Genomic DNA, 72,089 nt, shown 5'->3' on the forward strand with positions numbered 1-72,089 from the left:
ATATTACATTAAGGCAATGAGGGGTTTGAAACTGTCTAAAAAATTTTTGTTTCGAAGCTGCACCTGTTCATTAAGAACAAAACCATCTTTTAGAGACAGATGCTTGAAAATCTCTAATTCTTCGAGCAAGTCTAGTTTGTCACCTTTATCAGCTTCATGAAGCAGCTCTACGTCGTCCAGTTCTCTTGGCGTGTGCTGTAAGAGCCATAGATGTTCAGCAAAGGTGGAATTATATACGTTTTCCCCATTTTTACCTAACTTGTGTTCTTTATACCTAACTTTAATGGGTCTACCTGTCTGCCCTATGTAATAGTTTGGGCAGTCGTTACAAGTAATTTTGTATACACCGGACTTAGTGCTGAGTTCTTCTCGTGCTCCAATATTATGAATTACTCTACGTTTGAGGCTATTATTTACGGAAAAAGCAACTCTATAACCGTATTGTTTCTGTAAAAGTCTTTTAATCTTATATGAAACGTTCCCTAAAAATGGAATAGAAATAAAGTTATTACTCTCATAGTTTTTTGCCCTGTTATCTCCTAAAGTAGAAAATTTTACAGCTGTTTTTTTCTTAGCAATTTGGTCAATTAATTTAGGGTCGTATCCATTGTTAGTGGCTATTGATTTTAATAAAAATATTTCATTTTCAAAACAATTCTGTGCTAAAGGTGTGCTCACAGCGCGATGAACTGCAGAATGAAAAAAGGCGATCTTGTGAGTTTGAGGATGACAGGAATCTGCTGGAATAATATTATCAGAAAAAGTTTCTTTACGGAAAATGTCGAAGCTAATGGTGTTACCCGATAACTTAAGTTTCAAATCAAGAAAATTGAGTTCTCTCTCGTTATTTTGTATCTCTTTTGTAAATTTCATTTTCTCGTGGAAACTGTTGAAAACATGAAACAGTTGTTGTAGATCTTGGTCACAACCTTGAAATAGTATGAGTATATCATCAACATAACGAGCATAAAAAGAAATCTTATTGCCTAACGTAGGGTTGTTTTTGAAGAAATTTTCTTCTAGTGCATTCATAAAGATGTCAGCAAAGATGCCAGCTAACGGGCAACCCATGGCTAAGCCGAATGGTTGCTCATACATTTTACCATTAAACTGAAAGTAATTGTAATCTAGTACAACCTGCAGTAGTGACATAAGTTCCGACAACTGTAGCTCACTTAAAGTTTTGTGTTGTCGAATGTTACCTTCAATTATCTTAAGAGTGATATCCACTGGAACATTAGTGTATAAACTTACGACGTCAAAAGAAACCAAACGAGAGGATGAAGTGATCTCTATTGATTTTAGCTTGTTTATTACCTCAGCACTATTTTTAACAGAGTAATTGTTTTCAAAAACAAAGGCTTCTTTAATTTTAGTGTGTAAAAATCTCGCTAATTTGTGATGTGGGCTCTTTATTCCATTAACAATGGGACGAACTGGGTGTTGACTTTTGTGTACCTTAAACTGACTTCTAAGCGTAGGTGCTCTAGGGTTCATGTTAATTAAGGTTTTCTTTTGAAACTCTTTCATAAGATGTTTACTTCTCCTTAACGTATCTCTAATTTGCTTTTGTAACGTAGGAGTATGATCCTGCTCAATTTCAAATATACCATTTTCTTCGAAAAAAGCCAAAGTTTTAGCAATGTATTCACTTTTATAGGCTACAACAAGCGAATTTCCTTTGTCTGATTTAGTGATGAGAGCCTCATTATTTTTTAATTTACGGTTAATACTAGTAATAATGTTACCACCTCTCTGTTTTAAATCACTGTTTTTTACCGACTTGACCTCTCTTTCTATAATTGCGCTACATTCATGAGCTATCCTATTTTGTTGGGATTTTTCAGTTTTTACGGAGTCAAGACCAACTTTAAGGTCAACAATAAAATTATCTATCACTTTAGGATCGTTAATATCAGGCATGAAATTGTATTTAAAACCTCTCGCTAGCATGGCGCTTTCTTGAGGGGTAAAGCTTATAGAAGTTTTGTTTAGTACTTTGTCGAAAAATTGGTGTTCGCAATTGACAGTTCTTTTTGCATGAACAACATTACATTTTGGGGTAACATTTTCCAGTTTATGAAGTTTAAAATCATGTCTACACTGAATTTCAACCTTACGATTGTGTAACCACTCATTAACACTATGCCAAACACTGTCTACGTGAAAGATTAATAAAAAAACCTTAAAGTTGGTCTTGACTCCGTAAAAACTGAAAAATCCCAACAAAATAGGATAGCTCATGAATGTAGCGCAATTATAGAAAGAGAGGTCAAGTCGGTAAAAAACAGTGATTTAAAACAGAGAGGTGGTAACATTATTACTAGTATTAACCGTAAATTAAAAAATAATGAGGCTCTCATCACTAAATCAGACAAAGGAAATTCGCTTGTTGTAGCCTATAAAAGTGAATATATTGCTAAAACTTTGGCTTTTTTCGAAGAAAATGGTATATTTGAAATTGAGCAGGATCATACTCCTACGTTACAAAAGCAAATTAGAGATACGTTAAGGAGAAGTAAACATCTTATGAAAGAGTTTCAAAAGAAAACCTTAATTAACATGAACCCTAGAGCACCTACGCTTAGAAGTCAGTTTAAGGTACACAAAAGTCAACACCCAGTTCGTCCCATTGTTAATGGAATAAAGAGCCCACATCACAAATTAGCGAGATTTTTACACACTAAAATTAAAGAAGCCTTTGTTTTTGAAAACAATTACTCTGTTAAAAATAGTGCTGAGGTAATAAACAAGCTAAAATCAATAGAGATCACTTCATCCTCTCGTTTGGTTTCTTTTGACGTCGTAAGTTTATACACTAATGTTCCAGTGGATATCACTCTTAAGATAATTGAAGGTAACATTCGACAACACAAAACTTTAAGTGAGCTACAGTTGTCGGAACTTATGTCACTACTGCAGGTTGTACTAGATTACAATTACTTTCAGTTTAATGGTAAAATGTATGAGCAACCATTCGGCTTAGCCATGGGTTGCCCGTTAGCTGGCATCTTTGCTGACATCTTTATGAATGCACTAGAAGAAAATTTCTTCAAAAACAACCCTACGTTAGGCAATAAGATTTCTTTTTATGCTCGTTATGTTGATGATATACTCATACTATTTCAAGGTTGTGACCAAGATCTACAACAACTGTTTCATGTTTTCAACAGTTTCCACGAGAAAATGAAATTTACAAAAGAGATACAAAATAACGAGAGAGAACTCAATTTTCTTGATTTGAAACTTAAGTTATCGGGTAACACCATTAGCTTCGACATTTTCCGTAAAGAAACTTTTTCTGATAATATTATTCCAGCAGATTCCTGTCATCCTCAAACTCACAAGATCGCCTTTTTTCATTCTGCAGTTCATCGCGCTGTGAGCACACCTTTAGCACAGAATTGTTTTGAAAATGAAATATTTTTATTAAAATCAATAGCCACTAACAATGGATACGACCCTAAATTAATTGACCAAATTGCTAAGAAAAAAACAGCTGTAAAATTTTCTACTTTAGGAGATAACAGGGCAAAAAACTATGAGAGTAATAACTTTATTTCTATTCCATTTTTAGGGAACGTTTCATATAAGATTAAAAGACTTTTACAGAAACAATACGGTTATAGAGTTGCTTTTTCCGTAAATAATAGCCTCAAACGTAGAGTAATTCATAATATTGGAGCACGAGAAGAACTCAGCACTAAGTCCGGTGTATACAAAATTACTTGTAACGACTGCCCAAACTATTACATAGGGCAGACAGGTAGACCCATTAAAGTTAGGTATAAAGAACACAAGTTAGGTAAAAATGGGGAAAACGTATATAATTCCACCTTTGCTGAACATCTATGGCTCTTACAGCACACGCCAAGAGAACTGGACGACGTAGAGCTGCTTCATGAAGCTGATAAAGGTGACAAACTAGACTTGCTCGAAGAATTAGAGATTTTCAAGCATCTGTCTCTAAAAGATGGTTTTGTTCTTAATGAACAGGTGCAGCTTCGAAACAAAAATTTTTTAGACAGTTTCAAACCCCTCATTGCCTTAATGTAATATAGTCTGGCTGACTAGGAGTTATTTTCTTGCTTGTTGATGCCGGTGAAATGCGCTTTTCCTATCTTGTTGGGATCTACATATTGTGATGTTTGTTAATTATGAATTTCAATGTGGACGTGTGGTTAAATGACTACTATGTTTTATTCATACAGACAGATGGTTTTGTTTTATTATAACATTTTGGTTGTTTCGCTAGTATGTATTTCACTGCCTACGTTACGCGAGACTCTCGCGCATTACAGTAGTGCCCTCTCTCGTTAGATGTTCCAAGCGCAAGCTTTATCCGTTTGACACTAGGACACAGGTAAATTTGGTTCTATATTTCTAGTTTACATAAATGTCTTTAATTGGCGTGATACGCTTTATTTATTAAGACAAAGTTTGAATTAACACAACCTTTAATAATTTTGATGTGCTTATGTATGTATTTATGGATTGTAATATGCGCGAGTCTGGCACATGCAAGTGCCCTCTCTCGGCGAAACAATCTACCTTAGTGCCTTCACACTCGTGTCTCAACAGTTCATAGGCGAAGTAACATTGTTAAACTGTTCGCTTTGATCCTGTACCCATTACACATGTTGTACAAATGGAGATGATATTTTAATTACTGACGACGCCTTTTGGCATAATTGTTTCATTATTCTCCAGTGCATGATGTAATTTTAGTAAGTACTAAAGATTGTGTGCCTGTATTACTTTAGCAATTTCACCGTTATTTAAGCTTCTGTTTCTCACTTTCGTTGATATGGCTTTTCTAATGAATGTGTCTTTCTATTCAGGAAATGTACTTCTGATGAAGGTATATTTATATGTACCGAAACCTTGGTCAAGAATTTTAATAAAAAAATTCTATCCTGCAACTGTTTTTGGCTGCCATCCTTTATTGTGAATTGCACTTTATACTTACTAAAATAAGCGCACACAAAATATCAACACAACCGGTCGGTCCAAACAGTTTGTGCCCAACTTGCAGGCAGCATAATATTGTAACTTAGCACAATTTGTGTCCTTGATCTCGACTATTGAAGTATATCATAATTCGATACATAAATAATACGTTACATTCGAAGGTATCAATTTCGTGTACAATTTTCAAAAAGAAACCCTCACCCACATGATCTTTTATCAGGTGACGATAACGATCGTACGTGGCAACCCGCTCAACCGCACCTGCATTGCAGATACTCAATAGTGGTGTAACAGTAAAATTTGAAACTGCAGTCTATTGTCACTGCTCTTGCTGTTCGCTATTTATTGAATAAACTAGAAATTAATTGGCGAAAAAAAAAGTAAGTCCGCACACTTTGTTGTAAGAATTACTAGATGAAAGTAAAACTAATAAAATATAGCGTGATTTTGTGTTTGACTTAATAAATCTTTCAAAGATTTTGTTTAGCCAGAGTCACGTTTTGTGGTGTGTGTTGATTGCTGCAATAATTATTTTTGGTAGGGCAGCGCATCAGTATTACGACACTACAGTACTTGTGCTGTTAAGAAGACGATGCTGCATTCCTTCGGACATGCATGCGTATTGCAAAGTACTAAGATAACAGCTTGTAATGGTACTTGAATTACGTAACCATTACGGCAGCTCACCTGAACATCTCGATACCATTAATACTCTACTGTGTTTCTGTAGAATAGTTAACATATTTCTGAGACAACACTCAGATTTGATTTCATTAAGTAGAGGTACTTTGATACATCGATATGTTTATATTGCAATAATATTATTCTTATGTGTATTCTTTCTTTTGTCACTATGATCTTTGACGTACATGTAACTAGATTTTTGGGCGCGTAAGCGATTATTAGTTAGTTAGAGAGTCGGACCCTGAAAAAGTAAAGTCTTGGACATCATGTGGGAAAGACGCATATTGCAGTCGGCTTATAAAATGTGAACTTTAACAGTGAGGAAAATGTTTTCAAGTATGTTTTGTATTGTGAAGTGATGTTTTGTGTGTTACGCGATATTGCAACAAAAGCAATAAAAAGGAAGTGTAACTTAAATTCGGAGTGCTGATTATTTATTTTACATCACCATTCTGCCAACTTTCTAAGGTCTAATCTTCAAGAATGGTTTGTGAAACACATCTATAAAATTTTTGAATATAGCAGAATAAAACCTAGGCCTCTTTGCATCCGAGCTTGGAATCATCACCACCAAGATCTTCGTCGATTGAGCCATGATTTTACAACAAGACCAGCGGGGGAAATACGAAAAGATGAGTGCCTAGGTTATTTATTATTACATGATATGACTTTATTAACTGTGCTCTAATGGCTCCTGCCACATGATAACTTTGTTGTGGCCCGAAAATGCAGTATTTAGCAGCGTGAGCAACACCACAATCATTATTAAATTTTTGACCTTTGTTGTGGTAGGGTTGTTAGAAGCTGTCGTCGACATCGTAACGCTTCCCTTACAAACTGATTCCCATAGACCTACATAAATACTGAATTTTAAATATAGGAGCCCACCGGAAGTGTATATGATTGTGGAAACATACTTACCTCTTAGCAACAAATAAACCTGACCAAATATGGAGTACCATAGCAGACGCAGGAACTAGTGACCACAAGGCTGTTGCAGCTAGACTGAAACTGTAGCATCCAAACCCACCAAAAAGAAACGCTAAATACTTATATTTAAAAAAGTGGATAAAAATTCGCTTGACATGTTCCTAAGAGACAGTCTTCACTTCTTCGAGTCTGACTGTAGAAGCATTGACCAGATATAGTTTAAATTCAAGGAAATAGAATCGACGGCAATTGAGGGATGTATACCAAATAAATCAGTAACAGATGGTACACAAAACCGACAAGTACGCTACTGCAAATGCTACGAAAAAGCTTGCCGAATTTGAAAGAACAGAAACTCCCAAAAAGACTGGCGAATTTTTAAAGAAGCTCGAAATTTATCGTAAACTTTAATTCGAGATTCAAACCTAGCAGAAAAACCAATAGATTCTGGTTGTATGAAAAGTACACATGTGGCAAGACGCATTCAGTACCTTCACCGCGCAATACCAATGAAGATGAAGCAAATTCTTCAGAATTCGAATCATGAATAACTGCCAACATGAGTAACCTGGAAGCAGATATCTGTGTATCGAAATGGCATAACAGACCTAAGAAAGGCAAGATTATATACCAGTCAGATTGCTTTCATAGCATGCTAATATGATAGCTCCATACTTAGGAATCATATACAACAGCTCGCTTGTAGAAAGATCCGTACCCAAAGACTGGAAAGTGGCGCAAGTCACACCAATACCCAAGAAAGTGAACAGAAGAAATCTGCTGAACAACAGACCTATATCACAAACATCGATTTGCAATAGTATTTTGGAACATATACTGTGCTCCAACATTATGAATTACCTCGAAGAAAACGATTTACTGACAAATAGTCAACAAGGATTCAGAAATCGTTCTTGTGGAACATAACTAGCTCGTTATTCTCACGAAGTAATGAGTGCTACCGACATGGGACGTCGAATTTATTCTATATTTTTACATTTTCGGAAGGCTTTCGACACAGTTTCTCACAAGCGACTTCTAATTAAATTGCATACCTATGGATCATCGTCTCATTGGTGTAACTGATCTACATTTAAGATTTACGAAACAATCTGAGCAGCCCTCTTAGACCTTTCGCAGATGGTGATGTCATCTTCCGTTACTTAAAGTCACCAGATGATCAAAACGATTGGCAAAATGATTTAGTCAAGATATGTACGTGGTGCAAAAAGCGGAAACTGACTCGAAATCATGAAAACTGTGAAGTCATCAACATGAGCACTAAAAAGAATTCACTAAATTTCAGTTATACGATAAATTACACAAATCTAAAGGCCATAAACTCATCTAATATTTAGGAATTACAAAAATTACGAATAACTCAAATTGTAACGATCACATAGATACTGGCTTCGGGAAAGGAAACCAAAGATTGCGATTTATTGGCAGAACACTCAGAAACAACAAGACAGCTTACACTATGCTTTTTCGCCCGCTTCTGGCTTATTGATGTGTGATATACACTCCTGGAAATTGAAATAAGACCACCGTGAATTCATTGTCCCAGGAAGAGGAAACTTTATTGACACATTCCTGGGGTCAGATACATCACATGATCACACTGACAGAACCACAGGCACATAGACACAGGCAACAGAGCATGCACAATGTCGGCACTAGTACAGTGTATATCCACCTTTCGCAGCAATGCAGGCTGCTGTTCTCCCATGGAGACGATCGTAGAGATGCTGGATGTAGTCCTGTGGAACGGCTTGCCATGCCATTTCCACCTGGCGCCTCAGTTGGACCAGCGTTCGTGCTGGACGTGCAGACCGCGTGCGACGACGCTTCATCCAGTCCCAAACATGCTCAATGGGGGACAGATCCGGAGATCTTGCTGGCCAGGGTAGTTGACTTACACCTTCTAGAGCACGTTGGGTGGCACGGGATACATGCGGACGTGCATTGTCCTGTTGGAACAGCAAGTTCCCTTGCCGGTCTAGGAATGGTAGAACGATGGGTTCGATGTCAGTTTGGATGTACCGTGCACTATTCAGTGTCCCCTCGACGATCACCAGTGGTGTTGCCAGTGTAGGAGATCGCTCCCCACACCATGATGCCGGGTGTTGGCCCTGTGTGCCTCGGTCGTATGCAGTCCTGATTGTGGCGCTCACCTGCACGGCGCCAAACACGCATACGACCATCATTGGCACCAAGGCAGAAGCGACTCTCATCGCTGAAGACGACACGTCTCCATTCGTCCCTCCATTCACGCCTGTCGCGACACCACTGGAGGCGGGCTGCACGATATTGGGGCGTGAGCGGAAGACGGCCTAACGGTGTGCGGGACCGTAGCCCAGCTTCATGGAGACGGTTGCGATTGGTCCTCGCCGATACCCCAGGAGCAACAGTGTCCCTAATTTGCTGGGAAGTGGCAGTGCGGTCCCCTACGGCAGTGCGTAGGATCCTACGGTCTTGGCGTGCATCCGTGCGTCGCTGTGGTCCGGTCCCAGGTCGACGGGCACGTGCACCTTCCGCCGACCACTGGCGACAACATCGATGTACTGTGGAGACCTCACGCCCCACGTGTTGAGCAATTCGGCAGTACGTCCACCCGGCCTCCCGCATGCCCACTATACGCCCTCGCTCAAAGTCCGTCAACTGCACATACGGTTCACGTCCACGCTGTCGCGGCATGCTACCAGTGTGAAAGACTGCAATGGAGCTCCGTATGCCACGGCAAACCGGCTGACACTGACGGCGGCGGTGCACAAATGCTGCGCAGCTAGCGCCATTCGACGGCCAACACCGCGGTTCCTGGTGTGTCCGCTGTGCCGTGCGTGTGATCATTGATTGTACAGCCCTCTCGCAGTGTCCGGAGCAAGTATGGTGGGTCTGACACACCGGTGTCAATGTGTTCTTTTTTCCATTTCCAGGAGTGTAGAATGACGGAGGACATCCAAAGCATATTAATTAGGACAGCTTGTTTGGCGCTACAGCGAAGTAGGGGCGACAATGACACAGATATGATACACGAATTTGGATGGCAGTCATAAAAACAAAGATGTTTTCCGCTGCTCCAGGACCTCCTCTTGGAATTTCAGTCACTGACTTTTCCTGAGAGTGTGAAAATATTTCGTTGGATATACCCACACAGGGAGGAAGGATCGTTATAATAAAGTAAGAGAAATCAGAGCTCGCACAGAAGATTTAAGTGTTCGTTTTTCCCGCTAGCTTTTACAGAGTGGAACGGTAGAGAAACAGCTTAAAGGTGGATCGATGAACCTCTGCTAGATACTTGACTGTGAACTGCAGAGTAAACATAGAGGTACATGTACAATTATCTGCACTACCCCACTAATCTTTAGCAATCTGCTGTAGCAACACATTTCAGAAGCTTCTGTTTTGTTCACATCTGCACTTTTCAGTGCCAGACTTTAACGTCCAGACAAGACAACGCTTCAGACAAAAACTTTCAGAAAAATCTTCCTAACACCCTAACACTTATATTTATATTCGTCACTGACAAATGAAACACATTTTCATTGAAAAGCTTTTCCTGCAAATACGAATCTGCAAGTTCTGCCATCGTCTGTTATTTTGTTCCCCAAACATAAAAAGCTTATCTACCAACGTCGGTGTGTCGTTTCCTAATCTAAATTCTTCACGATTACCTATTTAATTGGACTACATTCCATTACACTCGTTTAATCTTTACTGATTTTCATCACATTAACACTTTAATGTCTCCTGTAATTCCCTTTACAAATTTCTCTTGGTTTGTGTCACTGACTGAACAATGCGTAGATTGAAAAAAACATAGTGGATACAATACGACCTTGTCTCACTCTCTTCTCAACTACTGCTTCCTTTCATGCCCTTCGACTCCAAAAACTACATTCCAGATTTTGTGTATATTGTGTATAATCTTACGGGCATCCTAATTACAGGTTAAAAGTAAATTTTATCCTTGGTACCTTTAGGGTCTCTAAGTATTTCAGTATCATGAACAATTGCCTTTAAATGCACACATCCTTGATTCAGGTAAATAAAATGTCCTGTTTATGTGCAACAGTTTTGTTCAATCACAGCTGTTGCATTCTCCTTGTTTTCCTGACGAGCGTGTTGTCACAGTTCTACATAATACTAGCGAAAACTGGGAGATATTGTTCTGCTTGTGTGTATTTACTTACCTCTGCTCATAAATCAAGGATAACGCTGATACATGGTGAAACGACGCTCTGGTGGGCGGTTTGTGGATTTAAATCACCTCGGGGTATGACCATGCGGTGCAATCGACCTGCACGGTGGCGCAGGGAGCAGTCCACAGACGCAGAGGTGAGTTGGTGCATGTCAGAGTACGGTGCAGCGAGTAAGTGTGCTTACGTTTCAGACGTGCTAATGGTGAGTGTGTGTTGAAAATGGCTCAAAGAACACATACTGACGACGTTATGAGGGGTAAAATACTACGGCGAATGGAGGCTGGTCAAACACAGCAGGTCGTAGCACGGGCCCTCCGTGTGCCACGAAGTGTGATCTCAAGATTATGGCAACGATTCCACCAGACAGGAAACGTGTCCAGGCGCTACAGTGCGGGTCGTCCACAGTGTACAACACCAGAAGACGACCGATATCTCACCATCAGTGCCCGCAGACAGCCACGGAGTACTTCATGTAGCCTTACTCGGGACCTTGCCGCAGCCACTGGAACAGTTGTCTCCAGACACAGTGTACAGATGACTCAACAGACATGGTTTATTCGCCCGTAGACCTGCAAGGTGCATTGCACTGACCCCTGGTCACAGGAGAGCCCATAAAGCCTGGTGTCAGGAACACAGTAAATGGTCATTGGAACAGTGGTCCCTGATTATGTTCATGGACGAGTCCACGTACAGTCTGAACAGTGATTGTCGCCGGGTTTCCCGAAAGTATGACTTGTGTTTCACATATTCTGTAAGGTGTTTGGACTCTCGAGTAACTTCAGCTCATAAGGTAAAAGTGGTTGTGGGTGCTCAGACCGTGGTGGCTAATTGACTTTGATACTGGAGCAACACATATCTGGCGTTTCTTTATGAAACCTCAAAGCGCGGCAGTGAAACCACGAATTTGTCATCGACCCAGTGACGGAATTGCGATGCAGTGAATAATCGTAGTCTTTATCGCAACTGAACGCCGCTTTCTTCAGATCGATTCTCGTCCTCGATCGACTGTGCCGTGTGTTTCGCTCTTCGGGTGTTGGAGCAATTCTTGGAGCAGAAGGTCGCAAGCACAGGTATGCAACTCGTGCATCACGCTCATCGTATCGCATCTCAGCAAAACCAGTGACACAATTCAGAATTGCAATACTTGGGAAAACTCGACTTCAATAATTAATTCTATACAACGTATATTAAAATAGTATAAGCTTCCTTCAAATTTCAAGTAAGTATTGTTAACAATTAGTTCCATTACACTTCTCCTGCACGTTAGGGCACTTCACATGTCTTACGCTGTGACGTAAATTAAAGATGCCGTTTTTCGACTTTTGGCATTTTTCTTTCTTAAGAGCGATACAGTTAAGTTTAAGCAGCAGTTGTAGTACAGACTCTTATCCCATCCGTTTTTTGGAGTGCTTCTCGCTCTTCAGATGTTTCAGCAGGTCTTCTGGATGACAGCTGCCGCTCACGTGTGGTTTATTTTCCAATGTTTGATTTTTTTAGTGCCATTTCAAATAAATTCCAGTACTTAATGTCTGGTGACAGGTGAGGCATCCGAAGGTAGTTTATTTGTGTGTGACAAAAATTTGTTTCGCCTGTGCACAAAAGAAGAATGGAACGTCTTTCGCCTAAAAAATGAAACAAAAATAGTTATTCATATCGACGTCCAGCAGTCAACAAAATAAAAATTCTATTTCAGTTCAGATTTACTTACCAATTACTAATCGTAGTAACAGTTACAATTTGTTATTATTGGGGACTGAGGCATCGAAGTGGTTTTTGCGCTCAATTGAATGGTATAGTGGTTGTTATACTACAATGCCATCTAGTGGCGAAACCTTCTTTCGTCAGTAAAGAAAAGAAGAGTGGAATGTCATTCACTTACAAACAACGGAAGAATAGTAATTCAGATCGACGTGCAGCACGTCCGCTCTTAAAAACTTGGAAATGGTATTCCATTTCAAAATATATAACCATTTACTAATGATAGTCACAATCACAAATTGTTGTTATGAGGATTGAGGCAACGGTATGATCATTGCGAAACAGAAGTTGATACGCTGCAGCGCCATCTAGTGGCGAGTTAAAGCAAAGTAGATAGCATAAAAACTTTCGCCATGAAAAAGCGATATACATTTGCCAACTTTCATGGTGATGGTCAAATGGTGTCGAAGTCAATCTGAGATATACAAGCATTCATTTTACATATAAAGATAAAATCATCCTTTTCACAAATTGTATTTAATGACATTGAAGTTTATTGTCTGTCTGTTACCAGCCATATGGTTTGGTCTATGTCTGTTATAGTCGCTTACCACCGCATTCGATGCAGGATAAACCAGTGGTCAAGCAGGAAATGGGACGAGATGCATAGCATTCTGTTCATATTATTGTCAGGCTAAATATGAAAAAATCATAGCTCATTTCAGTATTACCTGCTGTTCCTCTTGATATGCAATGTCGACTGTGTGTATTTTATGTTTTCTTTACTGCCTAGGAGGTAAAAGATACTTATTTGCATAGGTCTGTGCTGAAGCACTTTGCATCCTTTTGGAGAATGGAGAAATTTGTAGAACATTCTGTCTTAAACCAAACCCATTTATGTGGCACATTTGGTTTCAGTTATTTACAGTACCAGTCGATTAGTGCATTTCCCAGACACTGTCTTTGAGGAACGAAATATGGAAGGTAGAACGATAGTTTAAATAAAGTAGTGAACTTATCACCTTTGTTTCTAAAGGTTGAAGCACCTTAGCGAACACCACATAGTTCGTATCAAGGCAGTCTGCAGTAAGGGCATGGCGTTACTAATTTTCAAAAAAGGTGTCAAGAAGTCTTCTTTTGGGGCCATGTGGACGCGCACTTGTTACCGAGCCACTGACCTGACCCACTTGCCTTGACATAGAGCCGCGTGACCACTCGGACGGCCCACTTGATAGGGCTTGATACCGAAGCGCAGTTAGCATCGGACGTTCGCATCAGATCGCTGATCTGGCTGCTATAAGGGCATATTTTGCCTTGTTTACTAAAGTATATCGAGATATCCACAGATACAGATAGGCATTTCCATAATCTTCTTGTCGTGAAATAATTATACTTAAATTCTGGTTGCATTCGGGAGTTACGCCTGCAATTGCAGGTTAAATGTAAATAATTTCACAATGTAGACATCATTATAAAAAATTACATTGCGCTGTGATGGCGCCAGTGTTACACGGAGATGATAAAAGTAGACTACACGACACACTAATTGAGACTTTCGAAGTTCAATGAGCATTGACAGCGACGGAGCTGAATTAGGTTTACCACAAATTTCTATAAAATGGAATTAGAAAATAACAATGAAACTCTGAATTTTTTGTAACATATTTTCATACATCAACTTCAGAAATTTTTCAAATTACAGAAGGATAAACATAATGCATTTTTGATATTTTTCGTTCTATATCCGTACACAACCATGATGTCGAATTCTTGTGTGCTTTCAATCTCATGATTCGAATACAATAATCATGTGTACCGTTACAAAAGCATTTATCTCATTCACTACAACCATCCGCCATGGACGGACATATATTTCCTTAACATGCACAATATGTTTTGAAAATCAGTAGACTGCGTTAGTACACAGTTCGTAACGCTCCAAGTCACGATAATGTAGACCATGATACAGCGTGTTTGACATTAGAATGTTCACTCAGTGTAAAAGGAAGGTCTCTTTCCCACTGGTAGCAAATACACCGATTTTAGACACTGCCGGATGTAGAGTCGTAATTTGTTTGGTTACATAAGACATTAATTTATAGGAATACAATAGCTGACTTCTGTAAACACGGAATACAATGTTAAATCAAAATGTTGCATTATGCTTTCGGCAGTAGACAAACTGTACGTGAGAGTGTATGCTAGAACTAAATATCCTCCGTAGTTATAGTGCACAACGGAAAAAGGAGGTATTCAGTAAAAACAAACTAAAGTATGATAAAAGACAGAAGCATACGGTGATTAAATATGGAACCTTGATTACTGCTGTAACTTTAAGGAAAAGTGGTAGTGTAAAAAGTGACTTCCTTGAATTTAAAATAATTGTCATTCTTTGTCTGTAAATTAAAGTGGAGGGAGAGAATTTCCCACTGTCTGTACACAATTATGTCGCAATTAGATACTACAAGCTTTTTAACTCCTCCGAATTGCGTCTTTTGAAGTAGTGAGTATAGAGTGTAAAACACTACAGGGAAAGATCTATTTCACACTAAATACTTTAATTCTACACGGAAAACTCAAATTAGTACTAATATCTCATAAAGCACACACGTACAGCATGTACGAAAGCTCCACCTGGCTCCACAGATGCCGGCCGCTGTGACCGAGCGGTTCTAGGTGCTTCAGTCCGGTACCGCGCTGCTGCTGCGGTCGCAGGTTCGAATCCTGCTTCGGGAATGGATTTGTGTGCTGCCCTAAGGTTAGTTAGGTTTAAGTAGTTCTAAGCCTAGGGGACTGATGACCAAAGATGTTAAGTCCCATAGTGCTTGGAGCCATTTGATCCATTTTTGCTACACAGACAACAGGTATAGAAATAGGTCACATACCACTCTGGGATATATGTGTGTTGCTTTATATTTCTGACTCAAAACTGAACTTCATAGGCGTGGCCATGAACGATAATGAGCAGCAAATCAAAGATGACGCGCACAGTGATGAGTGCATCAAAACTGCTGCAGCGTAATTTATAGCCAGTTAAGGTGTCCCACTAACTGACATGTGACGGCTAAAGTAGAAGACGGATGTGGAAAACTGTGTATTAGTCACAGGACTGTATGAATGAATATAATGTGGCGAAGAAGTGGAAGACCTCTACCGCACTGACACTTCTACCACTGCCAAATACGAGGGAAATATTCACGCAGAATGGTTAGTTTTAGTTGACATTTGTTTCAGAATATATGTGTTAGTCATGCAGAACAATTCGTAACGTTGTAGACCGTTACTGCGGGTGCAAGACGTATATATTTTACTTCACTGATGCGCCGGAGCATCAGCTAGAGAAACTTGTTTCCAATATCTGGAGTGCTAGGAAGAGAGACATTCACAGACACAATTCTGGCAGTGGATTACCTGCTGTGCAAATACTATGGAAATCTGAACAATCGACGTACCGTAAGTGAGAAACATGACATATTGCCATAGCATCGAAAACAAGTTATTTTTTCCAGCATTAGATAAACCTGATATACACAGTTCTTTAGTGCACTACTACTCGACGTAGTTACTTGAAATCCGGTGAACTTGATTCTTTTCTATTAATTCAGAAACAGGTCATCTGAACGACCGGGGAGAGTATGCTGTAAGAAAGTGTGCTATGCCCAAGATCCTGGAAGTAGTGGAAGCAATCCATTAATTGGCGCAATGCGTACGATCATGTGGCGCTTTACGATGTTATTTGCAAAATTAAATAGCAAGCACTAAGATGGAGGGCTAACTGAAGCGTAAAATTTTCTTTTTATATACGATTTATTAAAAAAACTGGTAAATAGTGAATGATCACGTGAACACTAATATGATTTAGTTGATGTTCGTAGTCAGTCAACCTCAGCTGCTACTGCAGTAATATTTATCATAGCCGGCCGAGGTGGCCGAGCGGTTCTAGGCGCTACAGTCTGGAACCGCGCGACCGCTACGGTCGCAGGTTCGAATCGTGCCTCGGGCATGGATTTGTGTGATGTCCTTAGGTTAGTTAGGTTTAAGTAGTTCTAAGTTCTAGGGGACTGATGACCTCAGAAGTTAAGTCCCATAGTGCTCAGAGCCATTTGAACCATTTATCATAGAGATAAAAACTATAGATTCCTTTGCAATGGAATATTAACCAAACGTGTTTTGCGTATTCGAATTAGGCATTATCAGTGATCCTTCAATCAACCATATAGCAAGTGAGCATGGTCATCTGCACTGTGCAACAAGAAAGGTTATGTGTAGTGAAATATATAAATGTGGTGTATTACGACTTGTAAACTGGTACTGTGTGCATCTAGTGCCTATAGAAGTAACTGTGGCACATGATAAGAACGTAAAAGTTAAATTATTATTACTACTTCGTGAATTACTTTACGCTTGTGTTTTTCGTATAGTTATATAATCGTAAAATGTCACATATCTTTGAAACACATACTCTGTAGAGCTATGAAAGTTTGCTGAAGTTGTATGACTATCCGTTTACTATTAAGTTATCGGAAAACGGCTTAGAAACGAATTACTGAATAGATGTTATTGTCAAACATGAATAAAGTGTACTCAAGTTTTTAATACGATTTTATTCCTGCAAGTACCGACTTGATATTCCGTAACTATCACTGAGGTAAGTGATTAATCACAGCTATGTGGGTGTAAATAATTTGACAGTTTCAACGTGTTACCAAGAAATGCCACAGATCTCTTAACAAACAAGTTTCGCTAAATAATAAATTTTATATTATAGATCGAAAATGATGTCTCTTATGAATAAGCGAAACATATTTGGTAAAAGAGAAACTAAACGTTAATTTGCATAAGTGGAGTTGCTCTTTTCTACATGATAGAAACAGCTGCCATGATTTTTAAAGGAAATGGGAAATTTCTGAAGCAGTTAACTGTTTCTCAGTTGTATCTTTCAGATTACTGATACTAATTCTGATGTAATATATTAGATAAACATATTTATGAAGACAAAAATCCGAACTAGTAAACACTAACCGCTGGCGTGAGCTCTGATGAGCGCAATGGTAGTGGGAGTGTGTCATATTAACAGCCTTGCAAGTGTAGTTCCGTTGCTCATATCACAGTGGCTTCGTGTTCTCATGACACGTTAAAAATTATTTTCAATTTGAACTGCGAATGTTGGGATTATTCTTATGTGTCTCTTCTCGCATGGAGTAATTCTTGGGCCGCGTGGGATTAGCCGAGCAGCCTAGGGCGCTGCAGTCATGGACTGTGCGGCTGGTCCTGGCGGAGGTTCGAGTCCTCCCTCGGGCATGGGTGTGTGTGTTTGTCCTTAGGATAATTTAGGTTAAGTAGTGTGTAAGCTTAGGGACTGATGACCTTAGCAGTTAAGTCCCATAAGATTTCACACACACACACACACACACACACACACACAAGTAATTCTTGGTAAAATTAATTTTTTCATCATTTTCGAAAAATAATAAACGAGAACGTGATCGAATTGTCCCGTTTCCTCTTCTTGGACGCTTTCTTCAAATGTTTCTTAGTCATAAATGTTCTTTCCGCAATTTTTATACTGCAGAAGTAAAATATAGGTGACGAGAAAAGCAGAGGAAGGTACAGTAAATAGACGATGCACTCTATTATGGTCAACGAGTATCCTGGAGGCCCTGTTAACTCGTCCACATTTGTAAACTTCTGAGAAACCACACTACATCCGGACACGAGGCTGAAAATGACTTACAAGTTTGTGGCACCCTCCATCAGAAACGATGGTATTCAGTATGGTGGTGGCCCACCCTTAGCTTTGAAGACAGCTTCCATTCTTGCAGGCATACGTTCAATCAGGTGATGGTAGGATTCTTGTGGAATGGCAGCCCATTCTTCACGGAGTGCTGCACTGAGGAGAGGTATCGATGTCGGTCGGTGAAGACTGGCACGAAGTCGGCGTTCCTAGATATCCCAAAGGTGTTTTATAGGACTCATGTCAGGACTCCGTGCAGGCAATTTCTTACAGGGAAGTTGTCGTCGTGTAGCCACTCCACTACAGGCAGTGCATTACGAAAAGGTGCCCGATCGTATTGAAAGATGCACTTATCATCCCCGAATTGCTCTTCAGCAGTGGGAAGCAAGAACGTGCTTAAAACTTCAGTGCAGGTTTGTGCTGTGATAGGCCTCGCAAAACAACAACGTGTGCAAGCCCCCTCCATGAAAAACACGACCACAGCATAACACCACCGCCTCCGAATTTTACTGTTGGCACTACACATGCTGGCAGATGACGTTCATCGGGCATCCGCCATACCCACACCCTGCCATCGGATCGCCACATTGTGTACCGTGATTAGTCACTACACACAACGTTTTTCCACTGTTCAATCGTCCAATGTTTACGCTCCTTACACAAAGCGAGTTGTCGTTTGGCATTTACCAACGTGATGTGTGGCTTCTGAGCAGCCTCCTGAGCATTAAATCCAAGTTTTCTCACCTCCCGCCTAACTGTCGTAGTACTTGCAGTGGATTCTGATGCAGTTTGGAATTCCTGTGTGATGCTTTGGATAGATGTCTACCTATTTTACATTACGACCCTCTTCAACTGCTGGCGGTCTCTGTCAGTCAACAGACGAGGTCGGCCAGTACACTTTTGTGCTGTACGTGTCCCTTCACGTTTCCACTTCAATATCACATCGGAAACAGTGGGCCTAGGGATGTTTAGGAGTGTGGAAATCTTGGGTACGGACGTAGGACACAAGTGACACCCAATCACCTGACCATGTTCGAAGTTCTTGAGTTCAGTGGAGCGCCCCATTCTGCTCCATCACGATGCCTAATGACTACTCAGGTCACTGATATGAAAAACGCGTTTTTGGAGGTGTCCCAATACTTTTGATCACCTAGTGTATGTACCTCAAACGAGCCACTACAAAAACTGTATCCACAATGACTAAAGCGACGGATTTCTCGTATGGGTTCTCGCTAATAGGTGCACGAAGACTTCGTTGTGTGGAGTTTGTGAGGGGCAAATGGGGAGAGGGGGGGTTGGATGCGAGGGAGGTTCTCTGCATCCCACTCTCATCTCGCTCCTTTTGCTGTTCCAGTCGGCAACGTGTGCGGGATTAAAGACTATTGGTAAGCCTCAGGGCGATCACGAATGTCTCTAATTTTACCTTCGTTATCACTTTATGACAAATGACTACAAAGTCCAGATACTGGAAAAATGGCTTAAAGCTGACGTTGGGCAATAGCAAATAAAGTCAGATTAACAGTTGCAGGTGGGATATAATCACTTAAAAATCGCTCTGAGCACTATGGGACTTAACATGCGTGGTCATCAGTCTCCTAGAACTTTGAACTACTCAAACTTAACTAACCGAAGGACAACACACACATCCATGCCCGAGGCAGGATTCGAACCTGGGGCCGTAGCAGTCGCGCGGTTCCGGACTGAAGCGCCTAGAACCGATCGGCCACAGCGGCAGGCCGTAATCATTTAAACTGATGTCTGGGTGCAATGAGGATTGCCATGATTCAAAGTGGCGTAAGTTCTTCTACGGTTAACTTTTTGGTGGTTGTTCCACTTTCAGTTGTCCGTAAGCCAGCTTAGAGATTTTTAATGCATATAACGGATTCCAGTGATTGCTTGGGGACCATGTAAACTATCTCTGGCAGTGGTGGCCGAGCGGTTCTAGGAACTTCAGTCCGGAGCCGCGCGACTGCTACTGTCGCAGGTTCGAATCCTGCTTCGGGCATTGATGTGTGTGATGTCCTTAGTTTAGTTAGGTTTAAGCAGTTCTCAGTTCTAGGGGACTGATGACCTCAGATGTTTAGTCCCATAGTGCTCAAAGCCATTTGTACCATTTTGTAATCAAACAACGGCGGGTCTTTCTACCTGTTTATGCGAAATACTTCACATTTATTTTGAAGGCCAGTTATACCAACTATCGATAAGATGCAACGTTAAACAACTACGTCGTCCTGGAACAGACTATTAGATCTCATGTTACCCACTAGGCTATACGTCTACACTGTGTTTCACATCCACGTTAAACACTTCTAGAGGTTGTGGAGGGAACTTAGTAGATCAATCTTTACATAGGAATCAATGCCTGAAAACGGTTCGTCTCCATGTTGCAAGGGAAACAAGAGCTTCTCAATCGTGCCAGATGTTTGTTGCGCAGTTGTCCTGTTTTTGGTAGGCTACCCACATTCATGAATAGTACGATGACGCTGTGTCATATTATGTCCTCTGTTTCCAACTGCTTTGTTTTCATGCTTTCTAGTGAAGCATCGGTCGAGATTACTGTGGCTAGTACTGCAGTAAATGGATGCCTGAGCAAACATTCGCAGAGTACACCGATATCTTATTAATATACGGTGAAGCTCGCCATAATGGAAGAGAAGCTCAGCAACTGTACCACGAGTACTTCCCAAATCGTCTGACTCCGTCTCCCAACGACTGAGTGAAAGTGGGAGATCCACAAGCGACAGAGATATCTATGGCGCTCCAAGAAGGCAGCGCACTGTATTATTGGACGAGGAAGTCCTTCATGAAGTTGAAGAGAACCCATCAACGAGTATTCGAGACACTGCACTTAACTTGCATGTGTCTCACTCGTCTGTCTAACGTGTTCTGCATGATCAGCAACTCCACCCGTATCACCCTCAGAAGTTACATGCCATGCTCCCGGTGGATTTTGAGCCACGTGTCAGTTTCTGTACTCGGCTTTTTACACTATTTGTGAGTTTTCCTCAGTTTCCAAGATGAATTTTGCTGATGGATAAAGTGCTTTTCAACAGTGAAGGTGTTTTGAACACTCTAAATAGCCACATTTTGTGTCGAGAAAACCCCAAAGTCATGTGCACAAGATGATTTTAGCACAAAATTTGGAAATTTGTGGTAAGCTTCTATGGGACCAAACTCCTGGGGTCATCGGTGGCTAGGCTTACACACTACTTAATCTAACTTTAACTAACGTACGCTAAGGACAACACACACACCCATGCACGAAGGAGGACTGGAACCTCCGACGGGGAGAGCCGTGCGAACCGTGGCAAGGCTCCTAAGACCGCACGGCTACCCCGCGTGGCAATTCAGCACACCTTCGGAATCAAAAATGGTTCAAATGGCTCTGAGCACTATGCGACTTAACTTCTGAGGTCATCAGTCGCCTAGAACTTAGAACTGAGTAAACCTAACTAACCAAAGGACATCACACACATCCATGCCCGAGGCAGGATTCGAACCTGCGACCGTAGCGGTAGCTCAGCTCCAGACTGTATCGCCTAGAACCGCACTGCCACTCCGGCCGACCCTTCGGCATCAATTTTGGGCATGTATCTGTGATGCTTGTGTGACGAACCGCACATCCTTCCTCCCCACCCAGCGGGTCCCAGATACTGGACATTCCCGCAACAAGTGCTGGAGGAGTTTTTCAAAGATGTGCCTTTAGACATTCGGCGCGAATTGTGGTTCCAGCATGATGGCGCGGTGGTACATTTTGAAGTTCGCGTCTGAAACTATCTGAACGTAGTCTACGAAGATAGATGGATCGATAGAGGTGGACCACATGCTTGTCCACCAAGATCTCCAGCTATAACCCATTTGGACTCTTTCTTGTGGGGTCATATGATGAGTCTTGTTTATGAGACATCTATCCAATCGCAGGGAAATCTAGTTGCACATATCATGGCTGCGGCAGAAGTTATTAACCACACATCACGCATGTTGGGCAGAGATTATGCGAACTTACTGCACAGATACACTCTGTGCATCGAACTTGGAGTTCGTCACATCGAACGTTAAATAGGTGTGAAATCTGTATGTCTTGTTTTCCTTGTGACATGGAAACTAACCGTTTCCTAACGTGGGTTACGAAGTAAATTTGGTCTGCTAAATCCCCTCTGAAACCTATGGAAGCTTGTAATATGAATTGTGAAACACCCCATTTACGTATTGTGAACAGTAATGGTCCTACAATAATTTCTTTGAATACACCATAGGCACAATTATATCTGAAGGTTTATTTCCACTATGAATGAGACTGCTTTGTTCTATTTGCTAGGAACTCCGTATGCTCGTATTTTGTTCATATTTGGGCAGCGCAGAAATGTATGTAAAGGCTTTCGGAAGATGAGGAAGCGCACGGTGCTATATGACGGTATATCCTCCCTTATAGGTTTTGCGGGCGAGAAAATCAAGCTTCTATTGTTTGTGGAGTCCATGTTGATTGCTGTAACGAAGAAGTTCAGTCTACAGCAGTGTCAGAATACGTGATCAAAAAACTTGTTCCTAAATTGTGTAACTGACTGACGTCAACAATGTAGGTCTATAACTGTGTGCGGCTTTGCTAAATTTTACCATGAGGATCAGACTGAGAGTTGGCTACTGAGGCAGAGTTGTGTTTGAGACTAATGGGAAGTGAGGCGTGACAGGAGCGGAGCTGCTGGAAAGCTTGCGGCGGCAGCCGTTACAGCGAACACGGCTGCCCCTGGCGTCGGCGATTTGTGCCGGCGGCGCTCGGTCGGCCTCGCCAGTGTGGCGGTGACCGCGGTGGACTCCTTCCAGGTGCTGGCTGCCCGCCTCCTGCTGACACGGACACCGCTCTCAAGGTCAGCGTAGAGGGCCGTAGGTGGTCTGCCGACGAAAATCGTGCCTTCCAGTGCTAACAGATTGTCCAAGTACAAGTACTGGGAATCGTATACAAAATCAGGAAGGGTAGGATATAAATAAATTTTACTTGTTGTGAGTGTATTCACAGTGTAATTTGAGGAATATTTAATGACCGCGCAAAAGAAAACAAGTTAAAAATGTAAAATGAGAACGAAGTTTTCGCGACGGCACTTATATGTAAAACATTCTCGGTATTCTTGCCGACGCATACCTATTTATACCTGAATGCACAGAGTTTCCATCATCCTGCTCAGAAGAGAGCCGTTTTGAACACGTTGGTATATACAGCAAAAACTGTTTCTGACGAGGACCACTTAAGGTCCGAGATTAACCACGTGTTACGAAAGAATGGCTGTGGTGCAGGCGATATAAAGGCAGCGTTCTCCAAAAAAAGGAAACGTGAAAATGCTGCACACTCACAGGATGAAACACCGACTGCAGTTCTTCCTTTTTGTGGCGCGATTTCCAGCAAAATAGGAAGAGTCCTACGTACAGGGGGTATAAGACCGATTTTTCGTCCTCCTAAGACAATTAAGAAGGTGATGCGCCCTGTTAAGGACGATTCGTACCGTTTCCGACCGCTGTGCAGAACACCAACGCCATATTAAAAATAAAGAACTGGAGAAATCAGCTATTGCGGAGCACAGCCTCACGAACAAACATAATATTTTGTTCGATGAAACAAAAATTCTGTCCCATGCCTCCACGTACTGGGATTCTGTTATTAAGGAGGCTGTTGAAATAAGAATGGGCCAAAATAACTTTGACCGTGATAGCGGATACCATCTGAGCTGTGCATGGAAACGAGCGCTTGATGCAGAGAAGCAGCAGAGACGTTCCTTCCAAGGTTTACGTTCCAATGGAAGCGGTGGCGCCACCGGCGCACACAGTGACATCATCTACGACAGCTTTACGTAATCGCTTACCAGTTATAAGCCAACCAATCAGAAGCCGTTCACGGGCTATAAGTAAGGCTACCACAGCAGCAGTGAAGGCAGTCAGCTCCTGACGGTGACGATGGAGGTAATCGTCAAAAGCTCGAGATTTTATCCAGACCTGACGTGGCAAGAATACCGAGAATGTTTTACACTTAAAAATGTAAAGGCTGCTGTCCAAATTAACGACTATGAGAACCAGACGTGATCATGTCGTGTACATCTATATCTACCTCATTCTCCGCAAGCCGCCCAGTGGTGTGTAATGCAGGGTACTTCTGGTGCTACTAAATGACTTCCCTTCCTCCATCCCCCTTTCTTGTGCTTGCGAATGTCGCGTGGGAAGAAGAATGATTGTCGGAAAGCCTCTGTATTAGTACTAATTTCTCGAATTTTCTCGTCGTCCTCATTTCGCGAGACGTATGCGGGCGGAAGTAATATGTTGTCCTACTCTTCCCTGAAAGTGCTCTCTCGACGTTTCGGTAGTAATCATCTCCGTGATGCACAACGTCTTCCTCGTAACGTTTGCCACTGGAGTCTGTTAAGCATTTATGTAGCGCTCTCGCGCTGACTTAACGAACTCTTGACAAAACGCGCCACTCTTCGCCTGTTAATGTGCATCTCTTCTATCAGACCTGTCTGGTACGTATTCCAGACTAATAAACAATACTCAAGAATCGGTCAAAGAATCGCCTTCCTGGATGAGCTACATCTCCCTAAGATTCTTCCTATGAATCTCAGTTTGGCATCTGCTTTCCCTTCTATTTATTTCATGTGGTCACTCCACTTTAGGTCGCTGTGGATAGATACATCTACATATTTTACGGTATATATTGTTTCCAGTAGTTTCTCATCAGTAATGTAGTTGTAAAGTAGCGAATTTCTTTTCCTATATATGTACGGTGTGCTATATTCATCTGCGTTCATTTTCAAATGCCAGAGCCTGCACTATTCATCAATACTCCGCAAATCTTTCGGCAAATCGATACTGTGTCCTGGGATAGCTACTTTCTTATAGAAAACCGTATCATCTGTGAATAGTTTTAACGAACTTCATCTGTGAATATTTTTAACGAACTTCGACGCTTTCTACTGGTGATTCATACACATTCTATACAGTAACGATCCTATCACACTTCCTTATGGTACTCCGGAAATTACTTTTACATCTGTCGATTTTCTTCCGTTAAGAGCAACGTGTTGAGTTCTGTCTGCAAGGATGTCTTCAGTTCATTCACAGATTTGATCCGATTCTCTTTTTTTCACAAAACGGCAGTGAGAAAAGGCTTCGACTGACTTTCTGAAGTCAAGGTACACGGCATATGGCTGAGCGCCGGTGTCTACAACGCTATGGATCTCATCTAAGTTTTTCTCAAGGTAGTTGTTTGCGGAATCCATGTTGATTACTATACAGAAGATTTTCGTTCTCCAAAAAGCATTCTTGAGCATATATTTCATAATTCTGCGATGATTGATGTCAAGGATACGGGTCTATAATTATGTGTTTCTGTCCTATGACCTTTCTTGAAAACAGGAATAACCTGTTCGTTTTTCCAGTTGCTGTGTACGAGTAGGTCTACCGTTCGTTGCTCCTGTGATTTACGATAAATTGCACTAGAAGAGGAGCAGGTTCTTTCTTATAGTCATTGTGGAATGGTATATGTATTTGATTTGGTTCTGATGCGTTTCCTTTACCAAGCGATTATAGTGGCTTTTGCATTCCGCAATCGGTTGTCTCATTGTCTCAGTGGTGTCGCATATCATATAGATGCACACCACACTCGAACTTTTATGAGACTCGGCGAGATGCTGCGAGTAATGAAGCTAAGGGCACGACAACAGCAGGGTGCAGCATAAGCTGACAATTTGGGTCAGAAGGAAGGCGTGCGAGGGTAGTCCATGCGGCTGTGGTGACCACTGTGTCCAGATGGTGTAATGGGCTGAAGACTCGGGTTCGAATCCCGGTCTGACACAAAATTTCAACTTGTCTCACTGATATAAATCAATGCCCATTAGCAGATAATAATGCCTTTGTGTCTTGCTATGTATGTATGGTGAGGAATACTGTTTGCCAATGTTCGCTCTCGTCAACGCCTCCACATGCGAATATGTCCACGGTGAATATGTACGCCGAAGCGGGACTCGTCTGAAAAGAGTGCTGCCATTCTTACGCCCAATGCTATCGTTGGACACGGTACTGTCTGCGCGCCTCTCCATTCTGCCGCGCCAAGACAATTCGCAAAAGTGATCGCCGGACTGACACTATTGCGTTACTCGTAACGTCGTTGCACTATTTCTGTCGAAAGATGCCTTGCTGCATACGAGTTCCTTTCTTGTCTCGTGGTACATCGGTGGCTGTACGACGCTGCATAGGCGAACCCACAATATGTCTGTCCTCTTGGACGCCATTCGTCAGGGGCCACTGAGATGCTGCGTGGCGTAGAGCATTGCCTTTCCGAACACATCGTCTCCATGTTCACACGATTGTTGTGGGATTCCGACCAACGTGAGAAGCAGTATCGCGGAACGATGAACCACAATCTCGAAAAGTCATAGGATCCTGCCGCTGTCGAATTACGATACGTGCATACACACGTCACTCCTTCTTACATGAGGGAAAAAGACGATCGACGCAAACAACCATTATTGAAATCAGAAATCTGCCGCTTCATCTCTCTTTATGTGCAATGTGCAGATGACCTTACTCCTATCTCAATTTTACGATAGTTCTGAAACGATAATCATTTGCATATCTAAACATGTATTGGAAGCTTGAGTTAATTCCCGCTGTTGAGGAAGAGAGAGCCGTAGTTGTACTAGTGCAGTATAACGGACAGCGACACGAGATCTGTTTAACTGTTGAAACATTAACCTTTCAACCCTGTGTGCTACTTTCGAGTGGAGTGAAAACCACATACCTGTTTTTTAAATACGTTTGGCTTTGTACCAAGAAAACAGTATCTCCAGGGGTGCTACTCTCCTGCTTTTACCTCAAGAAATCCGCTGTGGAAAGTCATTGTTTGCTAGTGGAAGCGTATGGAGACCGCGATGTGTCGTAAAGAACGTGCAGAGACGTGTTTCTACTACTCAGGGCAACGATTTGAGCTGCGTGACAAAATGTGTCCTGGTCCCTGTGGCCTGTGGTGTACGATGAGCTACTGCTACCGGGTCAAACGATGAATGGTGAAGCACAGTGCTGAAGCTACGAAGCACAATGAATCGCGCACTTAAAGACAATGCCCGTAGTATACACTGAGACGTGACAAAGCCATTCTGGTCCTTGATAATGCAGACTCATATGTTGCAAACCGAGTGAAGGAAATCTTGAAGGTACTTGGATAGGATGTCTTACACCACCCTTGACCTCCCCACCCACAGCCATATTCACCAGACGTCGCCTTTTCCGTTTACCATTATCTTTCTGAACAGTGCATAAGCTCCTTTAATGATAATGATGACTGGCTCCTTGAGTGGATCATTTCAAATACCTAAATTATATAATTGCAGAATCCACGTGTGGGAAAGGTTGTAGCTGCCGAGGGACACTAGTTTCAGCAATGTATCTTATACCATTCTCTTGCAATAAACACGAGTTTTCTGTCTAACGAACAGCGAGAGTTACTTCAAGTATGCAATAGTACCCTTCATGCCAGTTTAATGTTTGTAACATTGTATACTGATTCCGATTCTCAGCAGAGTATGTGACTACCTGGCCAACACCACATTTGACAGTCAGTATTCGCAACAATGCCAGCAATTACAGCCCTAGACGAGGTGGTTTACTATTAAATTTCGCGAACACTGAATGACAAGTCAAACGTTCTCCCATGTAATTCGCTTGACTGTGAAGAATGTCTGAGTAGTAGAATGCTGTAAAGTGCACACATATTAAGCATTAATATACACGTTTAACAAGTTTTAGTCTTTATCATGTCTGTTTTGGTCTTAGTTCTCCTCGCAAACATTGTATGTGGTATTTTTTACATCCGCACAGCACACATTTACACTCCACTCGGTTCGTGGAATTTGTTCTTGGTGCATATTTTATGATTAAACCAGGGAATTGCTAGTCTTGCAGTTACTTGTCTCTGGTTCTTTCTTTCTCTGGTCCAGTTGCCATCCAGCATGGCTGGTGCGCTGTAGAACACTACGCCTGTCTCCTACTTCTTACGGTCCATTATGTTATTCAGTTCCTGATGTGCTCCTGTTAGCCAGAGTTGTAATGTGATGTGCTCCATGAAATACATCTCTTTCATGAATTCATTTGCAATTCAGGATGGTGCTCTTTTCCCAACGTAGTATCAGTTTCATAAACATCGTCCAGACTTTCTCTATTCTTTTCAAACGACAATCTCAAGTTTCTCCGATGTTACTAGCGTAACTGCCGCTTTGCATACTACTACATTGCAGTGATTGTGTCGTTAGCAAGAACGATGCAGTGTTCGTTCGGACATATATGCATACATGTTCGACGAACATTTTAACAAAATGGTTCAAATGGCTCTGAGCACTATGGGACTTAACATCTATGGTCGTCAGTCCCCTAGAACTTAGAACTACTTAAACCTAACTAACCTAAGGACATCACACAACACCCAGTCATCACGAGGCAGAGAAAATCCCTGACCCCGCCGGGAATCAAACCCGGGAACCCGGGCGTGGGAAGCGAGAACGCTACCGCACGACCACGAGCTGCGGACAACATTTTAACAACATAGATACTGCAATAACGTATTTATCTACCGACACCAGGCAGTTACTTTCAGTTAAAATGTCCTCCTCCTGTACAGGAATTATGTAATGAGTCGCAGCCGAACGACGGAATTACATAATGTGTGCCAAGAAAGATGAACGATGACCCATGGAAGCTTGTGTCTGCCCATGATTCGTGCACGGATAACCAAAGCAGTTGAGGCGACCGCTCGCGTAAAGCGTTATATCCGCGTTCGAGTCCCGATGCGGGCCAAATTTTCGTTGTCGTCATTCCATTATATGGCTGGTGGTTGTCCGTATTCACAACTCCCAGTACATTTAATGTACTCCATGACCGCTCTAGTTGCCACAGTGACTGTTCATTCGGACATGCACATATGTCCCAAGGAACGTTCCATCGTACTTCTTATAATACAGGCACTACAATATCGTATTTATCATTCGATGCCAAGTAGTGACTTTCAGTTAAAATTACATAATTTATCGAGTGCACGAAATTATTTAATTTCCACTGAAAGTCACTGCATGGTATCGACTGATAAATACGATATTGTAGTGCCTGTATTATAAGAAGTACGATGCAACGTTCCTGGGGACATATGTGCATGTCCGAATGAACAGTCACTGTGGCGACTATGTACATGCGTTCGGGATGACAATTTTTCAAACCCACGTCTAGCCATCAAGATTTGGTTCTTTTCCTGAATCGATTATGACGAATGTCAGGGTGCTTCCTTTTAGGGACAAAGTCAGTTTTCTTCCCCATTCCTTCGCGAAAACGAGATAATTCTCCTCTGCTGATGACCTTGTTTACGGTGAAACGAGAAACCCCACAATCTTCCTTCCTCTTTATTACAGCTAAATACATAAAAGTAAGGACAGGAGGAAACATGGAGCGTAGTTGATCCCTGTGCACTTCCACAAGGGAAATATATGTCACGATCTCAACCTGAAGATGAGAATTTCTCGCCGGCCGAAGTGGCCGTGCGGTTAAAGGTGCTGCAGTCTGGAACCGCAAGACCGCTACGGTCGCAGGTTCGAATCCTGCCTCGGGCATGGATGTTTGTGATGTCCTTAGGTTAGTTAGGTTTAACTAGTTCTAAGTTCTAGGGGACTAATGACCTCAGCAGTTGAGTCCCATAGTGCTCAGAGCCATTTGAACCATTTTTGAGATTTTCTCCCTGTCTTAGGGAAAACTCTGCGTCTAGGACAATCATAAGTAAGCGTCTTTGACCTTGCTTGCACCATCATCTGAAAATTCTATCACACATAACATTTCTCTCTTTCCACAAGAATCATGTTGTATCGGTTCTACAGAACAATATAATGTATGAATTGATCTTACAGCTGTGGAAATCAGTACAAGGCATGTGGTATTAGTAGGAAAATAACGTTGTCTGTTGGAATAGCTGTGCACATTGTATATACAATTCTATGAGATACATTACACGAATAAATGCAGTCGAAAGGTATCGCATTTCATGTTAGTAGTACGTTATTTAACAAGACGTCAACGATTCAACTGGTATCAAGGCAGTAGGTTCGGTGTGGTGTTAGAGCGTGTGTACGTGGCTTTACTGCAGATAGGAAATAGACACCGTTAGTGACAGTGGGTATTGTGGACATAAACCAAAACTGAGATAAAGCCACGTGGAAAACAGTAATCATCTGATAAAAAGAAGATCGGTGCATACAAAGAAATGAGACTCTGAACTGTCCAAGTAAAGCTGTTCGTAATTCCGTTAGACTTGGTGCAAGTTATGAAAAGAACGGAAAATAAGGCCGAAGTCAAAAGTTATATAAGGCATCGAAACCATTACTTTGAGCGAAACAAGGACCACCAACCATTATTGTTCTCAGCTAGTTGCTGATTTACAGTTGCCATTAACAGCCAGGCGTGCACCACAAATTTGGTCATGTGGTAGATATCTTGTACTCAATAAACGAATGCGGAAACCTGCTGAACACCACAACAAAACAGGCTAGATTGAAATTTGATGCAAGCGTATTTCGTGGATTTCAGAAAGATATAATCTGATCTTCCGTGATAAGAAGTTTAACGTAGATAGGCCAGATGGATTTCAATATTATTGGAGTGATCTGAGAACAGAGAAGCAGATAAGAATGACAAGAAGTTTTGGTCTTGGCAATGTTTTGATTTGGGCAGCCTTTTGCGCTAAAGGTAAATCAAGCACTGCTTGCTGAAGACTAGAACGAACTCTAACATGTACTCTGAGATGCTAGAGACAGGTCAGAGCGTATGAGGACCTATGGGACGAAAGTCTAATGTTTCAACAATATAATGCATCTGTGCATGTTTCTGCTATAACCTAAGAAAGATTTGAAGTTAAATATATCGATATCTTTTCCTGCCCTGCACGTAGTCCGGATTTGCACCCCGTGGAAAACCTTTGGAGAATACTTGCAATGTGTATTTATCGCAATGGAATGCAATTTGAGGCCGTATGTGAGCTGAAAAGAGCGATACGAGAAGAGTGGGCTACAATTTCGCTGTAACAACTACAAACTCTAAGAAAATCAATGCCGAAGAGAATTTTGCGGTAATTAAGAATAGCAGATGTGGACAAAGCGCTAACAATGCAATAACAGCCGGCCGGTGTGGCCGAGCGGTTCCAGACCCTACAGTTTGGAACCGCGCAACCGCTACGGTCGCTGTTTCGGATCCTGCCTTGGGCATGGATGTGTGTGATGTCCTTAGGTTAGTTAGGTTTAAGTAGTTCTCAGTTCTAGGGGACTGATGACCTCAGAAGTTAAGTCCCATAGTACTCAGAGCCATTTGAACCAATGCAATAACACAACATGACAGTGAGTGCCTTTATTCCAATTTCTATCCATCATATGCTACCGCCTTATTTTGCTACACGTTTTGTGAAATTAACTATGTAATTCCATCATGACTCTCTATGTCATATGTATCTACTACTTGGATGGTAGATTCGATGCATGTATGCTTCAGACATCGTACTATTACTTTCGCAGGAAGCCTGCCTTTATACTGATTTCCACTGCTGTATTTCATCACCTTTCGGGCGTGCATCCTGGACAGTACTCTTCCTTCTTCCGATATTTCAGCCATCTTCAAGGTGATTCACGGCAAATTTAAAACTACTTACGCATTTCCTACACAGTATTATGTCAGCTGGTTTTAGTTCTACGAGCGACTCACCTTGAAGATGGCTATACGGTTATTACCCGAAATTTCACAAAGACAAATAATACTGTTCCGGTTGCACCCCCAAAAGATGTTAAAATATTATATCTGACGGATAAACGTGAAGGAACTTACCAATAAGTAGTAGTAAATAAGCTCAAGTAAGTTGATTTAAGGTGATCTGCAGGCATGTTAGTCACTTTAAAGTAGATGACTGGATAGTTGAGTGTGTGATTTTGGGCTGAAAATTATATGTGAAGAATAGACTGATAGACACATACAAGAAGTTGGAGAGAACTTTTTTGGTGCACTGGCGTATCATTAGGATACACGCCTTTTACGGAGAAAGAAATTAATTTACACTCACCGAAACACTGTACAGCTGGGCGGCTACGCCTATGATGTGTAAGGGACGAACAGGATTCTGCCACGATCCTAGGTGTATCAGTAAAAACTTCCCACGGTTACAGCGAAGTAATTCCTCTCCTAAAATGCTAACTGTCACCGCTCTCTTTATTGTTTCTTGACATGGTCATGCTGGTCATACGCGACCCGTAATTTTTTGCATTTACTCGATTCAGAAGAAATTATTTATTAGTCAAGACCACAATTTATTACTTTCATTGATTACTAGTTTCGGCTGCGTCTAAAATTAAGGTAGACATTGGGCTACTTCCTGCAGACACATAGATTAGCTTATAGTTCTCTCTGTCTTGTATAGATACAAGGGGCGATCAGTAAGTAATTCAACACACTTTTTTTTCCTAAAAGCAGATTGGTCTCATTCAAAAAAAATACTATTTTTCAACATAATCTGCGTTCGACGTGACGGCCTTACCCCACCTTATTCATTCTACTGGTCGCCGTCGGAGCGAAAAGTTTTTAGCATCAATAACCCCCCCCCCCCCCCCATCATCTAAATCTACATCTACATCTACATGGATACTCTGCAAATCACGTTTAAGTGACTGGCAGAGCGTTCATGGAACCACCTTCACAATTCTCTATTATTCCAATCTCGTATAGCGCGCGGAAAGAACGAACATCCGTATCTTTCCGTACGAGCTATGGTTTCCCTTATTTTACCGTGGTGATGGTTTCTCTCTATGTGGGCTGGTGTCAACAAAATATTTAGGCATTTTGAGGAGAAAGTTGGTGATTGGAATTTCGTGAGAAGATTCTGTCGCAACGAGAAACGCCTTTCTTTTAATGATTTCCAGCCCAAATACTGAATCATTTCTGTGACACTCTCTCACATATTTCGCGATAATACAAGACGTGCTACCCTTCTTTGAACTGCTCCCAGTGGAGTGCATCGTTCATTCTTCATCCTTCATTGGAAGTGACAGCACGTTTCAGTTTTGGAGGAGTCACAGCTGTGCGTGGCGGCTGGCGTGCGGGATGCCGGACAGGTTTGCGCGACCTTATTACGATGATGACAGACACCTCGCCCTACTACTCGCCGTAATTTTGTTCACTGGAAGTGTAGGGGCTCAAGTGGGAATATCCCACGATGTCTCACAACAAATTCTGCATTTATGAACCGAAACTGGACGATACAAAAATGTGTTGCACTACTCATTGAACACCACTCGTGAAAGTTGTTAATCCCAATTTATCTGACTCTGCTCCTTCTATTTTGCATAGTTACACACTAGGTCATGTTTCTTTCCTATCCACTTTACAACCATTTTAGTAGCCTATAATCAAATTGTACACAAGCCATATAAGGCTTGTCGTTGTGCATATGTGCAGTATTTAGAAGATGTATTATCCTTCAGATATTCTTTATGCGTATATATACCAAACATAATGGAAAAATTGTTCATTCTTTTCTACTCAGTGTTCAATGGTGATTCCGTGTTGCTGACATACAACGGCTAGTTGAATGCTGTGTAGGCTTCTTCTGTGTTTGGATAAAATGCTGTTCGAAAATATGAATACATTTCAAGATGTTTAAAAGAGTTATTATTCACAAAATATTTATCACTGAACTCTGTTGCTAAAAAAGCTGATGTAAGAACCACGGCACTCTTCCGAACTGCCTGTCGCACCTCCTTACTGTAGGACAGGTCACTAAAGGGCTCTTGTTAATTTTACACTTTCATATGATTGTGTAATTTTCTGTACCTGAATTTTCAGTTATGTTACAGTTTGGCACAGATAATATTAGTGGTACTTTCAAACATAAAAGCATAAAAGTTTATACGCCACCGTGTGAAAATTGAGGAATTTATTTTTAATTCTACAAGGTTTTCTTGTTGGTTCTAGTTATTGAAATAATTTTTATTCCTGTTAATAAAGTTTATAAGATGGTCAGTCCATTTTCTCTTCTCTTCAACGAATATTCTGCCACTTATCGCACCTCGTGGAACGTTACTCTCTTGTAAGCCCTGACGTATAGCATCGTTTAATGTCTTGCCTGCTATGATACGGGCATTTTCCTTATTGTTCGCAGTTGCTACGTGCCATTGGTGACTGAGTCTGTAAACTATGATGTCCACGTCGTACATGTGAAGCCTACGTAACACACTTCTTGTACAGAGCATACGACAACTTCATACAACTGAGTGAAAAATACGTACTGTTTTCTGGTGTTACGTCCCTAGTGTAACGTTGAGTCTTAATTGTGATCTCACTCTGCACTTAAGGAGATTATCTAATTTAAAGTTATTATATAGTGATTACGTCTAACTGTTAGTCCTGGGTAAGAATTACGTCGTCTCACTTATATTTAACGACGCACTGCATCATAATATTCGTTCACGACTGAAAAATACCTTTTAGGTGATGTCACGTGATGACCTTCTCAGACTGCACAGGTCGTCTGCTCGTTGAGCTCCTCGAGCGTGAACCGCAATCAATATGCAGCGCTGTGAAGACAATTTGCAGAAACTTCGACGGCCTCTAAAGTCTAAACGCGAAGGAATGCTGTCGGACGGAATAATCGTGTTGCACGATAACATTCACCCCACATTTCTAATTGGACGAAGACTACACATCAAGGATTTAGTTGGGAAACTCTGCAACGTCCTCCGTACATACCGAATCATTCACCGTTTCATTTTCACATCTTAGGCGATCTGAAGAAAGAAATGCGTGGACGTCGGCTTCAGACGACGAGGAAATGCAAGAGTGGATCCGCCAGCAGTCGATCGTGTTGTACGAAACAGGAATTTATCGTGTCATCTGCCAGTGGGACAAATGTCTTAACGCGTATGGTGACTACTTTTCAATGGAACAGCTACATGGCCCAGCTGTGCTGGGTGTGTAATCTTCATTTGACTGTCCCTCGTACAGAACTCTAATACAAAGCGTGCAAAGGGGCCAATGAATGTGGACGTCATCATTCTGAAGAACTGAAGGACGATACATGTTTCACCAACCACTGATATGAGCTGTTTGTGAGCGCCAAAACTGTCACACTCTCGTAAAACTATAGTGGTACTGACATTTATACTGCCTATTTAAAAAATATGTTTTTTTAGAAATTTCATAAATGTTCACCACTTTTTCAATATGCAGTGGTTCTCCTGGTCATCACAGTGCATCGACTGGTTCTGTAACTGTATCTGTTTTCCAAGAGAATTGTATTTCACATATAAAATACGATGATACTGTGACAGAAGTTTACGTACTGTGTAATTACTGGGTGTCAGTTCGAAAGTATTTTTATCTTTCCTTAACTGTATTTTGATCCAGTTTAAAATTACCATGTATTTTTCATCGATTTTTGCCAATACGAAAGACAAATATTAATTCGAAAATATTAAACTTTATTTGTAAACGTATTCCTTATATTTTACTTTCGTGTAATGTTAATATATTGAATGTAAACTAAGTAAATTTTGTGTTCTATGTAATAAAGTACCATTAGGTCGTACTTATCATCTCGGTTCTGTGTAAGAGATGGTGACAGTATGTTATGGGGGGAAAGTTTCATGTAATGAGGATAGAAGAAATATTTTGAGACCATTTTTAGAGAGTGATATGTGGAAAGGAATAGAAAGAGGCACTGAAATCGGAAGAAGTTAATATGTGATGTTTTTAAGAGATTGAAGACGTAATGATGAATGTTGTCACAAATGATAACGGCGTAGTGCAAGTACCTGGCGGCGAACTCTAAGGTGAGGCATCGCATGTATACAAATTATTTACATAACATGGGGCGTAACAGAAAGGAGAGAAGGAAATGGAAGACGGAGTAAGGGGGCAGAGAGTATTAATTGTATGATGAAGATTCGCTAGAGACAGGAGGAGAGCAGAAGAGATCAAGAATTATTCAATGATGGATGTCAGCTACGTGCTGTTTGATGACTTTTGAGTAGCTATTTCAACTCTGCAAAACTGCTAAGGCCTTCGTCGCCAGCCGGCCGGAGTAGCCGTGCGGTTCTAGGCGCTACAGTCTGGAGCCGAGCGACCGCTACGGTCGCAGGTTCGAATCTTGCCTCGGGCATGGATGTGTGTGATGTCGTTAGGTTAGTTAGGTTTAATTAGTTCTAAGTTCTAGGCAACGAATGACCTCAGAAGTGGGTAATGGCGAGTGCAACCACTAGTACAATTTTATTTGTTGGCGAAGGAAAACGTTTTTGACTGTATCATAAAGATGAAATCCGGCATGCGAAGTGTAGCACGAAGGAACGAATGAAAAATTGACTTTTGTTCAAATGGCTCTGAGCACTATGGGACTTAACTACTATGGTCATCAGTCCCCTAGAACTTAGAACAACTTCAACCTAACTAACCTAAGGACATCACACAACACCCAGTCATCACGAGGCAGAGAAAATCCCTGACCCCGCCGGGAATCGAACCCGGGAACCCGGGCGCGGGAAGCGAGAACGCTACCGCACGACCACGAGCTGCGGACTTGACTTTTGTGTTCGATGGACAATGTAGAACTGTCTTTATTGTTTGTGAGGGCACAGTGCATGATTTGAGAAAAGTGAAATTTAGATGTGAAAGAGCACTTCGCCTGTCAAATAAATTAAAAGTGCAAGTATTGTTTGCTGAAACCGAACTGTTGTGATTTTACAAAAACAGTCGTTGAAACCAATGCCGGACGTTATCTATGAGAAGCGTTAAGTACTTTGATCTATCGTTTAAAATGCAATCTTCGCCATTTCAGTGAGTTTGCCGAATCTGGAAGAGGGGGTGATTCTTATGCACGAAAGAATAAGTGAAAAGAGATTTAGTAAAATAATACCAAGCTATTACAGAGTTTCATAGCATTTTCTATTTCTTACATAAAATAGTCAGAAGTTGAAGATATTGCCATTTTAATAAGGAGATGTTTTAGTTGTTGTTGTGGTCTTCAGTCCTGAGACTGGTTTCATGCAGCTCTCCATGCTACTCTATCCTGTGCAAGCCTCTTCATCTCCCAGTACCTACTGCAGCCTACATCCTTCTGAATCTGCTTAGTGTATTCATCTCTTGGTCTCCCTCTACGATTTTTACCCTCCACGCTGCCTTCCAATGCTAAATTTGTGATCCCTTGATGCCTCAGAGCATGTCCTACTAACCTGTCCCTTCCTTTTGTCAAGTTGTGCCACAAACTCCTCTTCTCCCCAATTCTATTCAATATCTCCTCGTTAGTTATGTGATCTACCCATCTAATCTTCAGCATTCTTCTGTAGCACCACATTTCGAAAGCTTCTATTCTCTTCTTGTCTAAACAATGTATCGTCCATGTTTCACTTCCATACATGGCTACACTCCATACAAATACTTTCAGAAACGACTTCCTGACACTTAAATCATTGCTCGATGTTAACAAATTTCTCTTATTCAGAAACGCTGCCCTTGCCATTGCCAGTCTACATTTTATATCCTCTCTACTTCGACCATCAACAGTTATTTTGTTCCCAAAATAGCAAAACACCTTTACTACTTTAAATGTCTCATTTCCTAATCTAATTCCCGCAGCATCACCCGACTTAATTCGACTACATTCCATTAGCCTCGTTTTGCTTTCGTTGATGTTCATCTTATCCCCTCCTTTCAAGACACTGTCCATTCCGTTCAACTGTTCTTCCAAGTCCTTTGCTGTCTCTGACAGAATTACAATGTCATCGGCGAACCTCAACGTTTTTATTTCTTCTCCGTGGATTTTAATACCTACTCCAAAGTATTCTTTCGTTTCCTTTACTGCTTGCTCAATATACAGATTGAATATCATCGGAGGGAGGCTACAACTCTGTCTCATTCCCTTCCCAACCACTGCTTCCCGCTCATGCCCCTCGACTCTTATAACTGCCATCTACTATCTGTAAAAATTGTAAATAACCTTTCGCTCTCTGTATTTACACATGCCACCTTCAGAATTTGAAAGATAGTATGTCAGTCAACATTGTCAAAAGCTTTGTCTAAGTCTACAAATGCTAGAAACGTAGTTTTACCTTTCCTTAATCTATCTTCTAAGATAAGTCGTAGGGTCAGTAATGCCTAACGTGTTCCAACTTTTCTACGGAATCCAAACTGATCTTCTCCGAGGTCGGCTTCTACCAGTTTTTCCATTCGTCTGAAAAGAATTCGCGTTAGAATTTTGCAGCTGTGACTTATTAAACAGATAGTTAGGTAATTTTCACATCTGTCAACACCTGCTTCTTTGGGATTGGAATTATTATATTCTTCTTGAAGTCTGAGGGAATTTCGCCTGTCTCATACATCTTGCTCACCAGATGGTAGAGTTTTGTCAGGACTGGCTCTCCCAAGGCTGTGAGTAGTTATAATGGAATGTTGTCTACTCCCGGGGCCTTGTTTCGACTTAGGTCTTTCAGTGCTCTGTCAAACTCTTCACGCAGTATAATATCTCCCATTTCATCTTCATCTACATCCTCTTCCATTTCCATGATATTGTCCTCAAGAACATCACCCCTGTATAGACCCTCTATATACTCCTTCCATCTTTCTGCTTTCCCTTCTTTGCTTAGAACTGGGTTTCCATCTGAGCTCTTGACATTCATGCAAGTGGTCATCTTTTCTCCAAAGGTTTCTTTAATTTTCCTGTAGGCAGTATCTATCTTATCCCTCATGAGATAAGCCTCTAAATCCTTACATTTGTCCTCTAGCCATCCCTGTTTAGCCATTTTGCACTTCCTGTCGATCTCATTTTTGAGACGTTTGTATTCCTTTTTACCTGCTTCACTTGGTGCATTTTTGTATTTTCTCCTTTCATCAATTAAATTCAGTAGCTCTTCGTTACCCAAGGATTTCTACTACCCCCGGTCTTTTTACCTACTTGATACTCTGCCGCCTCCACTATTTCATTCCTTAAAGCTACCCATTCTTCTTCTACTGTATTTCTTTCCCCCATTCCTGTCAATTGTTCCATTATGCTCTCCCTGAAACTCTGAACAACTTCTGGTTCTTTCAGTTTATCCAGGTCCCATCTCCTTAAATTTCCACCTTTTTGTAGTTTCTTCAGTTTTAATCTACAGTTCATAAGCAATAGATTGTGGTCAGAGTCCACATCTTCCCTTGGAAATGTCTTACAATTTAAAATCTCGTTCCTAAATCTCTGTCTTACTATTATATAATCTATCTGAAACCTTTTAGTATCTCCAGGGTTCTTCCATGTATACAACCTTCTTTAATGATTCTTGAAGAAAGTGTTAGCTATGATAATTATCGCAACATCTGCTGAAATCGAGCGAAAAGAAAAGACATCGATAGTTTTTTCAGGGGTTATACGAATTGCAAATCATTATTTTACAAATTAAGTAAAGTAACGAATTATGACTGGAAATACTTCACGCGAGATCAGACGAAGGAAAATAATACCAATATTCGCAATTGAAATAGAGTAGTTACGTCAAAATTTCACACAAACTGGAAGTCACTTTGGCAATAATACCAAAGCTAAACTCACGAGGTTTGTTGTTGAATGGTGCCACATTCACTGTACTCGTCAACGTAAGATCAAAGTTAGTGTTTCCTGTTTCGGTCATTTAGGTGAGAGAAAGTCTTCTGCAATACGTGCTGTCGGAATGGGAGGTAAAAGGTTCTCAGAGATAACTGCGATATCTTTGTTTGGTACACAAAGGTCACAATTTTTGTAAATAATTATAACAGTGTTAATGTAATCACTCACCTGCTTACCAAATGTTTAGTACCTCGTTCATAAGACACACACCTACGCTTTCCTCTGCCCTTATTTTATTTTATAAATCGCATGAAAGAAACGCCCCATAGCTCACGCTTGTTGTACAGCTATCGAAGCAGCTTGTGTTGGAGCGCATTTTCTTCCTACTTGATGACCTTTATAGACGATCAATAGGATCGTTTGCAGAGGATGAAAACTCATTGTGGTTAGGATGTTTAGCAGCCCCACAGGGTTTCTCAGCTGTCAATACGATATGACGCTTTCTTCCTTCCACGTCGTTAATTTTATGCAGCACTCAGCTCTTAGCACGTGGCACGTCTCAGTATGAACATGATGCCACTCTTGTTGTTTCCATAGTGACAAGTGGATGATTATTGTTATTAAATAACAACTCATTTTAAATTTTCTTTTGCTCTTATTGCAATTAGAGGAAATGATGTACAGCATTTCCATTTTTGGGCTACATCTACAGCAAGTAACGTATAACAAATAAATATCACACAAATAAATACACATAAGTAATAAATACGAGAAATGTTCGTCTGTAGAGGAAGAAGCCTGTTTGTTATCATACTGGAGTGTACACTAGAGAGGTAATATTCGTATTCGGCTTCGTGCCGTAAGCTCGACTAGCAGGATAATACCTGTCTTATGTATGAGAGGCAATTCAGCTTTCTTACGTCGAGGAACTTCGTTTCGTGTCTACTTGTCGTTGTAGGGAAGCTGGGGAGGGGGGCAGGTGTTTCAGAAAACACAATCCGGGACCCGGGAATCGCGAACAGAAGGAGAAATGGGTGCTGAGATCAAAGCCAAGAGTGGTGGTTGTGATGCTGGAGGTACGGTGCGGCGGAGGGCGAGATTAGAGGGCGGTGCGTCGGCGATCGTCAGGCGGCGACAGAGGGGAGGGCTGCGTGTGCCCGGTAGGCGAGGTCGTGTGCGCCGCCCGTGTGCTGCAGCGGCGAGAGGTCGATGCTGCGGCCGTAGTGGCCGTGGTGAGGCGGCGAGACGACCTGGACGACGGGCTCGTGCTGCTCGCCGCCGCCGCCGCCCAGCAGCTTGCGCAGCCCCAGCAGCGAGGACAGCACGAGCGCCAGCTTGGCCACCAGCAGCGCCTTGCCCGCCAGCAGCGCCAGGCCGCCCAGCGCCAGCGGGATCAGCATGCCGCCCATCAGCACAGGCAGCAGCAGCAGCAGCCCGCCCATCTTGTCCCTCTTGCGACGACCTGCCGGCGCGCACAAGCAATACGACATATAAACGCTTGTCTTCACGCCCTGTACTGGGTAGAAAGAAACAACATGATACACTACTGGCCATTAAAACTGCTACACCACGAAGATGACGTGCTACACACGCGAAATTTAACCGACAGGAAGAAGATGCTCTGATATGCAAATGATTAGCTTTTCAGAGCTTTCACACAAGGTTGGCGCCGGTGGCAACACCTACAACGCTCTGGCATGAGGAAAGTTTCCAACCGATTTCTCATACACAAACAGCAGTTGACCGGCGTTGCCTCGTGATACGTTGTTGTGATGCCCCGTGTAAGGAGGAGAAATGCGTACCATCACGTTTCCGACTTTGATAAAGGTCGGATTGTAGCCCATCGCGATTGCGGTTTATCGTATCGCGACGTTGCTGCTCGCGTTGGTCGAGATCCAATGACTGTTAGCAGAATATGGAATCGGTGGGTTCAGGAGGGTAATACGAAACGCCGAACTGGATCCCAATGGCCTCGTATCACTAGCAGTCGAGATGACAGGCATCTTATCCGTATGGCTGTAACGGATCGTGCAGCCACGTCTCGATTCCTGAGTCAACAGATGGGGACGTTTGCAAGACCCAACCTTCTGCACGAACAGTTCGATGACGTTTGCAGCAGCATCGACTATCAGCTCGGAGATCGTGGCTGCGGTTACCGTTGACGCTGCAGCACAGACAGGAGGGCCTGCGATGGTGTACCTAGCGAAAAACCTGCGTGCATGAATGGCAAAACGTCAGTTTTTCGGATGAATACACGATCTTTTTACAAGATCAAGATGGTCCCATCCGTGTTTGGCGACATCGCGGTGAACGCACATTCGAAGCGTGTATTCGTCATCGCCATACTGGCGTATCACCCGGCGTGATGGTATGAGGTGCAATTGGTTACACGTCTCGGTCACCTCTTCTTTGCATTGACTGCACTTTGAACAGTGGACGTTACATTTGAGATGTGTTACGACCCGTGGCTCTACCCGTCATTCGATCCCTGCGAAACACTACATTTCAGCAGGATAATGCACGACTGCATGTTGCATGTCCCGTACGGGCCTTTCTGGATACAGAAAATGTTCGACTGCTGCCCTGGCCAGCACATTCTCTATATCTCTCACCAATTGAAAACGTCTGGTCAATGGTGGCCGAGCAACTGGCTCGTCACAATAAGCCAGTCACTACTCTTGATCAACTGTGGTATCGTGTTGAAGCTGCATGGGCAGCTGTACCTGTACACGCCATGCAAGCTCTGTTTGACTCAATGCCCAGGCATATCAAGGCCGTTATTACGGCCAGAGGTGGTTTTTATGGGTACTGATTTCTCAGGATCGCTGCACCCAAATTGTGTGAAAATGTAATCACATGTCAGTTCTAGTATAATATATTTGTCCAATGAATACCCGTTTATCATCTGCATTTCTTCTTGGTGTAGCAATTTTGGAGGCCAGTATGGTAATGACGACAATTATTCACCGCTTGGATTTGAAACTCTAGCAGCAGACGTGTTTCATGAAAAAGATACTAGAGTCTGGATTCGTTTGATATGTGAACATCTAATGAATATAACCTGAAACAAGTCTCAGCACCTTTGTCCCCCCTCGGTGGGTGCTTTCATTCAGTGCTTTATATTTTCTACACTGTTCGCTCTGTAGGACCTGTTTGCAGTACTGCATTTTTGTATCTCGTTATAGTCAGATCTGCACACACAAACACAATTCATGTTTTTGTGGAACTTGCGTCGTAAACAGCACCCACTCACTTCGATAAAAACTACAACGTGCGAGAAAAGTTCGTGTGTCCATATTCACAACAGATGAGACTGGAAATGAGAACGGATATTTAGAAACTATGACAACGACTACTATACAGCAATACCAAAAGTGTACTGGAACGTAGTTCGGTCACTAATGAAAATTTATTTGGGTAACAGATGGATTGAAGATCAGATAATTATTAATAACATTAATTTGTGCATATTAATTGTGTTTTTAACTCCGTGGCACTGAACTGAATTACTTGACGAAATACAGAAACTAGCCACTCTTTACACTGGGGTGCCCCTGCCGATGTCGTTATATGCAAACCACACTACGTCTGCATCAGAAACGGTATCCAGACAGGTGACAGCCACGTAATCGACAGAAGTTCCCTCTCAGATCTTTCGACAACTGTTAGCAAACGTAATCATACTGTCAAAGATACAAGTGAGGATTGGTCATTAGTTACACGGCATTTTTGGACCTTACTTCTGTCATATTCGTTCAAGAGTCTCCAGTCTTTCTCGGCATAATTAACTAGAAGTATGCACACACTGGTTTTGCATGTCACTCTAAACTTGTTATGTTTATAGTATTCACATAAATGGTTGAGAAATGATGCCCTATTAAGTGTGTTTCACCACCTGAATCAACCAAATTAACAGCAGATATCAAAATGCGCAGCATAGAAGTAACAAGTTCCCAGTATGTAACCCAATGAAAAGATAAATATATGGTTAATATGCTGAAGCAGTTTCATAAACATGATTCGCATAAGGCGTATAACATATCTTCGAATACTTCACCAGCTGCTCTGTGACATTTTGACATTGTGCTCCTCATCTTCAGGGCGGACTTGCCAACACTATTGCTCTGTCGTGTTGGGTTGCATAAAACGACATCGGTCATCGGTAAAGGCAAGTGTTTCACCCTGTATCGCTTTATTACACAAACATCCATTTAGATCTAACGTAAAACATTTAAATCTTCGTCATCTAACCTGACCGGGATCAGCACGCGGCCCAGATCGCAATAACAATAATTTTTAATTTGATTACTGCTTTCAGTCGATAAGATCTTCTCAGACCGAGGCTCCAGATGACTTGAGGAGCCAGTACACACAACCTCTGGTCTTGTAGTCCGAAACCGGTAACTATAATGAAAAATAAAAATTAATATGATATGGGCTGCGTTTATTAAAGTGTTAAATACAATCGATTTTGTTCCATAATGATAATCCCGAACACTGAATAAATTCTCCACTGCCAAGATCGATAAAATCATTTATTCAGATAGATAATTGGATTCGGTAATTTTCTGTTGACATCTACGGATCTATGTTTACATCATTACATAATCTCGAACATCAGTACAGTAAGTCGTGTTATACAATGCATGTTCATGCTGGTATCGTGAGTTACTCTGGAAGTCGGCATGGCAGTTCTAAATTCATTATTTATGTTAGCACTTGTAAGTGGCGCATTAATATGTGTGCATATAGCTGTTATTTTAAAACTGATATTCCACTTGCAGAGTAACTCACAATAACAACACGGACATAAATTTTATAGCACCACTTACTGTACTGACAGAGGAGATCATATACTGATGTAAACATACACCTGAAAATGGCAACAGGGAAGTGCCGAACCCGTCATCTGCATGGATAAGTGATTTTAGATATCTTGCCAGATGAGGATTTATTCAGTGTTCATACTACTACAGATCGCTCCCACGCTGACGTTGTCAGAAGTGTATAGTGATTATCATGTACTAAAAGTAGCTGTTTGCTGTACTTTTTAAATGAATCAAGCAAGGCGGCAATAAGGTCAGAGGAGGATAGCGGACTACTGGAGCAGAACTATGCAGGTAACAATACAGCAGACGTACATCGTTCTGGAATTGCACCCATGAAGCAATATCCAGTCAGTGACGAAAGCGCTGAGCATTTAAACTACACAGTCCAGTCACATTAATGTGACCACCTGTCAAAAGCTTGAATCACCATCTTCTGGGGTGCAGACCGCTGCGAGACGTGCAGGAAGTGATTCAGTGAGGTTCTGGAAGATACCGACAGGAATGTGGAGCCGTGACGACTCCAGTGTCGCGGTCAGCTGCGCTAGGTTTCTCGGATGAGGTTCCATGGCGTGATCAGCCCGAACGAGGTGATCCGACAGATTCTCGATTTGGTTTAAATCCAGGGAGTCTCGTGGCCAGGGGAATACGATAAACTCATTCTGGCGCCCTACGAATCACGCACGCACGCTGCTAGTTGGGAGCCATTTTGCATTGTCGAACTAATAGATGCCATCGCGCCAAGGAGAAACAAACTGCATGTAAGAGTGAAAATGATCCCCAAGGATAGATGGGTACTTTTGTCGATCCATTGAGGCATGACGAGAGCACCCGAGAAATGCGACGAAAAATTTCTCGTAACACTCCATCCTTGTTTCTTGTTTGCTTTCGGAGGAGTCATGCCGTAAACGCCAACGGCCATCTGTCCGAGGGAGCACAAAACGTGATTCATCTGAAAATTTGATCTGTAGCCACGCAGTGGACGTGCAGTCTCGGCATTGGTGTGCAAATTCCGGTCTTCCTCACCAATGAAAAACTGATACCATGGGTGCATCAAGCAGGTGTCTGCTGTGGAGGCCCATATCCAGCAACGTCAGCTGAACAGTCGTTGAGGAGACACTGTTAGTAGCCCTTTGGTTCATCTGGGCCCTCAGTTACTCAAAAGCTGCACGTTTATTCGTCCGTATACATCTCTGCAGCCGTCGTTTACTCCTCTCATCTATGGCCTAACATCTACGGCCTGTGGCGCATCACAGTTGTCTTAGCGCCAGATTTTGTTGGCACCATTTTTCCATCCTCACCCCGAAGACAGAACTGATACTGTCCACCAGAAAGTCTATCTTGTAAACACCTCTACATTTCTGCAGAACTACTGAAAGCTGCAGTCACCTGAACTTGCTGTAGTCAAGCCGTGCTCTGTCTTTACAATTTTCATCCATCCCTATTTCCATAATTTGATCAACCATCTCAGCATCTCGAGACAGTATCCTGTCATTAATTACCCTCTGCATCCATCTAGTCTTCAGCATCCTCCTGTAGCATCAAATTTCAGAAGATACTGCTGTCTTCCTGTCTCGGCTGTTTATTCTACACCTTTCTCTTCCATACCAGGTTACACACGAGTACAGTATCTTCAGGAAATACTTCGTAATTTTTAAGTTTATATTTTATGTTAACAAATTTATCCTATACAGAAATGGTTCCCTTTCTGCAGCCAGTCTGGATATTATAATCACTCGTTTTCGGCCATCGTCTGTTATTTTCCTAAACAAATAACATTACCGCTGCACGAGATCAGATGGCATCCAATACCCTTAACAAAGTTAGAGATCTAATTAAACACTAGACTGTAAAATAATGACAAATGGCGTATACAAGTTAATGTTCAAGCAACCGTAATTTAGGCAATTTCTACATTTTTCACTATACCATGTGAAAAATGTGTGAGGCACGTTTATGGCCTCTCTCCGAAGTTACTCAGTCTGTGCACAGAGCAAGTAGTAAAAGAAACCAAAAATAAACTTCGAACAGTTATTGAAGGTCATCGAGAAGGAATAAAAACTTTAAGATTTTTCCGATGATAGTATCTGGAAGAGATAGTGAAGGAATGGAAGATGAGTTGAACGTAATTCACAGTATCTTGAAAAGAGGTTATGGGATGAACTGCAACAAAAATAAAAAAGCAGAACTTCAATGTTTAAATTACATCAGGCGACGCTGAAGGAACTGAATTTGGAAATGGTACACTAAAATTTGTACATAACTTTAGCCGTTCGGGTAACAAAATGACTGGTGCACAAAGAAAAGAGGATAAAAAGTGAGGATTAGCAACAGAAAGAAAAGAATATCTGAAAAAGATTGATACCATCGAACAAAAATTTAAAGATTAGTAAGTCTTTGCTGAAGGTAGCGAGTGACAAGACAGGTGCTAAAGTGAAAGGTGAACGATAAACATTACATAAAGGAAGACGTTAGAAACTCTGTTAATGTGTTTTTACAGGAAAGTTGATAATTTGTCGATCACATCGATGATCTAATCAACAAATACACTCCTGGAAATTGAAATAAGAACACCGTGAATTCATTGTCCCAGGAAGGGGAAACTTTATTGACACATTCCTGGGGTCAGATACATCACATGATCACACTGACAGAACCACAGGCACATAGACACAGGCAACAGAGCATGCACAATGTCGGCACTAGTACAGTGTATATCCACCTTTCGCAGCAATGCTGGCTGCTATTCTCCCATGGAGACGATCGTAGAGATGCTGAATGTAGTCCTGTGGAACGGCTTGCCATGCCATTTCCACCTGGCGCCTCAGTTGGACCAGCGTTCGTGCTGGACGTGCAGAGCGCGTGAGACGACGCTTCATCCAGTCCCAAACATGCTCAATGGGGGACAGATCCGGAGATCTTGCTGGCCAGGGTAGTTGACTTACACCTTCTAGAGCACGTTGGCTGGCACGGGATACAACGGACGGGCATTGTCCTGTTGGAACAGCAAGTTCCCTTGCCGGTCTAGGAATGGTAGAACGATGGGTTCGATGACGGTTTGGATGTACCGTGCACTATTCAGTGTCCCCTCGACGATCACCAGTGGTGTACGGCCAGTGTAGGAGATCGCTCCCCACACCACGATGCCGGGTGTTGGCCCTGTGTGCCTCGGTCGTATGCAGTCCTGATTGTGGCGCTCACCTGCACGGCGCCAAACACGCATACGACCATCATTGGCACCAAGGCAGAAGCGACTCTCATCGCTGAAGACGACACGTCTCCATTCGTCCCTCCATTCACGCCTGTCGCGACACCACTGGAGGCGGGCTGCACGATGTTGGGGCGTGAGCGGAAGACGGCCTAACGGTGTGCGGGACCATAGACCAGCTTCATGGAGACGGTTGCGAATGGTCCTCGCCGATACCCCAGGAGCAACAGTGTCCCTAATTTGCTGGGAAGTGGCGGTGCGGTCCCCTACGGCACTGCGTAGGATCTTACGGTCTTGGCGTGCATCCGTGCGTCGCTGCGGTCCGGTCCCAGGTCGACGGGCACGTGCACCTTCCGCCGACCACTGGCGACAACATCGATGTACTGTGGAGACCTCACGCCCCACGTGTTGAGCAATTCGGCGGTACGTCCACCCGGCCTCCCGCATGCCCACTATACGCCCTCGCTCAAAGTCCGTCAACTGCACATACGGTTCACGTCCACGCTGTCGCGGCATGCTACCAGTGTTAAAGACTGCGATGGAGCTCCGTATGCCACGGCAAACTGGCTGACACTGACGGCGGCGGTGCACAAATGCTGCGCAGCTAGCGCCATTCGACGGCCAACACCGCGGTTCCTGGTGTGTCCGCTGTGCCGTGCGTGTGATCATTGCTTGTACAGCCCTCTCGCAGTGTCCGGAGCAAGTATGGTGGGTCTGACACACCGGTGTCAATGTGTTCTTTTTTCCATTTCCAGGAGTGTATTTAGGTACTCATGAGAATACAGCTTCAAATGCACGACTTGTCTAAGATTAGAGCTAGCCCGATTATTGCACGGTGGTGGGGGCTGAAGCAGACACAGATTGTAGTAGACCGGTGGAAACATTTGCACAGAATATAGATTCGTACATATCTTAGACAAAGTAGTTTTCCGAGTACAAGACACTACAATGACGAGTTTTAGTGTTAGGTCCCTATACAGTAAAAAAAAAAATTAAGATTTGCACTATGTGCATATTACCCATTGCTTTCATTGGTCCTTTTAACATGTTGAGTGGAAAAATTATGATTCCTCAGATTAACAGTAGTTACAGTCCACAGTAGTTTCATTCGCTTCCATTGCTTTAGTTTGAGATTTTACAACCACACTTTTTCCTTAACTGCAAATGACTGTTGATTTGCATTTTGGCGAAGCTCAGGAAAACACGAAAAGCTAATACACAGTACCACAGTACTGAGTATAAAACGAGTGTATCAGTAGTAAAACTCGTAAACGTGTGATCAATTTATATGAAGTTTTACGAAATTAAAGCGAATTACAAAGAAACGGAACGCAGTTACAGAAAAAACTGTGCTTTCAACAATCGAAGTTAGTGAGTGATATAAGTGAAATCAAAGGTTTGTGAAATTTAAAATCTGCTTGCAACTAGAGGAAAAGCCAGTTCAAAGTATGTAAAAAGGAGTAATCAACGCGAAACACGTCTCATGAAAATTTAAAGACCCTGAATTTGTTTTACGCACTTTTTCCAGTGATGAATCAACTTTCCAAGTTCATGGAACAGTTAATAACCATACTTCAAAATATGAGAATCCTCATTTCACCATGCACAATGAAGAAAAAACTAACCGGTTAATATTCAGAATAGTCGATGGTAGAGTGGTGCCACAGATATTTTTTTGCAAAATCTTTAGTTACAACCGTTAACATACACGGCGCATTAATAACATTGGCTATTTCATAACTTCTAAATATTTCGAAGATCGTATTTAAGTAGGATGGGTGTCTCTCCGATGGACTGCCGATGTTCCAAATATCATGAAACCATCGTATATTAGAAAGGTGGATCGAACGATATTTGATACTTTAATTCCATGAAGAGACACAACACTGTCGAAGTAAATGTATTCTGTGTAGACCAATGATAATACCCAGCACAAATAACAAAAAACGTATTTGACTTCGATAAGATGAAACGAGAATATACTAAGGTAAAAGAGGTACCAATAACGGCTTAGTTACATAAATACAAAACGTTGCTTTTCAACAACTAAGTTAGCAGCTTTTAACCGAAGCCTTCTCTATATAATTATTATGGGTAATGTAACAAAGTAGCGCTTTGTCCTTTAATAAACAGCAGTTACAACAGAGAGGGATTAATAGTTACGGTTGTGTCTGGCACCTGTTGGTTAAGACGAGAGAAGCGAAAGACAGTGGTATCAGGCAAAAGTCTTCAGTTACGTGCCTTGTATTTTTATCCCATCAGTCATGTTAAACGTAATTTTCCTCACGAATCAAGTACTCACTACGAAGAGAATCTTTATTCACGTTAGTCATTTCTCGAACTCCAGAAATCTGTCTCAAGGACTTGATAATTTAACGTAGTTACAACACGGAAAAATAATATGGAAAGAAACTTTCACTTGCTTTAATCGATTTTGTACTGGCACACGGGTGTTTCAATAATTATTCTAAGCTATACTCTTGCTCATATCAATATAACACGTGGAATAAAGAAACAGGATTCAGCACTGCCATCACGCGACTGTTCGACCATCTGCATAGTTGAAGCTTGGAGACACAGCCATCACAAATCTCGTAAACGCCAAGCTATGCGCCGAATTCACTTACCCGTCATGTCGAGACAGCATAATGACTTCAGAACGCACTGCTACCATCGTTCTAGTAATCATCACAGTTGGAAACAATACTTGTACAAATACTCAAAGCCACTTCCTACTCGTACACGTTATCGCATGTAATACTTGCAGAATAGTCTGTCACTACTCATATACTGTTTCTGACTCTCGGAGCAGTGTCTCAAAATCCTTAGTACTCCGAAATTACTACATTACATCAGAAATGAACCTCTTTCTGTCAAGGTTCATCTACGAGACCTGCCTCGCAGGCAGCCCGCTAGTGACTTAATGTTTCGAATGCGCAACACCTCAGCTAATGCCTTCTCCGCTGAATTTATGCTTCCACTCTCGTGAATCACAGTAGAAGGGTCCGTTTTTGAAAATGAATGACTACATGTGAACTGAAACAGAAGAACTTGACTCACTAGGGATTGTCATTTGTTACCTTCTTTAGATCACAATTAAAATAAATAGTTCATAACGGAAAAATTAATCTCTCCTGGGGCTATTTTATGTGTTTTGAGATGTCTCGATCTATTGCACAGACAACCAGGACTCGATACCCCTTCGGCATAGCCGTTCCGCGCCCGTTTAACCCGACGGAAGATCTACCTACGCGAAGATTCTACTAGAACAACCCAGACGTTTTCTGTTTTCCCGCATGAATCCCGCACTCGTATGACTTCCAGCTACTTCACTCTGGTGCCTTTCCGCTCTAAGCAACTCACCGCCTTCCATACGACGTAACTTCCATTTGTCTACTTGCCTAATGCCATTTCAAGTGTTCGCTCTTACTTAATTGGAGTACAAAGTAAAAACAGTATATTTCACCTCGCGTAATGGTCGGTGTAAGATTCTTTCCCTTTACCTATTACTATTATTATCAAATAGAAGTAGAAAGAAAATAGCGGGTGGTACGTTTATACATTACTACACGACTGGCCATTAAAATTACTACACCAAGAAGAAATGCAGATGATAAACGGGTATTCATTGGACAAATATATTATACTAGAACTGACATGTGATTACATTTTCACGCAATTTGGGTGCAGCGATCCTGAGAAAATCAGTACCCAGAACAAACACCTCTGGCCGTAATAATGGCCTTGATACGCCTGGGCATTGAGTCAAACAGAGATTCGATGGCGTGTACAGGTACAGCTGCCCATGCAGCTACAACACGATACCACAGTTCATCAAGAGTAGTGACTGGAGTACTGTGACGAGACAGTTGCTCGGCCACCATTGACCAGACGTTTTCAATTGGTGAGAGATCTGGAGAATGTGTTGGCCAGGGCAGCAGTCGAACATTTTCTGTATCCAGAAAGGCCCGTACAGGACCTGCAACATGCGGTCGTGCATTATCCTGCTGAAATGTAGGGTTTCGCAGGGATCGAATGAAGAGAACAGTCACGGGTCGTAACACATCTGAAATGTAACTTCCACTGTTCCAAGTGCCGTCAATGCGAACAAGAGGTGACCGAGACATGTAACCAATGGCACCTCATACCATCACGCCGGGTGATACGCCAGTATGATGATGACGAATACACGCTTCCAATGTACGTTCACTGCGATGTCGGCAAACACGGATGCGACCATCATGATGCTGTAAACAGAACCTGGATTCATCCGGAAAAATGACGTTTTGCCATTCGTGCACCCAGGTTCGTCGTTGAGTACACCATCGCTGGTGCTCCTGTCTGTGATGCAGCCTCGAAGGTAACCGCAGCCATGGTCTCCGAGCTGATAGTCCATGCTGCTGCTAACGTTGTCGAACTGTTCGTGCAGATGGTTGTTGTCTTGTAGACGTCCCCATCTGTTGACTCAGGGATCGAGACGTGGCTGCGCGATCCGTTCTAGGCATGCGGATAAGATGCCTGTCATCCAGTCTGCTAGTGATAGGAGGCCGTTGGGATCCAGCACGGCGTTCAGTATTACCCTCCTGAATCCACCGATTCCATATTGTGGTAACAGTCATTGGATCTCGACCAACGCGTGCAGCAATGTCGCGATTCGATAAACCACAATCGCGATAGGCTACAATCCTACCTTTATCAAAGTCGGTAACGTGATGGTATGCATTTCTCCTCCTTACACGAGGCATCACAACAACGTTTCACAAGGCAACGCCGGTCAGCTGCTGTTTTTGTATGAGAAAACGGTTGGAAACTTTTCTCATGTCAGCACGTTGTAGGTGTCGCCACCGGCGCCATCCTTGTGTGAATGCTCTGAAAAGCTAATCATTTGCATACTTCATCATCTTCTTCCTGTCGGTTAAATTTCGCTTCTGTAACACGTCATCTTCTTGGTGTAGCGATTTTAATGGCCAGTAGTGTATGTAACCTAGTTGCTACGTTAGAAACTATACGCTAAACTCTATTATTTCTTTCATTTTTAGTTGGATACAAATTAACAATACAATGTCCGTTGTTTCCCTCGCTCTGGTGTTGTATAAATGTTCTGATGTAACAATATTCTGAGAAATCATACAGTACATTGATATCTGCCGTTGCCACATGTACTACGAGGGGACTTTAAGAAATAAATTACACATTCCACATTATTAAAGGCCAAGTAACTATCATTGAATGCTGCAATACTGTTCAGTGACACAGATGAATGACAGTATTTTTAAAAATAGTGGCCAAATCTCTGTAAACAATGGACTGAACGTTCTACCAATCGTTCAGTTCCTCGACGATAAAAATCCGTTCTCGGTCACGGGGCCATTCGATAACCGCTGTATGAATATCTTCATCGTTGGGACATCCATTTCCTCCAAAATGTTCCTTCAGCTTGCCGAAAAGGTGGAAGGTGGTGCAAGATCTGCACTTCTCGACCAGCATCATCCCCGTCTGTGCGGTCAAAGTGTAGGCACTATTTCACAACGGTTAGACATGGCCCATATACTGCCAGAATTTGACGGTGAAGCTGTATGCAGTTTAGATGTTTTGTCCCCAAGGATCGTACTGTCCCGCATAGTCTAGCTTTGGAGTGCCTGTCCAGTTCCCGCACCGTCTCACTCCCAAACTGTGATGCACCTGTTATTCGTAAAGCAGCATAATTATGTCTGTAAGAGATCTAGAAAATGTGCTACCTTCCAACAATGCATCAGTATTGTTGTGCAATAGTCTTAGTGTTAATTGACCTGAGTAACTTATTTTCTGTACCCCCGAAGTACTCCTTCCTGTGTTTATTCCTAGATGCTTGAACAAAATAATATTCCACTACCCTCCTCTGCAGGTAGCGTTTGTTATAGGCTTCTTCCCTTGTCTATACTTTCAACAACCCTTCACTTCGTACTTATTCTATAAGACACTGTACAGGTATTCAGTAGAAGTGAGGATCATATTTCCGTGCAGACGTCCCGCTTATACCTTTCAGGAAGGTTCCCTCGAAGTTTGATCTAAACTTTTTCCAAAAAGAGCCTGAATCTGTATTGCCTCCACAAGTCGTCAGCGAAGATCGACACTGGATTAGAAGATTTGTATAAGAAGTGCAAATAAATGACTTCCTACTTGCGATGAATTGAGGAACGCAGTAAACATCATGGACATCAACAGTGTGTGAGCCACGTTCGAAGTAGATGGCGAGAGCCAGGTGCCTGATTGATGCCGGAGAAAAGAAGCCTAACCCATGCTTTGAAGACTTCAGAGAGGCCGACTAAATCAGATCATTCCCACATGCACGACTACACTCGTTGGCGTATACTCTAGCATAGCGTGTGACAACTGCCAGACGATATGAAGTGACAAAGTTCTTACACCATGGGCTGGACTGTGGAATATTGAAAGGCATCTTCTGAAGAGAATATGTCCACCTAAGCAAGTTCAATATCCTTAAACATCTGGTCGAAAAATAATCACCCACAAATTTGGCAATAAAAAGCAACTGCAGAAGTTCTGTAAACATACATGCTGCACCACAAATCAGGTCAATGGAATGAGAACCAAGAACAAAGGATACTGAGTATAGGGTAGGGAAAACCACTGAAACAAAAGAGAAATCCTTTTCATCTGGCTGCTTTTTATGTCCCATGGATCCTGAAGTCTTACAGTTAACTGCCGGATGTCCTAATTATTTAGAGTTTCAGCATAGTCATCTCTTCTTACCTCACAATCTGGTAGGTAGTTCTGCTTGACGCCTGCAATTCTGATCGGGTGCGGAAGTTTTGCGTTGCCTTCACCGTCATCGTTACCCAGTATATCTTTCAACATTTAGTGTAACGAACTGTTGATGCTAATATAAAGTGGCTATTCAGTTCCAGGTCTTTCTATTCCAAGATGATGCGCGGCTCCATACACTACACGGCATTGTGTGCAGTGACAAGTCATCAACCGTCTGACATGGCGTGCGTCATAGCAGCTAGTGCCATTGAACCCAAAAGCCTCGGGCATACCCCTTATAAAAACGCGAGGAAAGCTAGTAACATTCACTGCAGCACAACAAGCGGCGAAGGAACTTATCAGTAACCACAATTGTTATCATAAGAGCTAGACTATATTTTGGAAAATCAGCCTTCTGACGTGGTTGATTAAACCTGCCTCTGCTATTCTCTGGATAGTGAACATGAAATAATTGCAAAAGTCTGAAGGTACGTCTCCAGTCTCACAGATTCTACTCGTTAACTTTAGTAATCGTGTGGCTGTCACATCCTTCAATATTCTTTAGAAACTTCGAAGGAATGCAAACCGTTCTTCCCAGTTTGTTTGATTATGATTTTGCAATACGCTCTGTCTGTAATACCGGTACTACGTCTGCCATGTCCTCCAAACCGACACTATATTAATCTCTCATTTTATCAAACTGTTTCCCCACTTTACATAGGCACTCAACGTACTCCACCCACCTATCCCTCTCTCCTCTGCGTTTAACAGTCGATTTACTTTTGTACCTTAATGTTGTATTTGCTTTGAAATTCTCCGAAAGATGTTTTGGTCTACCTTCCAACGATTATGTCTTCTGAGTTCCTCTTTTGAACAGTGATTGCATTTCGCTGGCATTCTGCTAGTGTGCCACAGTCTGATACCCGCTTTACCCACGACAGAGCCTACGTGATTGTTCCATTTGAGATCCCTTCAAACTGATTTATATGAGTATTTATTTATTTATATGACCACTGATATTGTAGTCTGGTGCAAAGTGCAAAATTTTACCTTTGAGAACGTTTAAAGCAAGTTGCCAATCTTTGCACCACTTTGACATGTTATCAAGATATGACTGAAGATTAACGCTGTTGTTTTCGGTTAGTATTTTAGTATAGACAACTACATCATCTACTAAAAGTCTGTGATTACCGTTAATGTTGTCTGCTAGGTCATTATTATACATCATAAGCATCAAGGGTTCCATCACACCTGCCGGCTGGTGTGGCCGAGCGGTTCTAGGCGCTTCAGTCTGGAACTGCGCAACCGCTACGGTCGCAAATTAGACTCCTGCCTCGGGCATGGATGTGTGTGATGTCCTTGGTTAGTTAGTTTTAAGTAGTTCTAAATTCTAGGGGACTGATGACCTCAGATGTTAAGTCCCATAGTGCTCAGAGCCATTTGAAGCATCACACTTCCCACGGGCACACAGTGAATTTACTTCTACATCTTTCGATGTCTCCCCACCATGAAATCCTGAATCCAGTCACAATCTTGCTTGATTCCCCATATGACCGTACTCTTTATAACTCGCGTATCTGTCAAATTCCTTTAGGAGTAAACGGAACACTGCATCTACCTTGCTGTCCTGATCCATTTCTTTCAAAATATCACAAGAGAAAGAACGAGACGATTTTCAGTGATCAAAAACCATGCTGGTTTGCAGAGGAGATCATTTGTTGGAGATATCTCAGTACCTTAGAGCTCAGAATACGTCCTAAGATTCTGCTACAAGTAGATGTCTCGGATGTTGGACAATACCTTAGCAGATCGGTTATGCAATCCTTCTTGCAGTTATGTGTGAATTGCGGTTTCTATTACCCACTGGGCACAGCTTTTCGTCGGAGGGATCTTCGATATGCTGTGGCTAAAAGACGGGCTAACTCAGATTGAGAATCTGTATGGAATCTCAAAGTAATTGTACCAGACACTGGATCTCCGTTTTTAACGATTTTAGCTGTTTCTCTACCCCACCGACACTACATCTTTGCAGTGGTGCGTGAATTGAATCTAGAATATGCTCCTGGGTTTTCCTTTGCAAAAGAACATTAAACACGAAATTAAAATTTTTAATTTTGCTTTGCTGGCCTCAGTTTCAGAATGACTGAACTCTCCCTTGGAGACACGGAACGGAATTTGTTGAGGTGCAGTGTGGCAGACCTTACCTTCGACAATCTGCGCCGCAGCCTCTCCGAGGTTGAGCTGCAGCGAACGGCTCCTGAGGAAGGCCGAGGCGCGGTCTACGAGCAGTGCGTCCAGCGACTGCTGCTTGTCCTCGGCAGACCGCGGCAGCGTCTCCACCAGCTGCTGCTCCGGCGGCAGTGGCCGCGAGTCGCCGCCGTCTGCCGAGTCGTCTCTGACGAGACTGACGAGGCCGTCGACGAGCCGTAGATTGGGCGCACGGCTTCTCGCAGCCCTGTCCAGCTCCGTCAGCAGCTTCACCTTGAGACAGGTGGTGACGTCCTTGCCGCGCGTCTCGCAGTCGCGGTACGTCTTGTAAACCATCCGCAGGTCGCGCAGCAGAACCGTTGACCACGTGCCTTCATCCTCGTCCGCAGGGTCCACCGAGTTCGTCTCCAACACACTGCGCGCCTGGGTGCACGCAACGGCTGCGGCTAGTAACACGTAAGTCACCGAACGCCACTCCACTACTGGTGCCATGTTGAACAATGGAGTCGCGGTGAGGTTTTTGGACGGTTTCTGCAGACAGCTCTGCTCTTATATCCGGCCCGCTCTGCTTACCCCCACCGCAAGGCACGCAACGGACGGACACATCCGACCGTAAAGAAACAGCGTAAGTGGATAGGGAGGGCGAGGCGGGGGAGGGGCTGCAGAGGAGGGAGAGGGGGAGGCGGTCTGCAGCTTAGGACCCGTGGCGAATGTTGCCTGCGGTCAGACGCAACGATTTCTGCCACGTCACTCCCACGACACTGCGGCAGTAATCATTCTAAGACCGCCACGAGGGGCATCAAGACAAGTGGAGCAGAGGGAAAAAGAGAATGGGAGGGATATTCTTCGTAGCCGGCAAAAAACAAAACACGATCGTAAACCGGAATACAGTGTGAGTCCCGCTACCATGACGTCGTTTAACAAAGAAGAAGTGATAATAAAGAAATCAAAACAAGAACACGAACTAGTGACGAGGAAATGTAGTGGAGGCAGAAGGGTAGGCTGGAGGGGAAATGGGGAGGCAGTGGACACAATAACAAATCAACTGCATATGGAAGATAATCCTTGCGGCATATAACATGTATTATCACGTTGGGCATGCTGTTAAAGAGATAGTTAGCTTGTTAGAAGCAAAATCGTCAACTCTCATTGTCAGGGACACAAGTTAATTACAGTACTTTCCGTCTAATTAGCCCTCTAATTTCAGAAAGTGTCGGCGCTTTCTTCTTCCGGCCTGCGCGTTTCGGTCTGTTTATCTTCACGTTTTCTGGGATAAACGATACTCCTCTGTCAGAGGAGCGAAGCGAGACGCTACAAGGGCACCCGCGAACCGCGGCTTCTCGCAGTAATTGCCTTAAACTGCCCAGAACTGAGGCGTTGCGAACTGTGGCAAAATTTTAACCTGCTAGTAATCCAAACTAAAGTGTCTCAATATCTGCTTCGATTTTATGGGAATGTAGGAAACTCAAAAAGTCGTCCTGCCTTGCATTCTGCATGAGATGCCCGTGTTCTGATGCTAATCTCTCGGATGTGCTCCAGTCAAGAGATTACAAATTCCTAAGCAAATCCAATTACATTTAAAATGAATGTTATGAGCAGCCCTTCTCCAAACTGACTGTCATAACTCTAAGTCTTAAGTTTCATGTCACATCTGGTAAAAGTAGCAACGATCATTGTAAAGGTGTGTCCGTGCTTAATGTGTCTTGTTAACATTTTATTGTCCCGTATCGGAGTCGTTACACCAGTCTGAAGCTAATAATAGGACATAAATAACAACAGTTTATTGTAAAGCAAGAAAAGCATCACGGATTCTCGGTAACGGCTTTTCTGCTCACTTTACGATGCATTAGAAGGTGGTAGTAGTCTGTTCTCGTTGTTAAAGGTTGACTTGCTTGTTCCTGACAAATCTCTTCATCTTAATCTTCCAGATTAGAAAGAAAGAATATAATCAATGACGAGAGAGATGCTCTATTACTGTTAAAAAGACGATAATGAAGATTATATTTTTAAAACTCCTTCTTGTCACCCAACATAGCTCATTTCATCTCTGGCGATATTAATTACTATCTTCTCTCAGACTAGGTATCTATGCATGACAAAAAGGTCTCTCTACCAACATGTAAAAAGTGGTAGCAAAAACGGGAACATCAAGTTAGACTCTCATAATGTGCTCTGTGCTTTTCATGTTGGATTACCTGTTAGAGCCAGTGCGCAATAGTGCGTCTTTGCCTATTTGATATAACACTTTTTCTCTCCATAAAATTCATATTCCTGCAGGATTTAATTATTTGTTTGTCTTTCGTTTATTTTCCGATGTGTTTCAGCCGCTGGAAGTTTTCAGAAGAACATGAAATAGACTGATACAAAGTATCTCGTCGATTTGTAATAATGAAAAAGTCTCGATCGCTCAATTCTTTATTAAATGTGACGGGTTTCGAAAACTCATCGTCACACATAAGCTGTAGGACAAAGTTTTCATTCATGAAAGTCCTTACGTTGCTTTGCAGAGGAATCATTTAGTATCTTCACTCGTCAATGCGAATTATCATTGATTAATGCTTACGCCATCTGCCGGTGTAGTTTACCTCATTGACAGTATAATGCCCTACAGGCAGTTTGACACTTTAATTCATCGAACGGACAACTCCATGTAATCAGAACTTTATTACTACATATATGTTCTCAGTCCTTTAGCCTAAAACCAGATGTTTATGTAAGTAATGAACTTATTGCGCATACAATGTTTTTTACCATCGTGCACTATATGGGATGTGTTAATTACTTTTCATAGTTTTCGCACATTGTCCTACAGCGTATGTGGGACAACGAGGTTTCGAAACGCGTGATATTTAATAAAGAGCTGTGCGATCAAGGCATTTCCGTAATTACAATTTATATCAAATCTATATGGTCACCTGGCCGTGCGGCTAAAGGCGCTGCAGTCTGGAACCGCAAGACGGCTACGGTCGCAGGTTCGAATCCTGCCGCGGGCATGGATGTTTGTGATGTCGTTAGGTTAGTTAGGTTTAACTAGTTCTAAGTTCTAGGGCACTAATGACCTCAGCAGTTGAGTCCCATAGTGCTCAGAACCATTTGAACCATATATGGTCACCTATCTGTACTATGTAAGAATATCTGGATCAAGTATCTCGTCAATGTTGGTGATGAAAATCATAAACGAAAACCAATATTACTCTCTCGCAATAGATTTCCAAAATTCACTTTATTCTTTACAACAGGTATCAAAATTAGTATAGACTGCCTAAATGAAACTGGAACAGAATCGTATCTGTTTTCGTCCTCGAGTGTAATACATGTACTTGATGGGGGACAGATTTCAGCCGGATAGTGACTTCAGAACGGTTTTGTACAGTTAACCTAATAATTGGTGGTGATCATTACAGTATCCTCTTGAAAAACTTGTTGTGTGTGTGACACTGTTAGGATAGCTGGACAGCGGTAAAGAGTAAACTGAAGGAGCGGACGGAAACCGAGAAAGTGCTGGCTGCTTCGTTACGCGAGCGACCTTGCTGAATCATCCGAGGTTGCCGACAGATGGCACCAGGAGGTGAATGGTGAAGTATTACGGATTACCGATGCTATTTCCTCTCTAGGTCATCCTTTATTAATTTTTTTCACAGGTCTGTATGAACATGCTTGTGGCAATGCAAAGAAAATACACTTCCATTGCATTTAGCAATTTACTGACAACAGACACTTATCGACACCGTGAGATCTAAATTACTTTTCAGTTTTCTGGGTGACCAAACCGTGAGTTTATCCCTACGTTCATACCATGCGATCTTAGTGGAAGGCCCGCATAAGTTGCGTGACGTTTTCTTACAGAATAAAGCTGCAGTTGCAATCCTCACTCTTGGTTTTTGCTGGACCTCGCTCTTCCAGTACCCTGCTGACTCCTGGGGCATTTCACTGAACTTCCACTTACGGGACGAAAGATACGGCGAAGGACAGTATAATGGTGACTGATACCTAAATCAGCATTTCATTATGCCACAGAGTACATGCTGTTACGAAGGATCTTAATATAAAGAAACCCTTTCCAACACCAGCATCTCCCACTCACTTTCTGGCTTACAGTTTCGTAACAGCGTACATGCCACAGCAGACTGGAATGAGCGTTCCATGTCCCTTTTACATGGGGGGTTTTACGTTCGCAAAAAAAAAGAGAAAAAATTCTTCCCCATGACAGGCTACGTCGCAAGTACGACACTAAGCTCGGAATGGAACATAACAAGCCAGTCTCACAAAGATCGATGCTGTGACCACTTTCGTTCTTAACCTCTATAAATTATATTCCAATTGCTTTAGAGGATGTTGTTTACTGATCATAGAAGCATACTTGTGAAGCATCCAAAGTGAGCTTACTAGACTCATCTCAATGGGCAGCTGAATTGACATACAATTAGTGCACAGAATATAGTTTTAAGTTTTAATCTCTGAAAGAATTATTGGTTGCCATTTCAGAAAAGTAAAAATGACTCGCTAGCATCGAAAATAGAAGTCAGTTGTGATACACTAAATGAAACACTGTGAATAAAATTGCTTGATGTATAATGGATAACAATTTAACGTGTAGATAAGCTAATGAAGAAACTCGGTTCACAATTTTTTGACCTTAGATGCACCTGTCTATGTGTTGACCTAAAAATAAGGTGCCAAATTATTTTCGTTTGTTTACTCCTTGTTGTTTTATGGAATTATGTTCTTGGTCAGTGCACCTGAAGTAAACTATGAATTTATTCACCAGAAGCGACGAGTAATGATATTGTATAAACCAGGTAACAGCTTCGCCTATGTTCGTGAACAAGGTCAGCTGCAGAGAAAGTCTCGCTATATACACTGCTGAAATGCGCTGAAAGATAAGTTCTGCGAACCGTCTTCAAATAATAGTCAGTCTCGCCTGTAATCGCGTTTGTTTCTTGACTGTTTCAGTGACTATTATTATTTTCATTCGCTATCTCGTTATAGCAATCCCAGAACTTGTCGTGAGCTTCACAGGTCACAGTTGATTCAGTCTCGCCTCCACTGCTTCATTTGGCAGGAACTGGAGACGAAATGATACTGGAGGGAAGTCCTCCGCAAAGTCCTGATAGGGTCTTCTGACAAGCTCCTTCATATTCACCAATTCCCAAACAGTCTGTCCTGAATCTTCAGTCTAGAAAGATTCTATGCAAGTACTGTGGATCTTCATTTAAGGAGCTGAAATGATTTTTTTATTCGGTTTTCAACGAGGCAGTCATGTGTCTTAATTCAGGGGTTCCTTCAAATGTCTCATCCTTATATAACTACTCATTTATTGCCCCAACATATGATATACAAGAGAGACCAGTACTTGTTTCTTCAAGGGGATTCAAAAGCGTAAAACACTGCTCCATCAGACTGGTAAGTGTGATCAGCTACAAACAGCGACATAGCCCGTTTTTGTTCCAACAGGCACTCTACTATATGAAAAATGGAACTGCAGTTCGTGCTGACATGATGGACCAACTGATGCTCCGACACATTTACCACCTTCTGAATCGCCAACAGTTTTTCTTGAGCTAAGATCGAATTATTGAACTGCGTTACTAGCCTACTAGTAGCGACAATTCCTTCTAACTAAATGACTCAATTACAACTCTCTAAAGAGAATGGTTGAAACGTCCAGCAGACTGATGCTCAGCCACTCAAACGCCTTTCGCAGACTACGGCGTCACAAGGGTAAATGAATTTTTCTTAGTTCAGTATACCAGCAATCTGTGATTTTTTTTAAGAAGCGAAATTCATGAAGCTGGCATTGTTATGGAAACTAGTTCGTATATCAGAAGCTACAGTCACCATGAGAACACTTGAAATGTTTCTTTTGATTTTCATAGTTTCGTAGTTGTCAGGAACAGCTTTTGAGAAATTACGTACGGCTTGCATTTCACAGCGTGGTAAGACATAATGTGGCGTGTCGTTAACCCGGTTATTGCCACGACGGGTAAAGGTTCGCTCTCTAGCGCAATCATTTCTGCTGTTAACTGATGTTACTTTTTGGCTTTTGTGTCGGTTACAGCCCAAATCAACTTTCTTGGACGTACAAATTGTTGCTCGGTGTAAGAAAACAATTCGAAACAAAAGAATGAAAAATAAGACAAGGCTTTGTGACAAGCGTGCTTTTTTCCTTTCCCTGCTACGAGAAACTTGAAAATATAACAAACAGCTATTATTGTCACTGTTACTATTAAAATATTTCCAGTTAGACGTTCTTCTCTTTCTCGATGATATTTTTCGTAATTTACCTTGCAATTAACAATTTTTTTTTCAGTACTAAGTGACCGCAGTTCACAATAAATCAAGTAGTCCAGTCATTCAATAAATACGCCTCTATCCCGCTTCACTCATGAACGACGATTCCAGAATTTACCGAATATAGGGCTTGTAGGTTTACCAGGCATCCGGTATCTCTCCAAACAGCCATCCGTTTCATGTCTGGTTCATTCATCCTTCGCATACAACCGTAAACAGAGCGAAAGCCTTATTACCTCTACATGGTACTAGAAACGATCTACATATACTTTTCCTTACTCTTGATTGATCACTGCTGGGAGAGTGGTATTATTTTACCTTCCCAATAACACCAAAAAACTGAAATTGCCGAAAACCCACAGGCTCGCCACAAACATCAATGCAAGCCCACAGCACAAATTTCAGTCGTTAGCTATTTGTGGACTTGTAATTCTACACCTTTCAAGATAATTTCATATAGAGAAACGCTTGTCTGTGGTCAACATCTTACTGTCTTTAAAGTCGTATAGATTTCTGCGTTTTTTCATCATCATCCTGTTCAGTAATTTCAAAACTGTTGTATGGACGAGCTGGAAGGTGCAATGGGAAGAGTTAGATACAAAATAGTACATATTCAATAACATTTTCTGCAATTTGTATTAACAAATTGTTCACGTGATGTTAGGGTTAAATAATAATAAATATAATTTTTTAGAAATGAATTCGTGATGCCTTCAGCTACCAAATTTGGCCTTAGGCGATTTCCAGGTATCTAATAAGGAAGCATTGTAGACTAAATGCATTAGTATCACTTATGAATTTGCATAGGAACAAGTTATATCCCAGGATATACTAGGAGGATTATAAGTTACTTTATGCACTATTCTTTAAGGGCGTATTGTGTCATGCACGTCTTGCTCCTAAGACTGCATGTATTTGTCATAAAGCAAATGAAAAATAGTTTTTCAGTAGTTTATGAGCACGCTCCTCCCCTCATGAACCACGGACCTTGCCGTCGGTGGGGAGGCTTGCGTGCCTCAGCGATACAGATAGCCGTACCGTAGGTGCAACCACAACGGAGTGGTATCTGTTGAGAGGCCAGACAAACGTGTGATTCCTGAAGAGGGACAGCAGCCTTTTCAGTAGTTGCAGGGGCAACAGTCCGGATGATTGACTGATCTGGCCTTGTAACAATAACCAAAACGGCCTTGCTGTGCTGGTACTGCGAACGGCTGAAAGCAAGGGGAAACTACAGCCGTAATTTTTCCCGAGGGCATGCAGCTTTACTGTATGATTACATGATGATGGCGTCCTCTTGGGTAAAATATTCCGGAGGTAAAATAGTCCCCCATTCGGATCTCCGGGCGGGGACTACTCAGGAGGACGTCGTTATCAGGAGAAAGAAAACTGGCATTCTATGGATCGGAGCGTGGAATATCAGATCCCTTAATCGGGCAGGTAGGTTAGAAAATTTAAAAAGGGAAATTGATAGGTTAACGTTAGACGTAGTGGGAATTAGTGAAGTTCGGTGGCAGGAGGAACAAGACTTTTGGTCAGGTGAATACAGGGTTATAAATACAAAATCAAATAGGGGTAATGCAGGAATAGGTTTAATAATGAATAAAAAAATAGGAGTGCGCATAAGCTACTACAAACAGCATAGTGAACGCATTATTACGGCCAAGATAGACACGAAGCCCACGCCTACCACAGTAGTACAAGTTTATATGCCAACTAGCTCTACAGATGACGAAAAAATTGAAGAAATGTATGATGAAATAAAAGAAATTATTCAGATAGTGAAGGGAGACGGAAATTTAATAGTCATGGATGACTGGAATTCGGTAGTAGGAAAAGGGAGAGAAGGAAACGTAGTAGGTGAATATGGATTGAGGGGAAGAAATGAAAGAGGAAGCCGTCTGGTAGAATTTTGCACAGAGCACAACTTAATCATAGCTAACACTTCGTTCAAGAATCATAAAAGAAGGTTGTATACATGGAAGAAGCCTGGAGGTACTGACAGGTTTCAGATAGATTATATAATGGTAAGACAGAGATTTATGAACCATGTTTTAAATTGTAAGACATTTCCAGGGGCAGATGTGGACTCTGACCACAATCTATTGGTTATGAACTGTAGATTAAAACTGAAGAAATTGCAAGGAGGTGGGAATTTAAAGAGATGGGACCTGGATAAACTGAAAGAAAAACAGAGGTTGCACAGAGTTTCAAGGAGAGCATAAGGGAACAATTGAGAGGAATTGGGGAAAGAAGTACAGTAACAGCAGAATGGGTAGCTTTGAGGGATGAAATAGTGAAGGCAACAGAGGATAAAGTAGGTACAAGGACGAGGGCTGCTAGAAATCCTTGGGTAACAGAAGAGAAAGCAGGCAAAAAAGAATACAAACGTCTCAAAAATGAGATCGACAGGAAGTGCAAAATGGCTAAGCAGGGATGGCTAGAGGACAAATGGAAGGATGTAGAGGCTTATCTCAAGAGGGGTAAGATAGATACTGCCTACAGGAAAATGAAAGGAACCTTTGGAGAAAAGATGACCACTTGCATGAATATCAAGAGCTCAGATGGGAACCCAGTTCTAAGCAAAGAAGGGAAAGCAGAAGAGTGGAAGGAGTATATAGAGGGTCTATACAAGGGCGATATACTTGAGGACAATATTATGGAAATGGAAGAGGATGTAGATGAAGATGAAATGGGAGATATGATACTGCGTGAAGAGTTTGACCGAGCACTGAAAGACCTGAGTCGAAACAAGGCCCCGGGAGTAGACAACATTCCATTAGAACTACTGACTGCCTTGGGAGAGCCAGTCCTGACAAGACTCTACCAACTGGTGAGCAAGATACATGAGACAGGCGAAATACCATCAGACTTCAAGAAGAATATAATAATTCCAATCCCAAAGAAAGCAGGTTTTGACAGATATGAAAATTACCTAACTATCAGTTTAATAAGTCACGGCTGCAAAATACTAACGCGAATTCTTTACAGACGAATGGAAAAACTAGTAGAAGCCGACCTCGGGGAAGATCAGTTTGGATTCCGTAGAAATATTGGAACACGTGAGGCAATACTGACCCTACGAATTATCATAGAAGCTAGTTTAAGGAAAGGCAAACCTACGTTTCTAGCTTTTGTAGACTTACAGAAAGCTTTTGACAATGTTGACTGGAATACTCTCTTTCAAATTCGGAAGGTGGCAGGGGTAAAATACAGGGAGCGAAAGGCTATTTACAATTTGTATAGAAACCAGATGGCAGTAATAAGATTCGAGAGACATGAAAGAGAAGCAGTGGTTGGGAAGGAAGTGATACAGGGTTGTAGCATCTCCCCGATGTCATTCAATCTGTATATTGAGCAAGCAACGAAGGAAACAAAAGAAAAATTCGGAATAGGTATTAAAATCCATGGGGAAGAAATAAAACTTTAAGGTTCGCCGATGACATTGTACTTCTGTCGGAGACAGCAAATGATTTGGAAGAGCAGTTGAACGGAATGGATAGTGTCTTGAAAGGAGGATATAAGATGAACATCAACAAAGCAAAACGAGGATCATGGAATGTAGTCGAATTAAGTCGGGTGATACTGAGGGAATTAGATTAGAAAATGAGACACTTAAAGGAGTAAAGAAGTTTTGCTATTTGGGGAGCAAAATAACTGATGATGATCGGAGTAGAGAGGATATAAAATGTAGACTGGCAATGGCAAGAAAAGCGTTTCTGAAGAAGAGAAATTTGTTAACATCAAGTATAGGTTTAAGTGTCAGGAAGTCGTTTCTGAAAGTATTTGTATAGAGTGTAGCCATGTATGGAAGTGAAACATGGACGATAAATAGTTTGGACAAGAAGAGAATTGAAGCTTTTGAAATGTGGTGCCACAGAAGAATGCTGAAGATTAGATGGGTAGATCATATAACTAATGATGAAGTATTGAATAGAATTGAGGAGTATGTGGCACAACTTGACAAAAATAAGGGACCGGTTAGTAGGACATGTTCTGAGGCATCAAGGGTCACAAATTTAGCATTGGAGGGCAGCGTGGAGGGTAAAAATCGTAGAGGGAGACCAAGACATGAATACACTAAGCAGATTCAGAAGGATGTAGATTGCAGTAGTTACTGGGAGATGAAGAAGCTTGCACAGGATAGAGTAGCATGGAGAGCTGCATCAAACCAGTCTCAGGACTGAAGACCACAACAACAACAACAATGAGCACGCTACTTTTAAGCAGTTGTTGCAAAGGTGTTATATATAAGGTCGGTGTTTCTAATACACTTGTACACTAGACAGATTTTAATTATTTTACAGAACTTCTTTAAAGCTATATATGTCTTCGTTCTCAATTATATTTAATCATATTTCATCACTGGTGCATATATGGCTACATGTTATTTCCTGAAAATAACTTTTAAATATTAAGTAAGTCACATTTACTCCAATTATGGCCATTAATCACATATAATTGAGAACAAAGACACATATAGCTTAATTAACAAATTCCTGTAAAATAACTACAATCATCCGAGTGTAAGTACGTTAATGGCACCGACCACATACATAAGAGTTTTGTAAGAATTGCTCAAAAGTAACCTGCTCCTAAAAGAACGAAAACCTGCTTATAACTTACTTCATGGCAATTACATGCTGTCTTAAGAGCAAAGACGTAAATTACATAATATACCATTGAAGAATAGTCCAGAAAGGGAGTTACTATCATCCCAGTATATCTTGCGATATGACTTGTTCCTGTGGTAAATCATAAGAGATACTAATGCATTCAGTGTGTACTGCATCTATTTTAAATACTTGAAAACGACCTAAGGTCGTAATTTTACAATCGTACGTAAAATAAAGAGAATGTCAGCTGAAGGCATCACGAAATCATTTAAAAAATACACCGCAGGTTCAGACTCTATTGCGTTGAAGATTATAGTATTAGATCTATTATGATTTTTGCCCAATTCTTTCATTCAAAGGAGGATTATGTTAGAGGTACCCTCTATCCGACGTAAAAACTATGGTGAAATAACGTCATTTCGATCGAGGCTGAGGGAATGGAGTCCCAGTTTTTGAAATTTACTCATCTTAATCTGCGTGGTGAATAACACTGTCGTGCTATTCCAATATGTTCAGTTGCCCTTCTAGTCCATCCACATCAGCAGCGTGTGGAAGCCCGCTGATTACACGCTATCAAGCGAACCGATCAAAGTACTTCTGCTTTTGTCTAGTTGACAGTAACCTTCCTTTCATCGTGCAGTTCTTCTTTACGCTACAGCTACGTATATGTTTCTGAACGGTACAAATACACTCCTGGAAATTGAAATAAGAACACCGTGAATTCATTGTCCCAGGAAGGGGAAACTTTATTGACACATTCCTGGGGTCAGATACATCACATGATCACACTGACAGAACCACAGGCACATAGACACAGGCAACAGAGCATGCACAATGTCGGCACTAGTACAGTGTATATCCACCTTTCGCAGCAATGCAGGCTGCTATACTCCCATGGAGATGCTGGATGTAGTCCTGTGGAACGGCTTGCCATGCCATTTCCACCTGGCGCCTCAGTTGGACCAGCGTTCGTGCTGGACGTGCAGACCGCGTGAGACGACGCTTCATCCAGTCCCAAACATGCTCAATGGGGGACAGATCCGGAGATCTTGCTGGCCAGGGTAGTTGACTTACACCTTCTAGAGCACGTTGGGTGGCACGGGATACATGCGGACGTGCATTGTCCTGTTGGAACAGCAACTTCCCTTGCCGGTCTAGGAATGGTAGAACGATGGGTTCGATGACGGTTTGGATGTACCGTGCACTATTCAGTGTCCCCTCGACAATCACCAGTGGTGTACGGCCAGTGTAGGAGATCGCTCCCCACACCATGATGCCGGGTGTTGGCCCTGTGTGCCTCGGTCGTATGCAGTCCTGATTGTGGCGCTCACCTGCACGGCGCCAAACACGCATACGACCATCATTGGCACCAAGGCAGAAGCGACTCTCATCGCTGAAGACGACACGTCTCCATTCGTCCCTCCATTCACGCCTGTCGCGACACCACTGAAGGCGGGCTGCACGATGTTGGGGCGTGAGCGGAAGACGGCCAACGATGTGCGGGACCGTAGCCCAGCTTCATGGAGACGGTTGCGAATGGTCCTCGCCGATACCCCAGGAGCAACAGTGTCCTTAATTTGCTGGGAAGTGGCGGTGCGGTCCCCTACGGCACTGCGTAGGATCCTACGGTCTTGGCGTGCATCCGTGCGTCGCTGCGGTCCGGTCCCAGGTCGACGGGCACGTGCACCTTCCGCCGACCACGGGCGACAACATCGATGTACTGTGGAGACCTCACGCCCCACGTGTTGAGCAATTCTGTGGTACGTCCACCTGGCCTCCTGCATGCCCACTATACGCCCTCGCTCAAAGTCCGTCAACTGCACATACGGTTCACGTCCACGCTGTCGCGGCATGCTACCAGTGTTAAAGACTGCGATGGAGCTCCGTATGCCACGGCAAACTGGCTGACACTGACGGCGGCGGTGCACAAATGCTGCGCAGCTAGCGCCATTCGACGGCCAACACCTCGGTTCCTGGTGTGTCCGCTGTGCCGTGCGTGTGATCATTGCTTGTACAGCCCTCTCACAGTGTCCGGAGCAAGTATGGTGGGTCTGACACACCGGTGTCAATGTGTTCTTTTTTCCATTTCCAGGAGTGTAATTCAAGCTGAGTACACCAGCGGCTAACAGTCCGGTGTCAGCCGAAACATAAATGCATAAAGTCGACAGCATCCGACAGATGTCGCGAAATCCTAAGAAGTATTTATAACTAACTTACATGAGGTTGCTATCTCTTTCACGAACCCTATTTCTATTCTGATCTTCTCAGATGTCAAAGTAAACTGAAATACATATGTACCAAAGATGGTCGGTTTCTCTGCATGCGTTGAATGACCGCTATTAAGCCTAACAGCGAGGAAAGCTTATTAGATTACTAGTTTAATACGTTGTAGAGACGTAGATCATATGCTTGCAAAAAATGGTTCAAATGGCTCTGAGCACTATGGGACTTAACATCTATGGTCATCAGTCCCCTAGAACTTAGAACCACTTCTAACCTAAGGACATCACACAACACCCAGTCATCACGAGGCAGAGAAAATCCCTGACCCCGCCAGGAATCGAACCCAGGAACCCGGGCGTGGGAAGCGAGAACGCTACCGCACTACCACGAGCTGCGGACCATATGCTTGCAGGCAATAAGTGGAGAGACATATTATTTTCATACAGCTTTTTGTTGCATCTTCTGTGGCCACTTAAAGATAGGTTCTGCATGGGGTTGAAGCCCTCATTTGTAAATTTGCCGCCGCGCGGTCTAAGGAAAAATGTCACGGATTGCGCGTCACCTCCCGCCGGGGGTTCGAGTCCTCCCTCGGGAATGGGTGTGTGTGTTGTTCTTAGTATAATTTAGTTTAAGCAGTGTGTAAGCTTAGGGAATGATGACTTCAGCAGTTTGGGCCCTTAGGAATTCACACACATTTTGTAAATTTTCCCTCGATCGCTGATACACTGATGGTGCTACAGTTCGATACTGTTAATGATCTAACGCTTCGTACGTTACACAACAATCAGTCAAAACCAAACCGAAGACTGGCGCAAATTCGTAATTACAACAATGTGAAATCAATACTGCACCATCTGCCGATAACCGATGAATTGGCGGAGTGGTTAAGCATTAGCTTAGATCATTTCTTCCAAACGGCTGCTGCATATTCCATTCGCCTTCCTGATCAAACCTGAGCTTGTGTCTGATCCTAATTACATATACGCTATCAGTAAACTACACTGCCGCAAAAAGTACAATACCCTCAAAGACTGTGTTCATTGACAACAGTGTATGATATATGCATAGTTAGGGCCTGTAGTGTTAGTTATTCATTTTCCACGGTCATCGGCGTCAGATAGTGCTTGGGTGACTTGTCTGCCTGCCCTCTGGTTTCATGCGGCAATAGGTAACTGTGCTGAGTTTATAGGTGAGCAGTTCTTGCAGCTTTCTTTCTAGGGTACGACCACGCTCGCCGACGAGTACGTACACCACCTGAACACCAGCCATTTGAACGGGGTCGCATCTTGGGGCTGTGGGAAGCTGCAACGACGTATCGACAGACTGCTGCACGTGTTGGACACACTGTATCGGTGATACGTCTAGACTGGGTTCTACACGTCCGCGAAGGACAGACGCACTTCAAGATCGACGCATTGTACGAGCAGCGGCGGCCGACCGAACTTCATCAGTGGAAGAAATCCGGGCACAGGTTGCGTATGCTGTCACCGAGGACCACTGGAAACAGTGTGCTTACAGCAGGACTAAGATCACGTTTGGCCCTCGCCAGGCTACCACTGGCGCTGCGTCACCACTGGTGCAGTGAAAGAGTCGACTTGAAAGTGGAATGGGGCTCTGTTGCCTGCAGTAATGAGAGTAGCGTCTGTCTATAAGTAAGTGATGGACGTACACATGTACGGTGTAGACCTGAGGAGCGGCAGGCCCCGCTCAATAATTCATGGTGTGGGAGCCATCAGTTACAACTCTCTGTCACATTTGGTGTTTCAGCAGCGTAAAGTAATCAATGCGTACTACATTGCGCATGTTATCATCCCCGTGCTACATCGATTTCATCGTGAGGAAGGCGATGTGCTTTTTCAGCAGGATAAAGCATGTCCACAAACGGCTACTGCAACGCAACGTGCTCTTCGTGAGGCACAACAACTGCTCTGGACAACAAGATCAAGAGGTCTCACGCCAGTAGATCACGTACTGGACCTGATGATGGGGGATGATGCGAGGGGATTCCTCTTACTCCAGAGCCTGCAATATTCATTGTCGAGCCGCAACGTAAGGTGCAAGATGCTTGGAATAGTCCACAGCAGGATACCATTCGGCAGCTTTATGATCGTTTGCATGCTAGAATACACGCCTGCGTTGCCACG

At 42.4% G+C, this 72,089-nt stretch overlaps 1 protein-coding gene across 1 annotated transcript; it reads right to left on the reverse strand.

The window, feature by feature from the left end:
* Positions 1 to 40,668: 40,668 nt before the first annotated feature.
* Positions 40,669 to 57,328, reverse strand: LOC126474007 (uncharacterized). The gene is made up of 2 exons (XM_050101396.1): positions 56,815 to 57,328; positions 40,669 to 41,291 (listed from the first exon to the last, which is right to left on the reverse strand). The coding sequence occupies exons 1-2, from the start codon at positions 57,308 to 57,310 to the stop codon at positions 40,954 to 40,956; spliced, it is 834 nt and encodes a 277-aa protein (XP_049957353.1). The 5' UTR covers positions 57,311 to 57,328; the 3' UTR covers positions 40,669 to 40,953.
* Positions 57,329 to 72,089: the final 14,761 nt, after the last annotated feature.

Source organism: Schistocerca serialis, chromosome 4, assembly GCF_023864345.2.
Source record: "Schistocerca serialis cubense isolate TAMUIC-IGC-003099 chromosome 4, iqSchSeri2.2, whole genome shotgun sequence".
NCBI lineage: Eukaryota > Metazoa > Arthropoda > Insecta > Orthoptera > Acrididae > Schistocerca > Schistocerca serialis.

What these genes read in the sequence shown, in the direction of transcription:
- LOC126474007 (XM_050101396.1), bottom strand. Translation starts at nt 57,310, where the DNA reads ATGGCACCAGTAGTGGAGTGGCGTTCGGTGACTTACGTGTTACTAGCC. An exon ending in TGCGGCGCAGATTGTCGAAG is followed by an intron (nt 41,292 to 56,814) that starts GTAAGGTCTGCC and finishes GCGCGCCGGCAG; the next exon opens with GTCGTCGCAAGAGGGACAAG.